At 40.2% G+C, this 67,021-nt stretch overlaps 2 protein-coding genes across 2 annotated transcripts; both read right to left on the bottom strand.

Annotated features, from left to right (window-relative positions):
• Nucleotides 1–7,884: 7,884 nt before the first annotated feature.
• On the bottom strand, nt 7,885–11,046 carry ndufa2 (NADH:ubiquinone oxidoreductase subunit A2). The gene is made up of 3 exons (XM_029448347.1): nt 10,890–11,046; nt 8,735–8,841; nt 7,885–8,080 (listed from the first exon to the last, which is right to left on the bottom strand). The coding sequence occupies exons 1-3, from the start codon at nt 10,991–10,993 to the stop codon at nt 7,989–7,991; spliced, it is 303 nt and encodes a 100-aa protein (XP_029304207.1). The 5' UTR covers nt 10,994–11,046; the 3' UTR covers nt 7,885–7,988.
• A 452-nt stretch (nt 11,047–11,498) lies between these two features.
• On the bottom strand, nt 11,499–41,393 carry LOC115019154 (A disintegrin and metalloproteinase with thrombospondin motifs 2-like). The gene is made up of 25 exons (XM_029448548.1): nt 41,269–41,393; nt 37,768–38,207; nt 36,320–36,515; nt 33,074–33,180; nt 32,871–32,954; nt 31,037–31,120; nt 24,922–25,075; nt 22,998–23,103; nt 22,097–22,240; nt 21,424–21,556; nt 19,606–19,719; nt 19,041–19,186; nt 18,873–18,962; nt 18,503–18,585; nt 18,131–18,264; nt 17,872–17,995; nt 16,424–16,504; nt 16,185–16,348; nt 15,515–15,674; nt 15,300–15,432; nt 14,789–15,002; nt 14,376–14,505; nt 14,191–14,265; nt 13,859–14,042; nt 11,499–12,922 (listed from the first exon to the last, which is right to left on the bottom strand). The coding sequence occupies exons 1-25, from the start codon at nt 41,327–41,329 to the stop codon at nt 12,163–12,165; spliced, it is 4,101 nt and encodes a 1,366-aa protein (XP_029304408.1). The 5' UTR covers nt 41,330–41,393; the 3' UTR covers nt 11,499–12,162.
• Nucleotides 41,394–67,021: the final 25,628 nt, after the last annotated feature.

Below are 67,021 nucleotides of genomic sequence, written 5' to 3'. Positions count from 1 at the left end.
TTCTCTGGTCCTCTGCCAAATCTTTTGAATGATGACATGTTTAGCCGCATGTCATCATTCCGTCGCTGGCTCTCATGGTGGTGTCCAGATAATGATGTGGGCTTCGTAGACAATTGGCGGACTTTCTGGGGAAGACCTGGTCTGATTAGGAGTGACAGCATCCATCCTACTTTGGCTGGAGCAGATCTCATATCCAATAATATTACAAAGTCTATTAGTGGACCTAATCCATGACAACCCAGAGTTGAGACCAGGACAAAGAGTTGCAGTCTTACACACTTCTCTGTGCTTCTTTCCGGGCAGTCACCCACTCAAATCCCCATAGTGACTGTGTCTGCCCCACGACCACTGAAACTAATCAAGTCTATGGTTAACAGAAGAGGAGTTATACATGAAAACATCATTAAAATAAACACCACCGCTGCAAAAGTGCAACTAAATCGAAACATTAAATGTGGGCTCTTAAACATCAGATCTTTATCAACGAAAGCTGGATTGGTAAATGATTTAATATCAGATAATAAGATTGATTTATTTTGTCTCACTGAAACCTGAGACATGAAGAATATGTCTAAATGAATCCGCTCCACCTGGTCATATTAATACTCACATTCCTCGAGGTACTGGCCGAGGAGGTGGAGTTGCGGCCATATTTGACTCAAACCTCTTGATCAATCCTAAGCCTAAACTAAACTATAACTCTTTTGAAAGCCTTGTTCTTACGCTCTCAAACCCAACATGGAAACAATAAAGCCAGTTTTATTTGTTACTGTGTACCGCCCTCCTGGTCCGTATTCTGAAGTTCTATCTGAACTCTCAGAGTTTTTATCAAATTTAGTCCTTAAAACAGATAAAGTAATTATTGTAGGTGACTTTAATATTCATGTGGATGTTGATAGTGATAGCCTTAATAATGCATTTATCTCAATATTAGATTCACTGGGTTCAGTCAGAATGTACATGAACCAACTCACTGTTTAAACCACACTCTGGACCTTGTTCTGGGATATGGTGTTGAAACTGAAAGTTTATCAGTGTGTCCACATAATACTCTTTTATCAGAACATTTTAATAACTTCTGAAGTCCTGTTACTGGACTACAAGCCAGTAGGCAAAATATCCTACGCTCGATATCTGAAAGTGCTGTGACTAAATTTAAGGAAGTGATTCCATCAGAACTTAATTCAATACCAGGACTCAATATCAATATAACGGAGGACTCCAATGCTAACTTTAATCCCTCACAAATTAATCATCTTGTTGATAGCGCTGCAGCCTCACTGCGAATAACACTCGACTCTGTCACTCCTCTAAAGAAGAAGATCATAAAACAGAAAAAGAAAGCTCCGGCTTAATTTACAAATCCGCAAACTAAAACAAAAGTCGAGAAATCTTGAAAGTAAATGGCGTTCCACTAAATTGGAAGAATCTCGTTTAGTCTGGTTAGATCATCTTAAAACGTATAAGAAGGCTCTCCGTAATGCCAGAGCAACTTATTACTCTTCCTTAATAGAAGAACATAAGAACAACCCCAGGTTTCTGTTCAGCACTGAGGCTGACAGAGAGCCACAGCTCTACAGGGCCTTCTATTCCTATATCTCTCAGTAGTGACGACTTCATGAGCTTCTTTAACAATAACATTATAATTATTAGAGACTAAATTAATCTCCTCCTGACCTCAATCAGTAACGACTTAACTTCAACCTCCGGAACCTTAAAAACATCTGTAACTCCTGAAATATATCTAGACTGTTTTACTCCAATCAACCTGAACCAACTAACTTCAACAATCTCATCGTCTAAGCATCAACCTGTCTTTTAGACCCGATTCCAACTAAACTGTTTAAAGAAGTTTTACCCTTAATTAACACCTCGTTATTAAATATGATCAACCTGTCTCTATTATCTGGCTACGTACCAAAATCCTTTAAAGTAGCTGTAATGAAACCACTTCTTAAAAAGCCTGGTCTTGATCCAGAGGTTTTAGCCAACTATAGGCCGATATCTAACCTTCCCTTTCTCGCTAAGATCCTCGAGAAAGCAGTCGCAAAACAGTTGTGTGATTTTTTACATAATAGTTTATTTGAGGTTTTTCAATCTGGATTTAGAGTTCATCATAGCACAGAGACGGCACTGGTGAAAGTTACCAATGACCTTCTATTGGCATCAGACAAAGGACTTGTCTCTGTTCTTGTCTTGTTAGACCTCAGTGCTGCTTTCCACACTGTTGATCAGGACATTCTACTACAGAGACTGGAACATTGTGTTGGCATAAAAGGAACCGCACTAAGCTGGTTCAAGTCCTATTTATCTGAGCGATCTCAATTTGTACTTGTTAACGATAAATCCTCCATGACATCCAAAGTCAGTCTTGGAGTTCCTCAGGGTTCTGTACTTGGACCGATTCTATTCACCTTATATATGCTTCCTTTGGGCAATATTATAAGGAACCGCTCTATAAACTTTCATTGTTATGGGGATGATACCCAATTATATCTATCAATTAAACCAAATGAAACCAATCAATTGGCTAAACTTCAAGCCTTAAGGACATAAAAACTTGGATGTCTAGCAACTTCTTGATGTTAAACACAGACAAAACTGAAGTTATTATACTTGGCCCTAAACGCCTCCGAAACGCATTTTCTAATGACATAGAAGCTCTGGATGGCATTAACTTGGCCTCCAGCACCACTGTAAGGAATCTTGGCGTCATCTTTGATCAGGATCTGTCGTTTAACTCCCACATAAAACAAATCTCAAGGACTGCCTTCTTTCATCTATGTAACATTGCAAAAATAAGACACATCCTCAAAATGATGCAGAAAAACTAGTCCATGCATTTGTTACTTCAAGGCTGGATTACTGCAACTCATTGTTATCAGGTTGTCCCAAAAAGTCGCTTAAGACTCTTCAGTTGATCCAAAATGCAGCGGCACGTGTATTGACTAGAACAAGGAAACAGGATCATATGACTCCTGTATTAGCTGCTCTGCACTGGCTCCCGGTAAAATACAGAATAGAATTCAAAATCCTTCTCCTGACTTACAAAGCAATTAATGGCGTATCTTAAATATCTCATAGTACCTTATAAACCAACTAGAGCATTGCGCTCCCAGACTGCAGGGTTGCTTGTGGTTCCTAGAGTCTCTAAGAGTACAATGGGAGCCAGAGCCTTCAGCTATCAAGCTCCTCTCCAGTGGAACCAGCTTCCAGTTTGTGTTCGGGAGGCAGATACCCTCTCCACATTTAAGAGCAGGCTAAAGACTTTCCTTTTTGATAAAGCTTATAGTTAGGGCTGGCTCAGGTTTGCCCTGCATCAACCCCTAGTTATGCTGCTATAGGCTTAGACTGCCGGGGGACACCTCCCTGCTCTCTTCCTTCTCTTCCTCTCTCCTCCCCTCCCTCTCTTCTTCTCCCTCTCTATCTGTATGCATTTATGTAAATGTATGTTACTAACTCATCATCCGGGGTATCATCCCCAGAGTGTCTGTCTCTCATGTGGCAGGTTGCCACTGATAAAGTTTACGTCAGGATCATGAATCGTGGCTGCGCCTGCTGCCCTGGTCCTGCTGGACACCGGGAAGCCTTTTTGACATTTTCCTGGATTCATCCAAACTTTCTCTCAAATCATTTCTGTCACATGTTGTATTTGTACTATGTTGTTTATCCTGTACACACGACATCTATTGCACATCTGTCCATCCTGGGAGAGGGATCCCTCCTCAGTTGCTCTCTGAGGTTTCTTCCATTTAATTATGGGGTTTCTTTTAGGAAGTTTTTCCTTGTGCGATGCGAGGGTCTAAGGACAGAGGGTCTAAAGACAGAGGGTCTAAGGACAGAGGGTTTAAGGACAGAGGGTCTTAGGACAGAGGGTCTGAGGACAGAGGGTTTAAGGACAGAGGGTCTGAGGACAGAGGGTCTTAGCACAGAGGGTCTAAGGACAGAGGGTCTAAGGACAGAGGGTCTGAGGACAGAGGGTTTAAGGACAGAGGGTCTGAGGACAGAGGGTTTAAGGACAGAGGGTCTTAGCACAGAGGGTTTAAGGACAGAGGGTTTAAGGACAGAGGGTCTTAGGACAGAGGGTCTGAGGACAGAGGGTTTAAGGACAGAGTGTCTGAGGACAGAGGGTCTTAGCACAGAGGGTTTAAGGACAGAGGGTCTTAGGACAGAGGGTCTAAGGACAGAGGGTCTGAGGACAGAGGGTCTGAGGACAGAGGGTTTAAGGACAGAGGGTTTAAGGACAGAGGGTCTTAGGACAGAGGGTCTGAGGACAGAGGGTTTAAGGACAGAGGGTCTGAGGACAGAGGGTCTTAGCACAGAGGGTTTAAGGACAGAGGGTCTTAGGACAGAGGGTCTAAGGACAGAGGGTCTGAGGACAGAGGGTCTGAGGACAGAGGGTTTAAGGACAGAGGGTTTAAGGACAGAGGGTCTTAGGACAGAGGGTCTGAGGACAGAGGGTTTAAGGACAGAGGGTCTGAGGACAGAGGGTCTTAGCACAGAGGGTTAAGGACAGAGGGTCTTAGGATAGAGGGTCTAAGGAAAGAGGGTCTGAGGACAGAGGGTCTGAGGACAGAGGGTCTTAGCACAGAGGGTTTAAGGACAGAGGGTCTTAGGACAGAGGGTCTAAGGACAGAGGGTCTGAGGACAGAGGGTCTGAGGACAGAGGGTTTAAGGACAGAGGGTTTAAGGACAGAGGGTCTTAGGACAGAGGGTCTGAGGACAGAGGGTTTAAGGACAGAGGGTCTGAGGACAGAGGGTCTTAGCACAGAGGGTTAAGGACAGAGGGTCTTAGGATAGAGGGTCTAAGGAAAAAGGGTCTGAGGACAGAGGGTCTGAGGACAGAGGGTCTGAGGACAGAGGGTCTGAGGACAGAGGGTCTGAGTACAGAGGGTTTAAGGACAGAGGGTCTTAGCACAGAGGGTTTAAGGACAGAGGGTCTGAGGACAGAGGGTTTAAGGACAGAGGGTCTTAGGACAGAGGATCTAAGGACAGAGGGTCTGAGGACAGAGCGTCTGAGGACAGAGGGTTTAAGGACAGAGGGTTTAAGGACAGAGGGTCTGAGGACAGAGGGTCTGAGGACAGAGGGTTTAAGGACAGAGGGTCTTAGCACAGAGGGTTTAAGGACAGAGGGTCTTAGCACAGAGGGTTTAAGGACAGAGGGTCTGAGGACAGAGGGTTTAAGGACAGAGGGTTTAAGGACAGAGGGTCTTAGGACAGAGGGTCTGAGGACAGAGGGTTTAAGGACAGAGGGTCTTAGCACAGAGGGTTTAAGGACAGAGGGTCTTAGCACAGAGGGTTTAAGGACAGAGGGTCTGAGGACAGAGGGTTTAAGGACAGAGGGTTTTAGGACAGAGGGTCTGAGGACAGAGGGTTTAAGGACAGAGGGTCTGAGGACAGAGGGTCTTAGCACAGAGGGTTTAAGGACAGAAGGTCTGAGGACAGAGGGTTTAAGGACAGAGGGTCTTAGCACAGAGGGTTTAAGGACAGAGGGTCTGAGGACAGAGGGTTTAAGGACAGAGGGTTTAAGGACAGAGGGTCTGAGGACAGAGGGTTTAAGGACAGAGGGTCTGAGGACAGAGGGTCTTAGCACAGAGAGTATAAGGACAGAGGGTCTTAGGACAGAGGGTCTAAGGACAGAGGGTCTGAGGACAGAGGGTCTGAGGACAGAGGGTTTAAGGACAGAGGGTTTAAGGACAGAGGGTCTTAGGACAGAGGGTCTGAGGACAGAGGGTTTAAGGACAGAGGGTCTGAGGACAGAGGGTCTTAGCACAGAGGGTTTAAGGACAGAGGGTCTTAGGACAGAGGGTCTAAGGACAGAGGGTCTGAGGACAGAGGGTCTGAGGACAGAGGGTTTAAGGACAGAGTGTCTGAGGACAGAGGGTTTAAGGACAGAGGGTCTGAGGACAGAGGGTGTAAGGACAGAGGGTCTGAGGACAGAGGGTCTTAACACAGAGGGTTTAAGGACAGAGGGTCTTAGCACAGAGGGTTTAAGGACAGAGGGTCTGAGGACAGAGGGTTTAAGGACAGAGGGTCTGAGGACAGAGGGTTTAAGGACAGAGGGTCTTAGCACAGAGGGTTTAAGGACAGAGGGTCTGAGGACAGAGGGTTTAAGGACAGAGGGTCTTAGGACAGAGGGTCTGAGGACAGAGGGTTTAAGGACAGAGGGTCTGAGGACAGAGGGTCTTAGCACAGAGCGTTTAAGGACAGAGGGTCTAAGGACAGAGGGTCTGAGGACAGAGGGTGTAAGGACAGAGGGTCTGAGGACAGAGGGTGTCGTAACCTGTACAGTCTGTAAACACTGAGACAAATGTATAATTTGTGATATTGGGCTATACCAGGGGTCGGGAACCTTTTTGGCTGGGAGAGCCATAAAAGCCAAATATTTTTTTTATGTATTTCCTTGAGAGCCATATAAATTTGAATGTAACTTTCTGCGTGCATTTTTTAATATAACACGTCTCCGAGTACTAATAGCGGTATCAGTGTTTCATTGAACAGTACTCTTTTATTAAATAAACTAAACGCTTACGTTATTTATCTCATTTATGTGCACGTGTCAGTGTTTACTGCACGGGTGTCAAACTCAAGGCAATTATATCCAACCAGCGAGAAAATATCATATGTCTGTCATAACTGGCCCGCTGGTTTTGGTAATTAAATCAATGCATGGCACAACCACAGAAAAGACATTTGAGGAAGAATCTAAATGTGTGAATGAAATGAAAGTTTTTGGAAAGCAAAGGGAAACACAGCACAGATCTCTGGGACGATGTGAGCTGGACTGTTTGTGCGACATAACGAAGCATCTCACTGTTAAACCTGCAGCTTCAGGGCCGTGTGATCACGGACATGTATGATGCCAAGCTGCCTGTGGGAGACTCGGATGCAGAAGGAAACTTTGGTCAATACGTGTTTCCAAACACTGACAAACATCTCCCCCCCCGCTGTGTTCCCGACAGCATTCTGCTGATCGACTGAGACCATTTGCCGACTTTGCAGCATATTAAAACTGAACTGCTCAGCAATCCGTCTGCAGTTGACTTAAATATGTTCCATATCTTTTTGCACTTTATGTGTATCCTGTTCAATAAATGTGGACCATGTTTGTCCCTCGACGTAGTCCCAGTTTTTAATGTTGGCCCTCTGTGAATGAGTTTGACCCCCCCGGTCTACTGCTTGCTTTGCGCAGTTTCTCCTCTGCTCGGTTTCGCGACGGCGGGGCTCCGCCCCCTACACCCCTACACACACACACACACACACACACACGTGTGTAAGTGTGTGCGCTGTGCAGTCAGAGACAGAGCGGAGGAAAGGAGAGGGTAGATCTAAAATGACACAGTATAATTGTTTATTACTTGTTAATCATGTTAAAAAATGTCAGCTCAAAATTGTCTGCGAGCCATATCGCGTCATCAAAAGAGCCATATATGGCTCGCGAGCCATAGGTTCCCGACACCTGGGCTATACAAATACATTTGATTTGATTAAACATAAGATCCACCTTTCAGTTTGTTTAGGAGGAAACCCTTCTCAAGCTTAAGGTTTTATTTAAGGTAGATTTATTATAAAGTAATAATTCCCGCTTCACATTCACATGAAGAATAAACTGCCAGTAAACTAAATGTTTGAACAGTTTCATGTAAACGCTGTATAACTCCTTTAAAAAGGAAAGGGCTATATAAAATAATGTAAAAATAAAAGTGAATTCCCCTTAATTAAATAAGCAGTAAATACACTGAAAAATGCAGTCACTCCGTCAAAAACTTCTTATAACCAAGTCAAATCATTCTTAAATTAAACAGCTTAAAACCAGTGAAACCTCATTAACAATCCAGATAAAATAAAGCAAAAATAAATAACAATAATAACAGGAAGCAGAGCGACAGGTATAATATTCAGTTTATTCATATCAACACATTTACATACAAAGTGAATGAAGCCAGTTTGGACTGCACCACTTCCAGCAGAGCGGGGGGCGGGGGATGTCAGGGTTTGGACTGCACCAGGGTCTGCAGAGCACCGGCCACCTGATCAGCTGACATGTTGTCCACGGACACGCTGCTCTCTTTACCGAAGTCTGAACACAAACATCATTATTATTCAGATTATTATTAGTAATCCGGATATTAATGCAGATACTTAATGATCAGAATGTAAATCATCGTGTGGAAATATCTGAACAAACTAATACTTTTGTGCGATGCGAGGGTCTAAGGACAGAGGATGTTGTAACCTGTACAGTCTGTAAAGCACACTGAGACAAATGTATAATTTGTGATATTGGGCTATACAAATAAATTTGATTTGATTTGAATTTGACTTTTATTCTGTTTTTATAAATCAAATGTTCAGAAACTAAAGTGTGTGTGAGCTTTTGAAACTTTTTAAAATACCCAAAGTTTTAAAAAGTTGCTCTGACGTCCTTACAGGACAAAAGTGTTGTAAAAATATTATAAATTAATATTATTTTCCACTTTCACTGAATTCAACTTTTAACCAACTTCAGTCCTGATCAGAACTACAAATATTATTTTAACCCTTTAAATGTTTATTTACATAATTATTTTCTCTAGAGTTAGCACAGTTTCTCTAAACTAAATGTTTGTCTCAACTGAGTGAGACATTTGTATAGTTTGTACAGCAGCTGACTTACTGAATGAATGATGAGACGACCACTAACAGACAACATGAAGCAAAAGGCGTTACCGGCCCTTTAAGAGACGTCACTCACCGTATCGGGCCCAGACTCGGGCCTGGACCCCAGAACACTCTCTGACCCGGATCGGGAAGTCTGGATTGGACCTCTTCAGAGTCACATAGTGCTGCTCCACAAACTCTCTGTAACACACACACACACACACACACACACACACACACACACACACACACACACACACACACACACACACACACACACACACACACACACACACACACACACACACACACACACACACACTGTTTATTTTGTGATTGGCTATAAAATCACAATCTGATCTGATTTAATAAAACTTTTCACTTAATAGGAATTTGGTGCATAACTTAAACATAGTAAGAGAAAATTATATTAAAAATAAAAGGTTCTGAAAAGAAATCATGAAACAAATAGAAAATATAGAAGAAAATCACAATATAATCAGAAGAAAATTAAAGAGATGAGCAAAAGATTGAAAGAGAAATAAAGTCATTATTATTATTATTATTATTATGAGAAGAGCTTTCTGCTCACCAAAAATACTATTCCTGATTTTAATAAATATTAAATGTATTTTTTCCATCACGCAGGTCAAATAACTGGACATGTTTCATATAATTATGCTAGTATATTTATTAATATATTAATTTATCGTATTATTATTATTATAACATGTATTATTATGATTTTACTATTATAATAAGTATTATTATTATTATGTTTTATTATTACATTATGTTTACAAGTTTGTTTGGAATGTCCAGTGTTGCATGATGGGAGATTCTGTTTATTTTGACCCACGATACTTTATGTATTTATTTTAGTTTTTAATGAACTATTACGTGTATTTGTACAGAATCAGAATCCCTTTATTAGCCTTACAATGTTTACCCTGTTACAGCCAAAGAACAAAAGTGTGTACAGTGTAGTATTAGTACTTTTACTCTAATGTTAACAGAGTATTTGTACAGTGTAGTATTAGTACTTTTACTCTAATGTTAACAGAGTATTTGTACAGTGTAGTATTAGTACTTTTACTCTAATGTTAACAGAGTATTTGTACGGTGTAGTATTAGTACTTTTACTCTAATGTTAAGAGTATTTGTACAGTGTAGTATTAGTACTTTTACTCTAATGTTAACAGTATTTGTACAGTGTAGTATTAGTACTTTTACTCTAATGTTAACAGTATTTGTACAGTGTAGTATTAGTACTTTTACTCTAATGTTAACAGTATTTGTACAGTGTAGTATTAGTACTTTTACTCTAATGTTAACAGTATTTGTACAGTGTAGTATTAGTACTTTTACTCTAATGTTAACAGTATTTGTACAGTGTAGTATTAGTACTTTTACTCTAATGTTAACAGTATTTGTACAGTGTAGTATTAGTACTTTTACTCTAATGTTAACAGTATTTGTACAGTGTAGTATTAGTACTTTTACTCTAATGTTAACAGTATTTGTACAGTGTGGTATTAGTACTTTTACTCTAATGTTAACAGAGTATTTGTACAGTGTAGTATTAGTACAGTGTAGTATTAGTACTTTTACTCTAATGTTAACAGTATTTGTACAGTGTAGTATTAGTACTTTTACTCTAATGTTAACAGTATTTGTACAGTGTAGTATTAGTACTTTTACTCTAATGTTAACAGAGTATTTGTACAGTGTAGTATTAGTACAGTGTAGTATTAGTACTTTTACTCTAATGTTAACAGAGTATTTGTACAGTGTAGTATTAGTACAGTGTAGTATTAGTACTTTTACTCTAATGTTAACAGAGTATTTGTACAGTGTAGTATTAGTACAGTGCAGTATTAGTACTTTTACTCTAATGTTAACAGTATTTGTACAGTGTAGTATTAGTACTTTTACTCTAATGTTAACAGTATTTGTACAGTGTAGTATTAGTACTTTTACTCTAATGTTAACAGTATTTGTACAGTGTAGTATTGGTACTTTTACTGCAGTATACTGAATATTTACACAACCTGCTCTGTGTTGACGGTCTCGTGCTAACTGTTAGCCGCTAGCTGCAGGTCACTGATGTTAGCAACTAGCGGCTAGCTGTTAGCACAGGTCATTCTCTATGGGAATGCTAAGCTAACAGGCAGCATAAACTCAGATCTTATATTTCGGTACACGATGAAGCGGCTGTTCCCGCCTCAGCAGGCCGGCTCGGAGCTCACCTGGCCCCCTGACTGGCCGCGGAGTTCTGGCAGAGGTGGACGCGGATCTCCCGGAGGTTTTTACCCAAAGTGGAGCCGATGCTCCTCACTGCTGCGGCCGCCATCTTAGCTGCTTCTTCCTGGCGGTCAAGGACGAGCGGTGGGTTATGTCAGCCCGGAGTTCATAACGCCAGGCAGTTTGAGGGGTTTGAGTCCTGAGTAAATTCTCACAGGCATCACAAAATTATCAAAAGTGCTCATTCTGCAAAATAACATACGTTCTATTGTTGTATTATAGTTATTGATGCATTAACGTGCTCATCACTTCAATGTTGCAGCTCATTTAATTACTTTACATGCTGCTGGGTAACTTCATCTCTAATAATAATAATAATAATAATAATAATAATAATAATAATAATATTTTGTATTAAAAATATGCAGAGTAACTAAAGTATCAGCAAAAAGACAAATATTCGTATTTATTTATATATTTATACAATTCCTGATATTAACACACTTAATCATAGTGCCAATTTTCAACATTATTATTATTTACACTGTTGTTATATGGGTTAACTTTGTTAACCTCAATAAAGTTTGTGCTTGTTTTAAAAATATTACTTATAAAATCATCTCTGGATATAAAATATAAAAACTGAAGCAGATTCTGAAATAAAACCGCAGTGAGAAACTCAAGTTTGACAGAATAATAAAGGATCTTTTTAAAAATGTTTTTATATTGAAGTCACATGAAGTGTCTTCTGACACTTTATTACAGTTTAATGTTTGAAGTCAGACCAATTTCCATCTTACCTTCATAAAAGGATTTTAATCTAAAATACATTTTTAATACTGCATCAAATATCTAGGAAGCATCAGCCCCACTGTTCAAGAAGCTAAGTTTGTTTCCAATGTTAACATGTGTCTGTGTGTTTGAGAGGAGTTCCCTGAATGTTGAACTGTTCCTTTAACACGGGTTGCTGGATGAGACTTTATTTAGAAACAGGATTATTTGGTACAAACATCATGAACGTGAGAACCAACAACTGGACATCAGAGGCAGTTTTACAGTTAAATCTTTTAGACTTCAGGATACTTTATCCCTGACAGCGGACGTTGCTTCACGGCTCCATGAAGGTGATCATCCGGAGAAGCTGGCGGAGAATCCTCGCTTGTTCTGTGGCCTCTGCAGTCTGTTTCTCGTTAAGAGTTCATTAGCGTTAGCAGAAAGTGAGCAAGCTGCACATGCGTCATCACGAGTGAACAATAACACTGAAACATTTGAGTGTTTTTACAATCCGCCGTGTTTCCTGTCCGTCCTGCCCTCTCTGCTCCTGCTGGCTCTCCTCAGAAGATCTTTTTGTCGTTTCTCGTTCAGAAGCTGCTGAATTCGTTTGTTTTGTGTTCGCTCGCGGATCGGCGGCATCCGTGGCATCCGTGGCACAAAGTGGTTCTGCTGTCCCCTCGTGACGTCGCTGTCCAATCCCACGATCCGGTACGGGACCTCGTCCACGGAGTTGTTCTCCTTCTTAGAAGAGAGCGGGAAGAAGGAGGGCGTCAACAATGTTGGCGTTGGTTTAGTTTCTGTCTGAAGGCTCCGTCCCGCTGACGTCCTGTTTGGGGACGATGTGGCGGCGATGACTGCCGATGTTGTTGTGGTGGGGACCTCTGGGACGGCGGACGTCCTGGCCGGCGCCAGGGTTGGACTTTGACCTTCAGCAGTTACAACTGTAGCAGGGGGCATTGTTGGAGTGGTAGTTTTCCTCCTGAATAAATGTGCTGGAGCAGTTTTTCTTGGACGTCTTGTAGTAGCAGTTGTAGCGGTCGTAGTTGGAATAATATCAGGAGCGTCGAAGGGATTCGAAGATTGCCCGTAGGACGAATACTCAACGTAATCGTCGTACTCCACATACACAAAGTCGGTGCTGCTCCTGCTGGACCGGGGCGGAGTTACAGTGATGCTGGGCAATGGCGTGCTGATGATGTGGCTGCTCTCTGTCCAGGAGGAGGTGGACGCTGAAGTCATCGTCTCTGTGGTTAAACTCCACGAACTACAAGACAGAAACAAGGAAGATCCGTGAGATCAGGACAGAATGAAAGTAAGTAAGTTGGAATCTGTAGCCGTGTTTCTAAAAGGTTCCTTGAAAAGTTACCAGGAACTGTTCAGGGACAGGGCCTTCTCCATCGCTGCTCCCACCCTCTGGAACTCTCTACCTCAAACCCTCAGAGACTCCTCCTCACTCACCACATTCAAATCATCACTTAAGACTCACCTTTTCAACACGGCCTTCAATCTCTGACCGTCTCTTCTCCTTCGTTTGTTTGTTTATATATTTATTTTTGTATCACTCACTCTGTCAAGTTTCTAGAAAAGTGCTATACAAGTCTAATGTATTATTATTATTATTATTATTATTATTATTATTAATAAGTTCTTGGTAGAACTTAAAAAGTTCTTTCAGCCAATTGTTTTCTGTGTTTCCACCGTGGTTGAAAGGACCATAAAGATGAGACAAATTACTATACTATAGCACATTATTACAGGTCATTTAGCAGATGCTCTTATCCAGAGCAACTTACAGTGAATTCACTACAGGGACAGTCTCTCTGGAGCAACTCAGGGTTAAGTACCTTGCTCAGGGGCACAATGGTGGCAGCCCTGGTATTGAACTCACAACCATCTGGTGTTCTGTTTGGAAGGTGTACCACTAGACCACTTGACTGACAGCCAGGCACAAGGCTCATGGTTGATGACGCTCTGTGAATCCTGAACACTCAACCTATCAGAAATGTTCAGCGCTGCGAGTCCCACCCCAAAGTTCCTGAACTTTGGAAAGTACTTGAAGTAAAATAATGACCCTAGATCTTATTTTAGACATATTTTGGCCCCGAAGAGCAAATTACATTTTGCAGCTTGATATATGAAAGACCAAAGTGACAAAGATAGACGGCACCCTGAAACATTCCTGGTTGACTCCTGCTCTGACCTGCTGTTGGCGGTCGGTGGGATCGTGCTGCTGAAGTTGGTGGAGTTGTCAGAGTTGGTGGAGTTGCTGAGGTTTCCCTCGCTGCAGGACTTGCAGCACATCTGACGGTATCCAGCGATGGAGCAGTACCGACTCAACACCTCCATCCGACAAAACACGGAGCGGTCACCACGGCAGCGCTGCCCTGGAGACAGAGCAGGAGCAATGGTTCAGATGTTGAAGTTTGACCATCGGAGCAGAATCACCTGGTTATGTTTCCTTTGCAGAAAGAGAGCTGTAGCTTTTATTTTGACAGGCAACTTGAGATAACAGTAACAATATGTGTGTTTTACTGGAGGAGATCTTTGGAACTGGGAAGTCTGGGTTGGACCTGGAGAGCCACTGAATTATGGCGTTCTTTTGGTCACCTGCGGGGGGGGGACAAACAAACAGTAAGCTATACACAGACTACAACTCCCAGCATTCCTCACTCTGTGTCAGTGCAGTAATATTTAGTATGGGATTGGTCGATGCCTACCGCTACACGGTGGGGGCTGGCAGGTGCGAGTTGTGATTGGCCGAGGGTTGCTGCAGTTTTGGCCCGAAGCCTCAGGACGGGAACACGCAACCTGGCGTTCCTGAGTCCCGTTTCCACATGATACTGAACACTACAAACATAAACATGTTGGTCAGATTCAGATGTTCAGGCTCCCAACTGATCCGTTCTTCATCTGGGGTCGTAGTCAACAAACATCCAACGGTTTATAGAAGCTCTTAAGATGCTCAAGGGGAATAAGATGGTAGCCCAGAAAGAAGTTATAGGTAGTCTGAAGGAAATTAAAGATAGTCCAGAAAGAAGGAATCTAGAGGTAGTCCAAAAACAAAGAATTTAGAGGTAATCCAGAAAGAAAGAACTTGGAGGCAGTCTATAAATAATTTCACTCTTCATACCGGGGTCCAGGGCCCAGCTCGCCAGGCGGCGGGGCAGGGTAAGCGGTTGCAGGTTTGTTTCCCTTCTGGTCGGTTCTCCCCGCAGAGTTTGCTGTTCACTGAGCGCTGTTGCTGCTGCCCACTGCTGGACGCCTGCTGGCAGCTCACCCAGCGACGCTGCCAACCCGTCTGACCACAGGAGGCACTGCAGTCCTCCCACTCCCCGGTCACCCAGCTGAGAGGGCATAAACATCAGGTTTTCATACCATTAACCATGCTTTAGAATTGGATGAGAGCATTTTGATTCCCTTTGCCATTATTTTCCTCTCAATCGGGTCATATAATTATTATTATTTCTACTTTTTGAAATAATTTCGGGTGGTACCGTGACGAGCAACAGGTGTCAGTGTTTCAGGTGTTACCGTGACGACCTGCAAGTGTTACCGTGACGAGCTGCAGGTGTTACTGTGACGAGCTGCAGGTGTTACCGTGACGACCTGTAGGTGTTACCGTGACGTGTTGCAGGTGTTACCGTGACGAGCTGCAGGTGTCAGTGTTGCAGGTGCGGCTGATGGCTCTCGGCTTGTTGATGTTGGAGCAGAACATCCTCTGAACCATTTTCCCGTCAGCTTTCCTCCTGCAGCCGAACCTGGTGTACTGTTTCCCTGGAAACCAGACAACACCGTTAACCACCGCGCCGCCCTCACCGTGCTCATGCACATGTTGACCGGCGGCAGAGATGCGTACCACTTCCGCAGGGTTTGGAGCACTGCGACCACTTCTTCAGTGCCCACTCGTAGAAGATGGCGTCCTCCTGCACCAGGTTGGACTCCAGTGAAGAGCGGAGGCGGTCCTGGATGATGTACTTATAGGACACCGTCACCTTGGAGTCGCCATGGGAACGGACCTGATGCACAGAAACACGGCAGGTGCTGTTGTTTTCTGATTGAAACTCTAATCAAACACAATTAACACAGTTTTTGTTTTTTTACAAAGATTCATTCACCAACGTTTTCTTTCTCAGGTAAGAACAGAATCTACACTGGAGGGCAAAATAATTGCATTCATCAATCATTGTATTTATGTATATATATATCTATATAAAGACATATATACTGTATATATGTCTTTATATAGATAGACAGAATAGAAGAAACTAAGAATCGTTGTATTTTCGTGAGCTTAGAACTGGCCCTTCATATCTATATTTACATATTTATAAATATATATTTCTATATATATATACATATAAACAGTATGTATATACTGTATATATATTTATTAATATATATATATATATATATATATATATATAGACATATACATATACATGATAGATAGACATAAGAACACATTTAAGAACAAACAAAGATATTGGAGCCTGTGAGGCTGTTGGATGACGTGTGGACGCACTGACCAGGAGCAGGACTCCGTACTTCAGGGGCCCAGTGGTCTGCAGGGATTCCTGCTCCTGCGTGTTGGTGTACTCCCACAACACGCCCTGCTCGATCACCACCCGGGACTCCGGGAGCTCGGCTTCATCATTGAGGAAGAGGTGACCCGTCTCCTGGTTCGTCACCGCTGCAGCAGGAAACAATCAAAAAACAAGGTTTTCCTACAAAACGAGGAGCGACAGAAGCCCCCCCCCCCTCTTACCCAGGATGTGAGGAGTCCTCCTGAACTCCTGGATCAGCAGGTGATGGGCTCCTTTAGGGATCTCCAGGATCTTCAGGTAACCTGGAGCGTGGGAACAATATCCACTAATCCATCAGATAAACTTTATTACAAAGAACAAGCAGCTCGATCCAGTTAACACATTTCTGTCGCCATGAAGTACTTCCTTAAAATGGATAAAATATTTAAAACAATTTATAGATTAAAGTCTTATTTGTCACATAAACACAGAATAATGGACATTATTTTATTTTACTGACCTTTTTTCATATATATACAGTATATAATTTTATAAAGGTATTGTTATATACAGTATGTTTTATGTGATTATTTACATAAATAAAGTATATAATGTTTTATATAAATATTTATAAATATATACAGAAAGAATTAGGAGGTTGGCTGTATAAACAGTATATTATTTCAGGTGAATGTGTCACTATTATAACATAATATATATATATAATATATACCATATAAATATATTAATATATATATAATTATATATTGTATATATATATATAAAACGGACATGTCAAATCAAGCAATCTGATTGGTTCTTAGCCGTGATATAATGAGCGTATATCACGGGTAGAATTGTCGTCACTTTTCACAACAAGTCAGTATCCCTCCGCGTCTGAGAGAAAGCTACACCGTTACAGCTGTTAAATGACGTCCGTTAAGAAACAAACAAAGCGTTGCTCTGGAGGAGTTGATCCATCAGTGCCTCCAGAGAAGAAACCCTCAAAGACCACGTGCAGAGCTACGTGCAGAGCAGCTGTTAGTGTTGTTGCATAGCAACCACCTCGCACTATGTTCTGTGCAGAAGGCAACGGAGGGACTATTTTATTTTGAACATCATTATTTAATAATAAAAACTATTTAAATTGGAGTGTGTATCACGCCCCTTAACTGTGATGTAATGACCATATACCACGGTCTGAAGTGAGCTATTGCTTAATTATAATTATATATTGTATATATATTAATATATATATATAATATATAAATATATATAATTATGTATTGTATATATATTAATATATATATAATATATAAATATATATAATTATGTATTGTATATATATTAATATATATAATATGATTATACATAATATAATATATGTATATTAATATACATATTAATATACATATATTAATATATTTATTAATATACATATATTAATATATGATTATATATAATATAATATATGTATATTAATATACATATTAATATACATATAGTAATATATATATTAATATACATATATTAATATATATATTAATATACATATATTAATGTACATATATTAATATATTAATATGTATATTAATATGTATATTAATATGTATATTAATATGTATATTAATATGTATATTAATATACATATATTAATATATGATTATACATAATATTAAGTGAGCATCACCTTGTTTCTTGGCGCTGCGGCTGAAGTTTCCTCTGACGATCTGACAGCTGGAGTTGTCTCCTCCACAAACTCCACAACGATCCTCCTGCTGCTCCGACGCGATCTGTCCGTCACAGCCCACATGCTGAGGGGGGGGGGGGGGCAGCGGGGGTGTTATGTCACATGACTTCACGTTAGCAGCAGACATATTATGGGATGGAAACATGAGAGGGAGAAACACAACATGACATGACTGCAGGAACTAGAAGAGAATAAGGACCTCACACTCTCCTCGGACGCACACGCTGTGGGCGTCACCGTACGAGCACGCCGTCCCATCATGCACCATTCTGTCCATAGAAACCACCGCAGACGTCTCCTTGGACTGGCAGTACAGAAGGCAGCGCTCATCAGCTGCACACACAAATACATGTTATATACACACATATATATAATATGTGTGTATACTTATATATACACATATTATGCATATATATGTGTGTATATATGTGTGTATACGTGTATATAAATGTGTGTATAATATGGGTATATATACATATAAACACATAAATATATATACACATATATATGTATTATGGTCCGGGTGTTGGTGTGTGTATAGTGTGTATACTGTGTGTATAGTGTGTATTACGGTCCGGGTGTTGGTGTGGCAGCCAGTGATGTTTGATTCCTTCGTGTTCAAAGAACGGGTTCCAGACTTTACACTGATCCTCTCTGAGAGACAAACACGAGATATTCTGTGACGTACAGTAAATATATATATATATACACACGTATATGTGTATATATATATATATATTATATATACACATATACGTGTGTATATATATACACACACGTATATGTGTATATATATATATATATATTATATATACACATATACGTGTGTATATATATACACACGTATATGTGTATATATACACATATACGTGTGTATATATATACACACGTATATGTGTATATATAATATATATAAAGTATAGAATGTATCAGAGTGCGACCTGAAGTCGGTGAGTGGTGGACATTCTTCGTAGCTGCACAGCTGGAACTCGTAGCTGTTTCCGAAGCAGGTGCGCCCCCCGTTGGCTGGACTGAGAACAACAACAGGTTAGCGTCTCTGATTGGTGCGTTTGACCTATGACATCACAGACAATTGACAGCTCACTCACGCTGGACTGTCGCAGCGCCGGGCACGAAACCTGACCCCCCCCCCGCAGGTCCGGGTGCAGCCGCCGTACGGACTCCAGGATCCCCAGCCGCCATCTTGTCTCAGCAGGTCTGCGGTCAGCTTCATGCAGAAGCCCTTAAAACAGTGCTGCAACCAGGTTACCATGGAGACGATCAGTCATTCAACCTTAATTGATACTCCATCACAGAAACAAAACAACAAAGACACTTAACAAAATAATTAAGGCCATTACAACTTTACGATTACATTCCGATATGAAAGATATAAATAAAACACAGTTTCTAAATTAAAATGCAAAATATAATATATTTATGTACGAGTGTTACAAGCAGTGGTTGGGAGGGAGGTCGCATTTCTACAAGGAGTCAGGAGCACGAACATTCCTGCATTATCTCGTGGAACATGAAAGTTCATCACGGAGCTGGGTTCAGGACAGGGCTAACATAGCTTAGCATAAAGAGAATTAGTCGCTGCTAGCGAGGCTGAGATCATCACACAGCTCCCTGTGCTAAATATCAAAACTGTGCCGAGGAGCGTCTGCTCACCTTCCCCGGGCCACACTTGGTCCCGTCGAGTGGCGGGCCTTTCTTGGTCTTACAGTAGAACGGGTTGTTGTAGTCGCTGCACCACAGCTGTTTGCACGGGTCGAGCGTCGTGTACTGCAGACACACACAGTAACAGCAGGGAAAATAAACTGCAGGAAACCAATTACTGACATTAACACAAGTACTGTTTATATTACAAGTGTTCATGTTTAATATGTACATGAGGCATTATGTAATGTAGCTGTTGAGAGTTTAAATCTACACACACAAAGTTAGAAACATGAACTCTGATGTTCTCATGTTTCCTCTCGTCTCACACGTGTTGAAAGATAAATATTGAGCAGAGCTTGAAGAAACATGTTTTTGTCTCCATAGTCTCGACTTAAATACAAAAACGAGAGAAGACAAAGAAGCTTTTCTGTCTGAGGACTTAAACAATTTACTGAAACATAAAAATCAGCGACCTTCTCCACAACATACAAGCAGGTTTATATGTTTTATTATATAATATCTTAGCTCAGTATGAGAGCTACACCAGCGTTGCCAACACTGTGGCGCCGACAGTTTTTAGTCTGCGCTGTGTCCGCATATTCGTGGTTATGACTTGGGTACGATAATTTTCCTCAAAATACGATCATTTGTGCGTCTGGTACATTATTTAACACGCTGTCATGCCATCTGTTGACGTTGTGTTATAGTCTCTCTCTGTCTGTATCTGCAGATGCTTTTCTTTCTATAAACGAGTTTGTGGGTGACTCTGGTAAAGTTTCTGTTGTAACTGTGTCCCAGTCAAACAAGGTTCTAAACTCTACATGATGATCCTGTGAGAGCTTAATGATTAAAGGAAAGAATAATGTCGTCATGGTGCTGAAATGTTGGTCCCAGAACAAAGACGTCATCAGACCCGAAACGTCTCGGCTAACATCCTGAACAGATGTGCTGCTGGCCTCCGAACCACAAACACATCAGCAATCACGTCTGCACCGAAACATCCCAACTCTGCTTCACTTCACAGTCTGAGGGCGGTTCTTTCTTTTTAGACTTGTCCCATAGTCGGTATGTGTATTATTATTATTATCTCTGAGTTTCATTAAAGGAGCAGTGTGTATGTTGTAATATTTATAACTATGTTTCTCAGAAGATTTATAAACTCTTATCAACATGTAAGAGGACAAATCTTCTCACTTCATGCTCAGTAATTACAATAATAACTATTAATAATAGTTAATAACAACTTAAACCCTCCAGGTTCGGCTTTAAGTCGTGACTCCACAAACGTAGTGTTTGATACCAAACCAGTGAAACTCCACGATTCTCAACACCCACTAAATGTTTGTATTTAAATATCTGCTTTAGCATTAGCAGTTTAAAGATGTTTAATAATCTGCTCAGAGCTTCTGTCAGGAAGTTAAACAGCTCAGAATTCATTTAATATCGCATCATATTGTGACTCAATGGAACCTCCGTTAGCGTTAGCTCCGTTAGCTTTAGCTGTGCTTCATAACACAGCCTTTAATGCATTAGAAAAAATAGTGGCTTCAAACAAACTTGCATTATCACGTTATAATCGTGGTAAATCATTTTTATTTTTGGGTTCTAATGTTTTTATTAGTGTATAATCACCTGAAACTAAGAATCGTTGTATTTTCGTTAGCTTAGAATGGGCTCTTCATATCTACATTTACATATTTATAAATATATATTTATTTATATACATATATACAGTATGTATATATGTATATACTGTATATATATTTATTAATTAATTAATATATATATATATATATATATACACATCCATGGTACAGACGTACGTACCGCAGTACAGAGGCTGTATCCTGGGCCGAAGTCGAAGCGACACTGTTGGTCCATCGAGTACTGAAACCCTGGCAACGGAGGCTGAGCTGGCCAATCGTGGTGGAACGGGTCGTCACGGAGACAGTCATAGGTACTGAAGAGACAGACAGACAGACAGACAGACAGCTCAGGTTCAGGTGATGCCTGGGGCCGGTTGCATGAAGCATCTTCATTTAAGTTCCATATTCATCTTAATGTAGGAACCATAAACAGCTACTAAATACTTTTCTTTTTTATCTGGGAGAACAAAAGAGATTTTCGGGACAGGAACAACCAGACCGACACAGATTATAGATTGAGTCAGTTCATGTCAGTTCATGTGTTGGACATGGAGCAGTTACTAACTGTCTGTTCCTGCTGACGTTTCTGGAGTATTTAAATCGACGGTCTCAAAAACTCTCAACCTTTAGAATTAAATTACATTTTTAGAACATGATTTATTTCCCACCTAAGGAATCGATTGTTGTAACGGTTTTAAACAATTTCCAAAAAATTACACCTAAAGTGAAATCCTTAAGACAAAAGCTTCGGAGGCTTTGTGCAGCCGGACACTGATCTGGAATTAGGACAAAATGTTCTCTTGTGTTTCTGGGTTCGCTGTTAGTCTACTCGTAGTTGTATTGGTAGTACTCACTGGAGATATTTGTGCAGCTCCCTCCAGCTGCACCGGGACCAATGGTATCGATGGAAGGTGGCCTGGACACGCGGGGACATGATGCTGCCCACTGGCACGTCGTCATCACAGTCATTCGCCTCGCCGTCATGCTCCATCCCTAACCTGAGACACACAGACACAGAGTCAGAGACACAGATGAGCAGACTGATACACAACGAACAAGGCGAGTCCTTTTGCATGTCTTCTTGGACACCTGGGAGTCATTATCGTCTCTATGTGGACACCTGGGAGTCATTATCGTCTCTACGTGGACACCTGGGAGTAGCTATCATCTCTATGTGGACACCTGGGAGTAGCTATCATCTCTACGTGGACAACTGGGAGTCATTATCGTCTCTACGTGGACACCTGGGAGTAGCTATCATCTCTACGTGGACAACTGGGAGTCATTATCGTCTCTATGTGGACACCTGGGAGTCATTATCGTCTCTATGTGGAAACCTAGGAGTAGCTATCGTCTCTACGTGGACAACTGGGAGTCATTATCGTCTCTACGTGGACAACTGGGAGTCATTATCGTCTCTACGTGGACACCTGGGAGTCATTATCGTCTCTATGTGGACACCTGGGAGTAGTTATCGTCTCTAAATGAACACCTGGGAGTAGCTATCATCTCTACGTGGACAACTGGGAGTCATTATCGTCTCTATATGGACACCTGGGAGTCATTATCGTCTCTAAATGAACACCTGGGAGTAGCTATCGTCTCTACGTGGACAACTGGGAGTCATTATCGTCTCTATGTGGAAACCTAGGAGTAGCTATCGTCTCTACGTGGACAACTGGGAGTCATTATCGTCTCTACGTGGAAACCTGGGATGATGGGTTGATAGTTAAAGTGTGTGTTTGTGCGTCTCACACGTGTCCTGTTTCATGGGCAGCTACGAAGGCCGAGGAAAACCCGTCTTCAAAGACGAGGACGCAACTCCGATGCAATTGACACATTCCTTTAACTGGAGCATAACCTGCAGAGAGATCAAGAGGTCAGATGTCAGGGGTCAGAGGTCATTTGGATGGTGTTAGTAGTACTACTTGTAGTATTAGCAGTACTTCCCTGCATGCTGAAGGGGCTAAACACCTGCCTGGTGTGTGTGGTAGTATTTCTAGTGTAAAGGCCTTCGCACACCGGGGGACAAATAAACGGCACAACAATCTGTCTATCACATCAAATCTTTTAATACCGACAGGTGTGCCAGTTTGCAACACTTGTTTTAAATAAAAGGTTTGAAAAGATTGGAGCAGGCAGTGGACAGACCGCCGGGACCTGATGCCCCAGAGCGTCCAGCCGTCAGAGGAAAACTGCTGCAGAGCCTGATTTACTGAGTCCCCTGTACAGTAACAGTGTATATGTGCAGGGACTTTATTGTGAAAGGTAAGAAGGAGGGAGAAAATCTTGTTTGTGCTGCTTTGTCGAGGTTAAGAGGAGTGAAGTGGTATTGGTTCGGACAGCAGAGCCCCCGTGTTGTTGTTTTATAATCCTCATCTCATGGATGTTTTGAATACGTCTGTTCTGTATAACGAGATTTTATTATATAACGCTTTTATTTTCTTTGCTAATGTTCACGTTGTGTGAAAGTATTAACACTAAACCCCCGGGACGTAAACACCTTTAGTGGCATCATTAGGAGTAAAGATGGTGTTAGTATTAGTACATGTAGTATTAGTACATGTAGTATTAATACTTGAAGTGTTAGTACATGTAGTATTAGTACATGTAGTGTTAGTACATGTAGTGTTAGTACATGTAGTATTAGTACATGTAGTGTTAGTACATGTAGTGTTAGTACATGTAGTATTAGTACATGTAGTGTTAGTACATGTAGTATTAGTACATGTAGTATTAATACTTGAAGTGTTAGTACATGTAGTATTAGTACATGTAGTATTAGTACATGTAGTGTTAGTACATGTAGTGTTAGTACATGTAGTATTAGTACATGTAGTGTTAGTACATGTAGTATTAGTACATGTAGTATTAGTACTTGTAGTATTAGTACATGTAGTGTTAGTACATGTAGTATTAGTACATGTAGTAATACTACTTTTAGTGTTAGTACTTGTAGTATTAGTACTTGCAGTATCAGTACTTGCAGTATTAATACTTGTAGTGTTAGTACTTGCAGTATCAGTACTTGCAGTGTCAGTACTTGCAGTATTAATACTTGTAGTCTTAGTACTTGCAGTATTAATACTTGTAGTGTTCGTACTTGCAGTATCAGTACTTGCAGTATCAGTACTTGCCGTATCAGCACTTGTAGTGTTAGTACTTGCAGTATCAGTACTTGCAGTATTAATACTTGGAATGCTAGTACTTGCAGTATTAATACTTGTAATGCTAGTACTTGCAGTATCAGTACTTGCAGTACTATTACTTGTAGTGTTAGTACTTGCAGTATTATTACTTGTAGTGTTAGTACTTGCAGTATTAATACTTGTAGTGTTAGTATCAGTACTTATAGTATCAGTACTTGCAGTATCGGCACTTACCGTATCAGTACTTGCAGTATCAGTACATGCAGTATTAATACTTGTGGTGTTAGTATCAGTACTTTTAGTATCAGTACTTGCAGTATCGGCACTTGCCGTATCAGTACTTGCAGTATCAGTACATGCAGTATTAATACTTGTAGTGTTAGTATCAGTACTTGTAGTATCAGTACTTGCAGTATCAGTACTTGCCGTATCAGTACTTGCAGTATCATAACTTGCAGTATTAATATGTGTAGTGTCAGTACTTGTAGTATCAATACTTGCAGTATTAGTGGAGGTATTAGCAGAAGTACCCTGCATGCCGGAGGGGCCGAACTCCTGCCTGGTCAGGTAGATGAGGTGGTCGTGCTGCTCGGCGTGACTGTGCTCCCTCTGCTGGAGATACGACCAGCCGCACACGTTCTCCAAACTCTTCTGTGGGTTCCCCACAGAGATCAGCTCCTGGGACTGATGGAGGGAACACACCTGTCTTCTCACTAACATGTACAGTAACCCTCTACAGGTGAACACAGGGTTCATGTGTCGTGCTGACTCTGTTCCGTTAATACTTAGAACTCCGCTATATATCTGATTACATACAAAGTCAAAGCAAAGACGCAAATAGCCACCGAGCGAATGATGCAACACGAAGACGCGAAATGTGGATAATTCAGGTGAGTAGAAAGATTTCAGGTGAGATTCTCCAGACGTTGAATCAGAACTGTAGTTAAAGTTATCGTAGCGTCTGTGGTCAACAATAACAAACATTACAATCATTAAAGTCACACAGCATGTAGATATCAGTGTGTAGCTATCTCTTTTAGATATGTGTGTGTAGATATCAGTGTGTAGATATGTGTGTGTAGATATGTGTCTGTAGATATGTGTGTGTAGATATGTGTGTAGATATCAGTGTGTAGCTATCTCTTTAGATATGTGTTTGTAGATATGTGTCTGTAGATATGTGTCTGTAGATATGTGTGTGTAGATATCAGTGTGTAGCTATCTCTTTTAGATATGTGTGTGTAGATATGTGTGTAGATATGTGTGTGTAGATATGTGTCTGTAGATATGTGTGTGTAGATATGTGTGTAGATATGTGTCTGTAGATATGTGTGTAGATATGTGTGTGTAGATATGTGTCTGTAGATATGTGTGTAGATATGTGTGTGTAGATATTTGTGTGTAGATATGTGTGTGTAGATATTGTGTAGATATGTGTGTAGATATTTGTGTGTAGATATGTGTGTGTAGATATTTGTGTGTAGATATCAGTGTGTAGATATGTGTGTAGATATCTGTGTGTAGATATGTGTGTGTAGATATGTGTGTAAATATGTGTGTAGATATGTGTGTAGATATCAGTGTGTAGATATGTTTGTAGATATCTGTGTGTAGATATGTGTGTAGATGTGTGTGTAGATATGTGTGTGTAGATATGTGTGTAGATATGTGTGTGTAAATATGTGTGTAGAAATGTGTGTGTATATATGTGTGTGTAGATATATTTGTGTAGATATCAGTGTGTAGATATGTGTGAGTAGATATGTGTGTTTAGATATGTGTGTGTAGATATTTGTGTGTAGATATGTGTGTAAATATGTGTGTAGATATGTGTGTAGATATCAGTGTGTAGATATGTTTGTAGATATCTGTGTGTAGATATGTGTGTAGATGTGTGTGTAGATATGTGTGTGTAGATATGTGTGTAGATATGTGTGTGTAAATATGTGTGTAGATATGTGTGTGTGGATATGTGTGTGTAGATATGTGTCTGTAGATATGTGTGTGTAGATATGTGTGTAGATATCAGTGTGCAGCTATCTCTTTTAGATATGTGTTTGTAGATATGTGTGTAGATATGTGTGTGGAGATATGTGTGTGGAGATATGTGTCTGTAGATATGTGTGTAGATATCAGTGTGTAGCTATCTCTTTAGATATGTGTTTGTAGATATGTGTCTGTAGATATGTGTCTGTAGATATGTGTGTGTAGATATCAGTGTGTAGCTATCTCTTTTAGATATGTGTGTGTAGATATGTGTCTGTAGATATGTGTGTGTAGATATCAGTGTGTAGCTATCTCTTTTAGATATGTGTGTGTAGATATCAGTGTGTAGATATGTGTGTGTAGATATCAGTGTGTAGATATGTGTGTAGATATGTGTCTGTAGATATGTGTGTGTAGATATGTGTCTGTAGATATGTGTAGATTATGTGTCTGTAGATATGTGTGTAGATATGTGTCTGTAGATATGTGTGTAGATATGTGTGTGTGGATATGTGTGTGTAGATATGTGTGTGTAGATATGTTTGTAGATATGTGTGTGTAGATATGTGTCTGTAGATATGTGTGTAGATATGTGTGTGTAGATATTTGTGTGTAGATATGTGTGTGTAGATATTTGTGTAGATATGTGTGTGTAGATATTTGTGTGTAGATATGTGTGTGTAGATATTTGTGTGTAGATATCAGTGTGTAGATATGTGTGTAGATATCTGTGTGTAGATATGTGTGTGTAGATATGTGTGTAAATATGTGTGTAGATATGTGTGTAGATATCAGTGTGTAGATATGTTTGTAGATATCTGTGTGTAGATATGTGTGTAGATGTGTGTGTAGATATGTGTGTGTAGATATGTGTGTAGATATGTGTGTGTAAATATGTGTGTAGAAATGTGTGTGTATATATGTGTGTGTAGATATATTTGTGTAGATATCAGTGTGTAGATATGTGTGAGTAGATATGTGTGTTTAGATATGTGTGTGTAGATATTTGTGTGTAGATATGTGTGTAAATATGTGTGTAGATATGTGTGTAGATATCAGTGTGTAGATATGTTTGTAGATATCTGTGTGTAGATATGTGTGTAGATGTGTGTGTAGATATGTGTGTGTAGATATGTGTGTAGATATGTGTGTGTAAATATGTGTGTAGATATGTGTGTGTGGATATGTGTGTGTAGATATGTGTCTGTAGATATGTGTGTGTAGATATGTGTGTAGATATCAGTGTGCAGCTATCTCTTTTAGATATGTGTTTGTAGATATGTGTGTAGATATGTGTGTGGAGATATGTGTGTGGAGATATGTGTCTGTAGATATGTGTGTAGATATCAGTGTGTAGCTATCTCTTTAGATATGTGTTTGTAGATATGTGTCTGTAGATATGTGTCTGTAGATATGTGTGTGTAGATATCAGTGTGTAGCTATCTCTTTTAGATATGTGTGTGTAGATATGTGTCTGTAGATATGTGTGTGTAGATATCAGTGTGTAGCTATCTCTTTTAGATATGTGTGTGTAGATATCAGTGTGTAGATATGTGTGTGTAGATATCAGTGTGTAGATATGTGTGTAGATATGTGTCTGTAGATATGTGTGTGTAGATATGTGTGTAGATATGTGTCTGTAGATATGTGTCTGTAGATATGTGTGTAGATATGTGTCTGTAGATATGTGTGTAGATATGTGTGTGTGGATATGTGTGTGTAGATATGTGTGTGTAGATATGTTTGTAGATATGTGTGTGTAGATATGTGTCTGTAGATATGTGTGTAGATATGTGTGTGTAGATATTTGTGTGTAGATATGTGTGTGTAGATATTTGTGTGTAGATATCAGTGTGTAGATATGTGTGTAGATATCAGTGTGTAGATATGTGTGTAGATATCTGTGTGTAGATATGTGTGTAGATATGTGTGTGTAGATGTGTGTATATATGTGTGTGTAAATATGTGTGTAGATATGTGTGTAGATATGTGTGTGTAGATATGTGTGTGTAGATATGTGTGTAGATATGTGTGTGTAGATATTTGTGTGTAGATATGTGTGTGTAGATATTTGTGTGTAGATATCAGTGTGTAGATATGTTTGTAGATATCTGTGTGTAGATATGTGTGTAGATATGTGTGTAGATATCAGTGTGTAGATATGTGTGTAGATATTTGTGTGTAGATATCAGTGTGTAGATATGTGTGTAGATATTTGTGTGTAGATATGTGTGTGTAGATGTGTGTGTAGATATGTGTGTGTAGATATGTGTGTGTAGATATATGTGTAGATATGTGTGTGTAGATACTATATATGTGTGTAGATATGTGTGTGTAGATATGTGTGTGTAGATATGTGTCTGTAGATATGTGTGTGTAGATATGTGTCTGTAGATATGAGTGTGTAGGTATGTGTGTGTAGATATGTGTGTAGATATGTGTGTGTAGATATGTGTGTGTAGATATGTGTGTGTAGATATGTGTGTGTAGATATGTGTCTGTAGATATGTGTGTGTAGATATGTGTCTGTAGATATGAGTGTGTAGATATGTGTGTGTAGATATGTGTGTAGATATGTGTGTGTAGATACTGTATGTGTGTGTAGATATGTGTGTGTAGATATCAGTGTGTAGCTATCTCTTTTAGATATGTGTGTGTAGATATGTGTCTGTAGATATGTGTGTGTAGATATGTTTGTAGATATGTGTGTGTAGATATGTGTCTGTAGATATGTGCGTGTAGAAATGTGTCTTTAGATATGTGTGTGTAGATATGTGTGTAGATATGTGTGTGTAGATATGTGTCTGTAGATATGTGTGTGTAGATATGTGTGTAGATATGTGTCTGTAGATATGTGTGTAGATATGTGTGTGTAGATATGTGTCTGTAGATATGTGTGTAGATATGTGTGTGTAGATATTTGTGTGTAGATATGTGTGTGTAGATATTTGTGTGTAGATATCAGTGTGTAGATATGTGTGTAGATATCTGTGTGTAGATATGTGTGTGTAGATATGTGTGTAAATATGTGTGTAGATATGTGTGTAGATATCAGTGTGTAGATATGTTTGTAGATATCTGTGTGTAGATATGTGTGTAGATGTGTGTGTAGATATGTGTGTGTAGATATGTGTGTAGATATGTGTGTGTAAATATGTGTGTAGAAATGTGTGTGTATATATGTGTGTGTAGATATGTTTGTGTAGATATCAGTGTGTAGATATGTGTGAGAAGATATGTGTGTTTAGATATGTGTGTGTAGATATCTGTGTGTAGATATGTGTGTGTAGATATGTGTGTGTAGATATGTTTGTGTAGATATGTGTGTGTTGATATCAGTGTGTAGCTATGTCAGTAGATATGTGTGTAGATACTATATGTGTGTGTAGATATGTGTGTAGATATCAGTGTGTAGATATGTGTGTGTAGATATCAGTGTGTAGATATGTGTCTGTAGATATGTGTTTGTAGATATGTGTGTGTATATCAGTGTGTAGATATGTGTGTGTAGATATCAGTGTGTAGATATGTCAGTAGTGATGTGTGTCTAGATACTGTATGTGTGTGTAGATATCACTGTGTAGATATGTGTGTGTAGATATGTGTGTATATATGTGTGTGTATATATGTGTGTGTAGATATGTGTGTAGCTTTGTCTGTAGATATGTGTTTGTAGATACTGTATGTGTGTGTAGATATGTGTGTGTGGATATGTGTGTGTAGCTACTTCTGTAGATATGTTTGTAGATACTGTATGTGTGTGTAGATATGTGTGTGTAGATATCAGTGTGTAGATATGTGTGTGTAGATATGTGTGTAGATATGTGTGTGTAGCTACTTCTGTAGATATGTTTGTAGATACTGTATGTGTGTGTAGATATGTGTGTGTAGATATCAGTGTGTAGATATCAGTGTGTAGATATGTGTGTGTAGATATCAAATATGTAGATATGTGTGTGTAGATATCAGTGTGTAGATATGTGTGTGTAGATACTGTATGTGTGTGTAGATATATGTGTGTATATATCAGTGTGTAGATATGTGTGCGTAGATACTGTATGTGTGTGTAGATATATGTGTGTATATATCAGTGTGTAGATATGAGTGTGTAGATATGTGTGTGTAGATATCAGTGTGTAGATATGTGTGCGTAGATACTGTATGTGTGTGTAGATATATGTGTGTATATATCAGTGTGTAGATATGTGTGTGTAGATATGTGTGTGTAGATATCAGTGTGTGGATATCAGTGTGTAGATATGTGTGTAGATATGTGTGTGTAGATATCAGTGTGTGGATATCAGTGTGTAGATATGTGTGTAGATATGTGTGTGTAGATATGTGTGTGTCGATATCAGAGTGTGGATATCAGTGTGTAGATATGTGTGTGTTCCTGATGATTCTTTATTGTGATTACATCACAGATAAATATGATTTGTTTTGGGTTGCAATGAGTTGAAGAGTTGTTTGGCGTTTGGTGTGAAGACACAGACTCTCACAGAGCTGCACTAGGAAGTCCCACAATAACAGCAGAATGTACACGACATGTAAAACTGAAGACAGCTTGTCCATCCTGAAACATTTTAATAACTGAACTATTATTTCATTCTCAGAAAAGTGACCAAAATCCTTCAGCAGCTTTGAAACAGAGTTTGGTACCTTTGATGGAGACAACATGACGATCCTGACCAGGACTACGTTGATGTTGGCGCCCAGAGAATGATCCTGATAGATCTCATTTACCTGGAACACAGAGAGAGAATGTAAATGTTCATCCAGCTGTCTGTCTGACTATCTTCTCTAAGTTTGGGGATATGCGAAAATAAAAACTCAGAATTTGACTTTTCTTTATAGATTAACATTCTAGAACTTTCTAGAAGCACCACCTTATTGTGGCGGAGGGGTTCCCTGCTGTGTGCAGCACCAGTTCACATTCAAGTCACTATGATCAAGTGTCTGCAGCTGAGAGACAAACACCACTTCATCGGCCTTGACCAGAGGAAGTCAATTAGGTGTGCGGGCGACCTTTGACCTGTGGGAGCCTGGCTGCCTGCAGGTCCACAGAAGACATCGTCAAAGACAAAGTCGCAGCTCAAGGTGGAAGATCAGCTGGACTGGTTTCAGGGTGCCCTATGTCTCAGTAGTCCTTCGGTACACATGAATGTACAGTTCCATCAGTACATTTTGATTTATACAGATTAACTAGTTATTGTAATGTTTTAATCGCTCTTGGCCGACACAGTTAAACACTTTGTAACAAGTTGTAACGTGTTTAATTCGCCCGTCGCGTGGATTAACAGCATCGTGTTTATTAGAAACTATCGGGAATTGTTACGCGTGAATAAACGTTGACTGCACTTTACTATTATTATTTATTATTATATTATTATTATTTACTATTATTCCCGAACCTAAATATACAGGAAAACATAAAAAAAACAGTGGCACCACAAATTAAGATATTTTAAAGCTCCCGCAAAATTTCTTAAAAGAGATTTTCGTAGCTTCTCTGTATTTAGGACCCAACAGCGTCGGACTCTTAGTGCCTTTGTTACTGGAGCTCAAGGTATCCAGAATCTTTATTTAGATAGATCTTTGTTTTTAATCTGCATTGCTTCAACATCCAGATGTTGACCTTCTCATGTCTTTCTGTGTCCCGCTGTCCTTTCTGCTCTCCACAAACTTAAACCAACATGCAGTGAAGCTGAACGGGAACATCTGGCTTCAGTCTGTGAGTTCTTTAACTCCCACCTCTTGAAGAACTTTTGCATCCCACGGGAGTCACGGCCAGAGGCCCGACACTCTTTGTTGTGGTGCAACTCAAGGACCCACAGGAGGGCGAAAGAAGTCGATGAAGACGGAAGAAAAAATGGAGCAGGAGACACCTACAGAAGGTACGTAGGTCGGAGCTGCATCTTCTGTGGAAACTCAAGAGATGGATGATTATTGCTTCAGAGCTGGAAGACTCTCAGGCAGCCACATGGTGCGTGTCTACGGGGACGTTAGGAGTCGCGTAGCTTCCCAGCATCGGACACTTGATGGGCGTGGCCACTAGGCACCTGATTGGACGAACACTTCCCTGAGTCGTCTGCTACGGCATTTTAAACCAGAACAACATGGCGGCTTGTTTAGAAAGTATTTCATTCACATATCTTAGCCAAGGTAAAGTCTCTTCCACTGCTGTGTTTGGCGCCGCTGTCCGCAGGGCGAGCTCTGGGGCTGAACTGAACCTTTTACATTTGAAGTTTCCATTGAGGTTTTCAAATGAAGCATCGAATGTCCGTCCATTTTGTGTTATTGTGTCTATATAAATGTAATATATGGTGCAGGTAGTTTATACAGGTGTGTGCTTCCCTACCGGCCAGGTACCCGGGTAGGATTCATAAGCAACTTATTATGTCACGCTTCGCCTAGTTTATCTAAAAGGTGACAAAACATCAGACACACAACACTCATCACTGAATCAAACATCTGTGTGCATGTTTTCACCTACTATGTTCATGAGTGTCAGAAGATATTTCTGAATGTGGTCTCGGCCGTGGAAAAGAAGAACAGAATAATCCACTGCTAACAAAACCTGGAGGAGGAAAAGACAACAGGTTAAAGTTCAGTAAAGTCTAAATTCAACAGTTTATTAACCTCAATGTCAAACATTTCATTAACGGTTCATGAACAGTTCATTAACGGTTCATTAACCTCAATGTTAAACAGTTCAGCCTCTTCGATGTAGCGCCGTTGTCGAGCTGTTCTGGACCCGGACTGAAACACATTGTGGTTGAAGTTCAGAGAGCCTAGAAGAGGAGCTGGAGACAAACAAAGAGACCTTAGTGTACATGTACACAAAGGTGTTTATTCTCAACCAAACATGCAACGCAATGTAAACTCATATCTCATATTTACGGACTTACTTTATGGCCTTTATACAATCCTCTAAAGAAAGTATTCAGATATTAGAAACATCAAAAGTATTGTAACAATTTGATTCAGCTGGCAAAATATTGACTCAAAAAAAAATTGGTCGTCTTTTTTAAATCCTGAGCTTCTGGTTCCAAAAAACCAAGATGGTGACGGACAAAATGCCAACCTCAAGGCTTTAAAACCCTACATTACAAACCACTAGGTGACTTCCTGCTGAATACGGACAGCCTTTTGATAAACCAGGCTTAACGACTATCTATTGACCTCAACGACTTCACGTCCCCTTAGTTATCCTCTTAGGACTTTAACCGTCCTCAGTTCTTAACACCTTCCTTGTGTGTCTTCGGGTCATGGTTGATCTGAGGACAGAAACAGATGTTTGCCTCTGCAGGTGTGTTGTTGCTATAAATAAATCAGGGAGCAGGAAGTGAAAATCATTTTATGTTTAAGTGCTAACAGACTGAGCTGAGCTGCTTTGTATCAGTTGGGATATTCGGCTGTGTTTTAAATATTGATCTAAAATACAGATTGTAATACAAACATGAGAAGATATGTTCACTGAGGTTAAAGGGATCATTGGTATGTTGCTGTGGTTATAGTGAGTGTATTTCCTACAGTAGGTTGTAGTTTGGAGGAGCAGCAGGAAGCAAAGCCATGTTCTGTTGTGGACGTGTTTCAGACATCTGAAGAAACAGATGTTGATTGTTTTTACATTACATTACATGTAGAAGTACAGTGTACAGTGAACTACCTACAGGGACAGTCCCCCTGAACTTGGGGTTAAGTACCTTGCTCAGGGGCTCATTTGTGGCAGCCCTGGCATTGAACTCACAACCTTCTGGTGTTCTCTTTGGAAGCCTGACCACCACCACATATTTTGGTGGTCCCTGTGGACAAAACCCGGAGTGTTTCCGAGCACCAGGGTCTCTTAGAAAACCTGCCGGCAGCACACACTGTTGAACAGCTCAAGTCGACGTACAGGTTTTCCAGGACCGCGTGGAAGAACCTCCCGACCACCAACTTGTCTTTGGCCGGTCCCATCTGGATCAGCAGATCCTGGAGCCAAGCCGGATCTGTCTGTCCGAACTGTCCCTTTAAAACCGCTGTGGCCTTGTGCTGGTCACGTGCACGCGGTCCCATTAACACTACAGGGTCTGTTTCGGTCTAGCGTTTAACACATCTCTCGATACACACCCGACCCACACCCGATACACACCCGATACATACTCGATTCACACCCGATGCACACTTCATACACACTCGATACACACCCGATACACACCCGATACACACTTCATACACACTCGATACACACTCGATACACACTTGATACACACCCGATACACACTCGATACACACTCGATCCTCACTCGATACACACCTGATACACACCCGATACACACCCGATACACACTCGATACACACTCGATACACACTCCGGCTGTGTCGTTACGTTGTTTGAGTTCAGACTTTGTTTTGCTTCTAAAGATGAATCCTAAAACGATCATCTGGCTTCATTCAAACTGGCCTTGTGCTGTCTGCTGTTGTTTTCAGTTTTAAGGTTTTTAATAATGTTTGTTCTTGTGAAGCGTTCTGTGAAAGGGTCTGAACTAACTGAACTTTACTTACTGTTTAATTGTTATTATCTTGATATTTCTGTTTTTGAAACATAAGCCCTGCTTATATAAACGCTGTGATCTCTATAAAAACATCTGCTGGTTAGTCTGTAGCGCCCGCGGCTCGGGTCGAGTTGAGCTGAGGTGAAATAAAAGATGAACACATTTCAGTGACGGAGACGAGCTAAACTATCGTCAACTCGAGTCCAAAACCTCTAAACTGCAAAACCACAAAACTCTGAAACTCTGACTGCCACGTTGCAGCCTGAGTGTGTGTGTGTGTGTGTGTGTGTGTGTGTGTGTGTGTGTGTGTGTGTGTGTGTGTGTGTGTTGTAAAGCTCCCGTCCTCCCTGCCAAGTTTCCTGGAACAATTTCTGTGTTTTCAGTTTGATTCTTTCCTTCTGCAGAATCACGTTTTAGCAGCTACACTGTAAAAAACAGGGTTAGTTTATAACGTGAGCTGAACGTTCATGAAACTAAATATACTTCTCATATTTAACCTGTCATAACATCACAACATGTAATTACAGAAGAATTTCCTGAAGAATGTGAATGCTGTAAGTGTTTTATTGTGAAATACATTTCAAATGAAGCTCAAATTATAACTGAATATCCAGAAAACCTTCAAAATAAAACATGAATTACTGCTGGTTTCCATCCACTGCTGCTGTTTGAATCTGAGTTCATTGGTTGAAGATAATAATCCAGTATTAAAGTAATACTACCTAAATGTAGAAATACTCTGTAACATTCAAACACTGACTGAAATCATTTCAGCTTTAGCCCTGAAATGAGCTAAATGACTGAATTTAAGTAAATTCCTTTTTACTGTACATACTTTTATTTTGATGCACCAGGAATAACATGCAGAAAAATCTAAAGCTTTTGTCCTTCAGTCATTTCATTTGATTTTTTTCTCCTCCAGTTTAACTTGTTTTAGTTGATTCATTTGCTTTAAATTTGAACTACTTTGTTATATTTATATTTATATATAGCTATATAATATATACTATACTATATATAGCATAGTATATATGTACTACATAGAGTACTATATGTAGTACATACTATACTATATAATATACTATATACAGTATATATTATAGTATATATATTATATAGTATAGTATGTACTATATAATATATATATATATTATATAGTATAGTACATACTATACTATATAATATATACTATAATATATATACTATAATATATACTGTATGTAGTATATTATGTACTATATAATATACTATATATACTATATTATATACTATATATACAAAAGAATGTACTATAGTATAAATAATAGTCAATAAAGTTTATTTGAGTCAACATGATCACATTTGTTTGGGTTGATAAGTCAATAAAGTTTTCGAAAGAATAAAGATTTCTTTAGTTGTAACTGACCTCGGAGGAAGTCATCAGCTGTTTGATTGACAGCCAGTTGTTTCTTAATGATGTCTGACAAGCGATAAACGATGTGTCGTCTTCCTGCTTCTTCTTCTGCTGCTTCTTCTTCTGCTGCTTCTTCTTCTCTTCCTGTCCTCCAACGATCCAACGGCTCAATAAAAAACTCCTCCTGACCCGTCCGGATCATCCCGGCCTGCACACACACACACATATTTTTATCTGTCACTGTACAGAAAATCTAACTCACAATCTAAGCATCACAGTGTAAGGAAACATTTAGTTTACAGAGAATGGGATGTGTGTTTGTGCTCTGTTCAGGTGTTGCTGTGTTCAGATGTTGCTGTGTTCAGATGTTGCTGTGTTCGGATGTTGCTGTGTTCAGGTGTTGCTGTGTTCAGATGTTGCTGTGTTCAGGTGTTGCTGTCAGTGTGTTCAGGTGTTGCTGTATTCAGGTGTTGCTGTGTTCAGGTGTTGCTGTGTTCAGGTGTTGCTGTGTTCAGGTGTTGTTGTCAGTGTGTTCAGGTGTTGCTGTGTTTAGGTGTTGCTGTGTTCAGATGTTGCTGTGTTCAGGTGTTGCTGTGTTCAGATGTTGCTGTGTTCAGATGTTGCTGTGTTCAGATGTTGCTGTGTTCAGGTGTTGCTGTCAGTGTCCAGTGTCATCTGGATAGTGAACATCTGTACACTGAACATCTGTACAATGAACAGCTGTAGAGTGAACATCTGGACAGTTAACATCTGTACAGTGAAACATCTGGACAGTGAACATCTGGACAATGACAGGGTGAACATCTGGACAGTGACAGGGTGAACATCTGGACAGTGAACATCTGTACACTGAACATCTGTACAGTGAACAGCTGTAGAGTGAACATCTGGACAGTTAACATCTGTACAGTGAAACATCTGGACAGTGAACATCTGGACAATGACAGGGTGAACATCTGGACAGTGACAGGGTGAACATCTGGACAGTGACAGGGTGAACATCTGGACAGTGAACATCTGTACACTGAACATCTGTACAGTGAACAGCTGTAGAGTGAACATCTGGACAGTTAACATCTGTACAGTGAAACATCTGGACAGTGAACATCTGGACAATGACAGGGTGAACATCTGGACAGTGACAGGGTGAACATCTGGACAGTGAACATCTGTACACTGAACATCTGTACAGTGAACAGCTGTAGAGTGAACATCTGGACAGTTAACATCTGTACAGTGAAACATCTGGACAGTGAACATCTGGACAGTGACAGGGTGAACCTCTGGACAGTGACAGGGTGAACATCTGGACAGTGAACACCTGGACAGTGAACATCTGGACAGTGGACATCTGGACAGTGAAACATCTGGACAGTGACAGGGTGAACATCTGGACTGTGGACATCTGAACAGTAAATCATCTGGACAGTGACAGGGGGAATTCATCAGGAGACACCTACCAGCCCGTCACAGTTGCTGATGGCAACGAACGTGTCCTCCATGTTGGACACGTCTCCTGTGTAGAAGCAGCCGGCATCTCCTATTGGCTGAGAGACTTTGCGTCCTGACTCCTCCCACCACTCCATGGTGGCGGCGGGGGCAATGAGGCGAGCATTGGGGCGCAGCCGTAGATGCAGCTCCTTACCGAACACCGTCACGTTGTAGAAAAGTTCTGCCTCCTCTGCTGTGTGGCCCCGCCCCTTCCAGCCGCGCCCTGTCTGATTGGACGGTGGCACCTCATGTCGTATACTGTCTGTGTCACTGGGCGTGTCCTTGGCGGAGTGGACGTGTCTTCTGCTGCGTTGCTGGCGGTGGGACACTGACGCTGACAGGAAGCGGCCTTCTGAGTCGGTCCTGATCGGGCGGACGACAGCGGACTGTAACACCTGACGGAGAGAATCTGAGAGAGAAGAGCGCGTTAACAACGGAGACAAACAGCAGCTGGAGCTTCAGCTTCAATAAGTACGAACATTATCTGAAGAGTCTTTACTGTCCTCACGCTACACGATGTTTACAGCGTTCACTTACAGCGGAACATGTTGTTCATATTGATAGAAAGAAAACAACCAGAATTATCCCCACGTGTTCTGGAAAACATGAATACAACTCAGATATATATATATTATATATATATATTATATTAATAATATAAATAATATAATATAAATAATAATAATAATAATACAAACAATATTATCAATAATATTAATAATATTAAGTATAATGATACTAATAATAATAATAAGTATTCTTATAATAATAATAACAATAATAAGTATAATAATAATATTAATAACACATATAGTAATGCTGACTGATACACGTTCCGCTTAAAACAAACACTTCACATGTTTAAATCTGAAAACATTCAAGACAAACAAAAAGATTTAAACATCTGGAACTGAGAGCCAATCAGAGCAGAGTGACGTGTGTGTGTGTGTGTGTGTGTGTGTGTGTGTGTGTGTGTGTGTGTGTGTGTGTGTGTGCAGTGATTTAACAAGGAAGTAGGCTGCTGTGTTTCTGTCTGAGGTCGTGGCGGTCAAAGGTCACACACACACACACACACACACACACACACACACAGACACACACACACACACACACACACACAGACACACACACACACACATACGCTCCCACACACAGACACACACTCCCACACACACACAGTATATGATGAAATATGATCTGAATCCCTCACATTCCTCAAACGTCAGAGACGCATAAACACAAAGATTTATGGGAAGAACGTGGAGAGGAAAGTTCTCTGAGTCAGAAACAGAAACAGTTTCCATCTGTGGAAGTGTTTCCACGAGGGAGGAGTAGACGGACTGTCTGAGGTTATCAATACCTTTCATCTATGCCGCTTTATAACTCTGGAAACACCAAGAGGGCGTCATGGCGGAGAGGAAGAAACTATCGGAGCGACAGAAAGAGGACAACAGTGCTGCTTCTAAAGTCTGTGAATATTCACAAACTCCAGGGAGGCCTGTGTTTCCTGCCACTCGGTGCATCATGGGAGTTTGGTGTGGTGGTGCAGCAGCAGTGCATCATGGGAGTTTGGTGTGGTGGTGCAGCTGCGGTGCATCATGGGAGTTTGGTGTAGTGGTGCAGCAGCGGTGCATCAAGGGAGTTTGGTGTGGTGGTGCATCATGGGAGTTTGGTGTGGTGGTGCAGCAGAGGTGCATCATGGGAGTTTGAGTCTTTAAACCCTGACAAGAGTCAGCGTTATGAGTCCTAAACCCTGACATGAGTCAGTATTATGAGTTCTAAACACTGACATGAGTCAGCATTATGAGTCTTTAAACCCTGACAAGAGTCAGTATTATGAGTTCTAAACACTGATATGAGTCAGCATTATGAGTCTTTAAACCCTGACATGAGTCAGCGTTATGAGTTCTAAACCCTGACATGAGTCAGCATTATGAGTCCTAAACCCTAACACACACTCATAACTCATGAGTCCTAAACCCTGACATGAGTCAGTATGATGAGTCTTTAAACCCTGACATGAGTCAGCATTATGAGTCTTTAAACCCTGACATGAGTCAGCGTTATGAGTCCTAAACCCTGACAAGAGTCAGTATTATGAGTCTTTAAACCCTGACATGAGTCAGCATTATGAGTCTTTAAACCCTGACATGAGTCAGTACTATGAGTCTTTAAATCCTGACATGAGTCAGCATTATGAGTCCTAAACCCTGACAAGAGTCAGCATTATGAGTCTTTAAACCCTGACATGAGTCAGCATTATGAGTCCTAAACCCTAACACACACTCATAACTCATGAGTCCTAAACCCTGACATGAGTCAGCATTATGAGTCCTAAACCCTAACACACACTCATAACTCATGAGTCCTAAACCCTGACATGAGTCAGCATTATGAGTCTTTAAACCCTGACATGAGTCAGCGTTATGAGTCTTTAAACCCTGACATGAGTCAGCGTTATGAGTCTTTAAACCCTGACATGAGTCAGCATTATGATTCTTTAAACCCTGACATGAGACATGAATTTTGAAGCTTCTAGTCATCTTAAAAACGTTGGTTTCTAACAAGTGACTAAATGAGACTAAACGTCTTCACGCTAACATTAGCCTCCGTTAGTTTAGCGGTGGTGAAGACATGTGACCTGCTGTAGTTCCTTTATAGTCTAACGTTAGCTTTTTATTTCTGAAGATTAAATGTATGCTTCAAAAATCCTAAAAGTGTAAATATGTGGAGATTCTCCTGCTGAACAACATGTGTAAATATCATAAACTTTTCTTTGCCACAGAGATTATTTTTTGCAATAATCCAAAATCTAATGAAACATCCTGTTGGTTGTTTGTGGAACCAGAGATGCTGCCTTCAGGGTCGGACACAGAAATACTTCTTCCCTGCAGTTCTGTGTTGTTACCTTACAACTGAGGAAGTGCAGCGTTCCTCTGGTCGCAGATGAAAGGACTCAGAGTCTCGTTTACACGGCAACTTCAAGCAGCAAACAGCTGATCAACCCGTCTACACGAGGAGGACTCAAAACACAGCACCTGGCGCCAAAGCACCCGGTGCTGTGAGGTGGAGACGCAGCACATGGTTTCAGGTTAAACCCCACATGAACAAGATGACATCACACCTCTTTAGCATTAATCTAGAAACGGTCTCAAGATAAACTGTGTGTTTAGAATGATCAGTATTTACACTCTCATGATACGGCTTAAAGTCATTTTAAATATCTCGCTACAATAAGTAGATGAAGCAGAATATTTTCATCAGTGTAATAAATGATATTATAAAGTCATTAAAACAAGCTCCTCCTTCACCAGCTAAACATTAAAGTGATGAACACATGCATTATAAAACAGTAATATAACATATTATTCTGCACAATGAGTTCTTTACTTCCTGCACTATATACATATCTATATATATATAGATATGTATATATATATTTGTGTGCTGATGTTCATGCAGCAGCTCACCTGAGTGTAAACTGTGGAACTGCAGCAGAATCATCAATAATCCAAAACCCAGCTGGTCCATCCTGAGCGAGAGACAGAGACTCAGTGAGAGCTGCTGCGTGCAGACTGAACTCTGTAACAGACACTCCTCCACACTGTCTCATTATCTCCTCCCTCTGTCTGCCTGCCTGCCTGTCTGTCTGCCTGCCTGTCTGCCTGACACTCCTCCCCCTCACGGCTCTGCAGCAGGACATGTCAGACTTGCAGTAGTTTGTTTTCAGTCCTCCACTCTGCACAACTACAGCCGTATTTTCTCAGTTGTTTCAGGTGGTCATGGTTTCACCCCCCCCTCCCCACACACACATACACACACACACACACACACACACACACACACACACACACACACACACACACACACACACACACACACACACACAGCAGTTGTAGTATCTGTTGTAGTCCACTAGATGGAGGCAGTTATATAAAATGTTGTCAGTAATAATGAAACAGCAGCTCAAGTACTAACCAGGTACAGACGTCAAACATCGGTTTGAAGCCTCCAGTTGTATTCAGTGGTATTTTGCCGGTCGCCATCTTGGTTTTTAGGCGTCGCCATCTTGGTTGCTTCAACAAAACGAGATCAACAGATCCTCGTTGTTTTGTGATGTTTTGCAGATGATGTGTTTTCTTACCCAGTAAACTGTCAGCAGACGTCGACATGTTTTTTAGTGTCCAATTATTCAATGGAATATTGTGTAGAACAGAAAAAGCAGGAAACTGCAGCTGCTGCCTGAAACTGAGTCAGACTTTACTTTAGTTATTTTACTTTACAGTAATAAAAAGTATTTAAATATCACATTTTCATTGATTAAAGTTCTTCTTCATTCACCTGAACGTTTTCCTGCAGACTCTATAAACTGTTTAAACTGTTGGTTTATAGAGATGGAAACACATGAATGTTGTTATAAAGTCTGATGTTTAAGAAGCATTTCTCTGCTTCACATCCTGTTTCATTATATCACAGTTCATTTAACTGACGCTAGGGAGGTGCCCAGGTGGCTCCTTACTAGATGCCCAAACTTTAACTTCAAACAGGTGAAATCCTTTAAGTGCAGAAAAATAACTTCAAATAAGACAAACAAAAGCGCAACATACAGAAACACTAGAATATGAATTCAACTATTAGCTACAAATAAGCCAAACCAGTATAAGTGCAACATACAAAGAACAGAAACTTTTCATTCCTCGAGGTGCAGTGGAAACAGTTGTGAGTGTTCACTCTGCAGAAGGTGTGAAGACCATCTGCTGTCCTCACATCAATGGGGAGGTCCTTCTACCATTTTGGAGCAGGATAGCAAACAGGCGGTTTTGTTTGAGGGTCTCTGGGTCCCACTCGTAGTGAGGGAGTGGCGAGCCGATTGGCCGACGCAGAGCGAAGTGAACGTACTGGGGTGCCTGGTTCGACCGTGTCCTGGATGTCCAGCATGGTGGACCAGCACCAGAGTCTTGAAGCAGATTCCAGAAACCACTGGTAGCCAGTGAAGGGAGAAGCAGTGCATTGTGGGAGAAGTGTTTCCACTGTTACTGCTCACTAACTTAAATGCATCTTGTTTGGCTAAATTGTTTTAAAGAAATAAAGAAGATTCAAAATGTAAATGTCAGAAAGTCAAACTAATCACATTTGTGATTGTGTTAGTTATAAAGTGGCTCTTACATTACAGTGCCCCTTGGTGACTCACCGAGCAAAGTAACAGAAAGGAAGAAGAAATAAATACCAAAAATATATAATATATATCTATATACCAATATGTCACTTCATGCACACCTGTAATGTCGAAGTCTGTTTGTTTTAACTGTTGAACTAAAACTTTACTTTCAGCAAATTATCCAAATCTGTTCATGTTTCCTGAAGTTCTGCTGACAACTTTTAGATTTGTCTTTCAGGAAGATGTAGTCCAACAATCTACAAGAGGTTATAATATCTGAATAATATTGAAAAATCAAGAAAACATTCAACAATTTAATAACAAACTTAGAGAGTAGAGATACATGTTTCTGTTTATTTTGATGAAATCAATTAAATCAAACAGATTATCAATAAATCCTCCAACATGTTCACACTGAATTATTTATCACATTTAATCATCCAGTAATTCACACCTGACACATTAAAACTGACGTCATGATCAAAACAATGAAACATTTATGTTAAACTTTATAAAATGACTCAAAGGGATTTATATATTAAAGACAAATGACAGTGTTTATGAACATTAATATCAACCAGTTCGCAAACTAACTGAGATTAAATCAAGAATCAATAAACTTCAATAACTGGTCAAAGTCATTTGAATATATGGATATTTAGTTATAAATGAAAATCTTTCTCTTCAGACCGAGTCATGAGTTAATGTATGTGTTACAGCGCCTCCATCCAGCCGCTGGTCACCTGCGGTACTGCAACTACAGAAGTCCCATAAATTATTATAAAAAAATGAACTCTGACAGGACGCCTCCAACTGTAACAGCAGTTTCACACTAAGTGCAAATCTTTGGTCCCAAAAATGTGCACGGAAATGTATAAAAACAGATTTTAGAGGTTTTATGAAACGTTGCACACAAGCATATAAAAATATTCAAACGGCCCTCGATTTCACCTGATCTCCTGCAGAAATATATGTTTGAGCAATGAAATCCTATAAGTGGACATGCGCTTCTGCTGACTGTCGGACCAATGGGCTTCTTTCGACCAAAACAACCAAATAAAGGACAGAATCTGTCTTGAGACGGCCAGCAGCCCGGATACGATGATGATGGGAACGTAGCTGATGTGGTTAAAACAAAAGCCTTGACTGGCTGTCACATCAAAATTAAATGTTTTGAACCCCCCACCCCCTCTATCGGGCCTCCATATCAAACTTCATGACGCACTCATCAGCAGCTGTATTAAACCCTTTTTACTATAATCTTGGTTTTTACTTCCCCATTGCTTTAGTATGCTCTTTATTTGTCTGATCAGCTCTTACGTACTGCAAGCCACATTTTCATTAGTTTGCTTGTGTTAATGTCCTTGAACATCTCACTGGTGTAGTACCCTCCATCATTAACTGGGACCATCTCACTGGTGTCGTTCTTTCTATCGTTAGCAGTGACCATCTCATCTATTGCATCCAGAAGGTTTCTAATCTGCTCCCTGTTCCCTCTCTTTGTGTTGTCAAACACACAGTATCTACCTCCACACATGGAGACCAGGTTCTTCACAAGTGTGTTGGACTGGATCAGCTGATCGATGGACTGATCTCCTAACTTGTCTCCATGAGTGAAAAGCACCATTGCATACTTCAGAGCATCTCTGCCAAACAACTTTTTCAGTATCTCAAACATAATTTTTTCTGCTGAGGTGATTCTGCCTAATGTGACCACGACGACGAAGGCGTGCGGTCCTGGACTGGCCACCTCGATCACCTTCATGATCTGCAGGAACAGCTGTTTAGGAGTCAGAACTTGATCAGTGAATCCTGGAGTGTCGACCACCTTGACCCTACGACCCTCCACCTCTTTAGACTCAGAGGTCGTCTCTGTACTGACTGCATTAAATTTACAGCCTGAAGCAAACTGATCCGACCCCACGATGGTGTTTCCTGAAGAACTCTTCCCTCCTCCAGTAAGACCGAGCAGCACGATCCTCCTGCTCACGTTGCCGACCTTCGATGGAGGATCAACTGAAGGAAAAACATCACAGACAAACATAAAAAACAAGATTTTTTAGAACTTCTGACTGACTGTCCTAAAACCTTAAGGTGTCTGTGGTTAGTCTGTAACGCTGCTTTGTTCAGAAGACTGATGACAGAAATCCTGAACGACAGTTTGAGTTGAGTTACAGAAGCTGGTGGAACAGATAACAGACAGGAAGTGAGATCATGACTTTGGCTGTGTATTAACCTTATGCTACCCCCCTCACTTCCGGTTCAGCGCCAGCAGCGTTGTAAACTAATTAATTATATTTGGGAATATTTGATAGTTGTACAGAAGGTCAAGGTTCTATTTTAGGCCCATTTTATTTAGTATATATATTTAAACGATCTTCCTCAAGTATGTCCAGATGTTAGCATCCGAATGTATGCTAATGATACTGGGATTTCTACCCCTGCGAGATCTAAAGAACATGCTGGTGTTGGATTAGCTAGCTAATTCATGTTACACATTTAATGTTAACAAAACAGTTTGCATGTATGTCACAGTGAGGATCAATATTAATTCATTAGTACTATCACAATGTTTACAGTTATTTCCTTGACTAAGATTAATAACATGATTAATAACATAGTATGTACTATATAATATACTATATATACTATAATATATACTATATATACTAAATAATGTACTATAGTATAAATAATAGTCAATAAAGTTTATTTGAGTCAACATGATCACATTTGTTTGGGTTGATAAGTCAATAAAGTTTTCAAAAAAATAAAGATTTCTTTAGTAACTGACCTCGGAGGAAGTCATCAGCTGTTTGATTGACAGCCAGTTGTTTCTTAATGATGTCTGACGAGCTTCTTCCTGCTTCTTCTTCTTCTGCTGCTTGATATAAAACATGATATGACATAGCTTCATATCATCATAATATGAACACGGACAACAGATACAAATTAACGTCCCTGCAAAAATAAACAATAAATAACATGTTCCTGTATGAGATCATGACTCACCTCTGAGGTGACCTGACTTCTCCAGCAGCTCTCTGACTTGATCCTGTGATTTGTCTTTATTGTAGAACACATGATGGCTCCCGTTAAACCTTTCAACGAATGGTTTCAGTCGACCTTCTGGATCTTCGTTGATGAACTCATCCAACACCATGTCATTTAAGACGTCTCCTGATGTGAAGAGCAGGCAACATTTGGTGAAGTTGTCCTCTCCAATGACTCCGAGAGCTGCCTCCACAGCGTTCTTCTGTTCGATGGTGAATCGATCTATTTTAACCACCACCAGGAACAAACGCTCTGGAGGACTGCAGGAGCTCCTGACACACGAGCCTGAATCTCCCCCTCAGATCCAAATATTCCTGGAGTGTCGACCACTGAGATCGGTTTCCCAAACAGTTTAGTTTCAGTTTCTTTGGAGATTTGTTTGGTCACCGATCCAAAGGACATTTTTGACACAAAGTCTGGTTGTCCCAGGATGGTGTTTCCTGAAGCACTTTTACCAATGAATCCCAGAATTTCCCAGAAGGACGATGGTGAGATCTGGACTTGGACCTTGAGCCATGTTCGAACAGAGCGAGGTTAGGAAGTCTGAAGAAAAGTCATAAAGGATTAAATTGGCATAATTTCCTCAGTAATAATAACACCTGAGATAATCTGCACTAACTGGACGCAGCGCAGCTAGCTGTTAGCATGCTAACTTCAGGAGATATCTCAGCAACACACAGACGTGTTTAACATCAACACTGTGATATTATCACAGAGAATGTTGGAAATTCTAGAATACTATTCTCGACTATTAACCAACTACTGAACACTGCCCCCACCCCTCCGCAGTCCTCTGCATCAAAGTGTGAAGAACTCGCATTGTTCCTCAAGAATAAAATAACTTCAATCAGAGCCAGTATCACTTATGATGCAGACACAGAGAACATCTGCAAACATTGTGATGTAACCATGGGAACATTCACCTGCATCACATTAACTGAGCTTCATGAAACTGTGATGGAATGTAACTCCTCCACCTCTTGTGCTGACCCGATACCTACAGCATTCTTTAAGCGGATATTCGACAGCATTTCAAGTTACGTCCTACATATTATAAACACGTCTCTTCTAACGGGCATCTTCCCAGACGTCTTCAAAACAGCCGTTGTAAACCCTTGCTAAAGAAACCTAACCTAGACAGTAATACGCTGACCAACTACAGGCCAATATCTAACCTTCCATTCATCAGCAAAATACTAGAAAAAATAGTCTCAGTCCAAATAAACTCCTTTCTTAAAGAAAACAACATCCTGGAGGAATTTCAATCAGGCTTCAGAGCATGCCACAGCACCGAAACTGCTCTGACTAAAATACTTAGTGACCTCAGACTAAACTCTGATACAAACAAGGTCTCAATTCTTACAGACAGGCCACATACAGAAAAATATGCGAAAGGTTGGGCCACTCACTAAAGTTAAGGTATATCGCCTCATCTTTAGTGTATTAACAGCAATACAAATCAATCAATCAAATGTAGGTAAATTATGCTTGATCATTTAATATACTCAAAGAACAAAAAACAGCAAAAATCACATCTCTCCATTAATGGGTTTTCATTTATCAATTTTAGTTTTTTACAAAAAGGGTAATTCTCAAAACAGCAGCCTCAGAATGCTTCTTCATCAGGATGGGGACCCCCTTCACAGCCCTGTATAAAGAGGGAAAAATAAGAAGGGAAGGGTAACGTTAGGCTATATTTAAGCTAGTTATGCAAATAATCAGCTAACATTTTTTAGAAAATGTTATCAACTTTAATTGACTGAATTTATTATTATTATTTATGATCACTGACACATATTTCCCCTTTTTAGCAGAAAGGTTGGCCTTTGGATGAACACATTTTATTTTGGACAGCGTAGGGAAGTGCGCAAGGTTTAAGTTGCGTAGTTGTGTCTCAAAAAGACGAAGCTTTGCACAGAATGCTTTCATGTGTGCATAAAGTTGTGGTACCAGCTGGTCTTTGCCTTGTAGGCCCTTGTTCAGTGAGTTAAGATGACCAGTGAGATCAACTAGAAAGGCCAGGTCTGCCAACCATAGAGGATCACTCAGTTCATGAAGAGGTCGGTCCTTCTCTTTCAAAAACTGGTCAATGAACTGAATCTGATCGCAGGGAATAAAACCGCTTCAGCACGGAGCCGCGACTCAGTCAGTGCACATCACAATGATAGAGTACGTCCCCATATTCAGCATCGACATCAGACAGGAACGCTTGAAATTCCCTGTGGTAGAGCCATGACATCCTAATTAATCGTCTGGATAAACTGGTTGGTCTTTCTGACTGTGTATTAAACTGGTTCAGAACATTTATCTAAAGGAGACAGTTTTTTGTAAGACTTGGAGATCATGTGTCAGAGAAGCATGATGCCCACTTTGGAGTTCCACAAAAGAGCTGCCTCGGTCCATTACTGTTCTCCCTATACATGCTACCACTGGGGGACATCATTAGAGAACACAATGTGTGCTTCCATAGCTACGCGGATGACACACAACTGTACATCTCTGCTGAACCAAATGATACTACAGCTGTTAACTCCATCACCACCTGTCTGTCAGCAATAAATAAATGGATGAGCAATCATTTCTTAAAATTAAATGAGAACAAAACTGAAATCCTACTAGTAGGTCTTATAACAAAAAGAGAGATGATGCTGAATAACATGGGGAAACTTACTCCTTGGATTAAACCTGAAGTCACAAGTCTTGGTGTTATCATAGACTCAGATCTAAGCTTTAAATCCCACATAAACAAGGTGACAAAAACATCATTCTTCCACCTTAGAAATATAGCTAAAATCAGACAATTTATAAATCAAAAGGATGCTGAAAAACTAATCCATGCTTTTATCTCAAGCCGACTCGATTACTGTAATGCACTCTTTACCGGCCTCCCAAACAAAACAACAGAGAGACTTCAGCTCATCCAAAACGCTGCAGCGAGGCTGCTGACTAGAACCAAGAGGAGAGACCACATCAGTCCAGTGTTAGCCGCTCTACACTGGCTTCCAGTAACTTTTAGACTTTAAGGTCCTCCTTGTATACAAAGCCCTAAACGGAACCGCACCAAGTTACACGGCCAACTCTCTAATAAACTATGTGCCCCCAAGAACATTATGATCATCCACTCCTAGTTTATTAAATGTTCCCAGAAACATCCAAAAGAAAATTGGGGATTCAGCCTTTAGCAATTATGCACCAAAGCTATGGAACACTTTACCTGCAGACATTAGGGAGGCAAGCTCGCTCAATATCTTCAAAAGTAAACTGAAGACATATCTCTTTACTTTAGCCTTTTAATGGTGATATTTTATATCTCTTTACTTTAGCCTTTTAATGGTAATATTTTATATCTCTTTACTTTAGCCTTTTAATGGTGATATTTTATATCTTTTTACTTTAGCCTTTTAATAGTGATATTTTATATCTCTTTACTTTAGCCTTTTAATAGTGATATTTTATATCTCTTTACTTTAGTCTTTTAATGGTGATATTTTATATCTCTTTACTTTAGCCTTTTAATAGTGATATTTTATATCTCTTTACTTTAGTCTTTTAATAGTGATATTTTATATCTTTTTACTTTAGCCTTTTAATAGTGATATTTATATCTCTTTACTTTAGCCTTTTAACCCTTTAACACCGGATGTGTCGTCGACGACACATTTTGCAAGCAAAACCTTGGATTACCGTAACTATGTCAAAGTTTGCGCAATCGAAAATATTTCAATGGTTTCTGAAAGCTGAGACTCTGAGCTTTACGGCATATATCGACTCATTATGGTAACTTCACTTACGGCCCTCCGGAAGCCCGCGAAACAGCGCCTTCGTTGTGAGCGAATACACACAGAGCGCTGGAGAGACACAAACAACACCGCGGAGAAATAGAGCCGGAGAACAGCGGATTAAATTCAAATGGAAGCAAGATGGTATGTAAATCAACACTTGTATAGCGTTGTGCCTTGTTTAGAACAGTGTACCAAGTCTGTAAGATTGTACTAGGTGTGTAATTGTACTTTATATGCGTAAATGTGCGCGTCTTCTTCAAGTAGCCTGCGTGCTAGCCGAGGCTGTGTACAAGCTTGTTAGGTGTTAAAGGGTTAACACCTAAGCCAAAAAAGCCTCAACATTTTCGCCTGGACTTTTTTGCTTATTTTGACTATAAAAAAGGTTAGGAAATGTCCTGTGAGTAAGTGCTTTTGCCCATTTTCCAACAATAACTGGAACTTTCCATATCTGGCAGTCATTTACAATTTATTGCATGTTATGAGAGTGTAATAACAGTTTAAAATGAAGAGAAATACAAAAGCGGAATTTGAGTTTAGTGGTTTAGTGAACAAAAAACACAGCAAATGTACATGAATAAGAGATTTAACATGTTACATATGAAGTTTGAAATGTATACAACTATATCCAGTAAAAGTTTTGAGTCTTTTACTCTTACATCTGCAAAAACAGGCCATAAAATGGAAAATATGTCCAGGCGTTTTTCCCCACACAGGGTAATTCTCTCCTCTCTGAGTGTCCCTTCACATGCAGAGGTCTTGGTGGTACTGCCAGTGACTGTTCCTGTTGCTCCTGTTTTCTCTGGGTCACTCACATGAAGATTAGATCAAATGGCCATGAACTGTCTGGGGACATGACAGTGGCAGGGAATGACACATGGAAATGGTTTGCTTACACCAAAAGTTGCTCATCTTTGTGCAGGTCCAAAAATGACATGTACAGCAACATGCCTGTGGACTTCTTCATTTCTTCTGGAGTTATTTCAGTCCAGATGAACTGTCTCCCTCTCTCCAGGCTTTTGGCTGCATTCTTGTTTGTGTATTCAGAGAGGAGTTTGAAAACTGCAGCATCAAAGTGGGAATAAATGTCACCTGGTGCTGGGTTTCCCATATCGAGAGGGGGTTGGGCGCCTGGGGTGGTTGAGGGACTCAATCATCGGGCTCTGCCTCAGTCTGCCATCTTGTGGTGTGATGTGGTGAGGGGCTTCTGTGTCTGACAGCGTCACCAGATCATCCAGCATCCCCACAGCTCCATCTACAGGCCTGAATGTGATCTCTGGTGACACCTTGTGATCTCTGGTAACACCTCGTGATCTCTGGTAACACCTCCTCCTCTCCAGCTAAAGCTTGTACACAGCCTCGGCTAGGACGCAAGCTACTTGAAGAAGACGCGCACATTTACGCATATAAAGTACAATTACACACCTAGTACAATCTTACAGACTTGGTACACTGTTCTAAACAAGTCACAACGCTATACAAGTGTTGATTTACATACCATCTTGCTTCCATTTGAATTCAATCCGCTGTTTTCCGGCTCTATTTCTCCGCGGTGTTGTTTGTGTCTCTCCAGCGCTCTGTGTGTATTCGCTCACAACGAAGGCGCTGTTTCGCGGGCTTCCGGAGGGCCGTAAGTGAAGTTACCGTAATGAGTCAATATATGCCGTAAAGCGCAGAGTCTCAGCTTTCAGAAACCGTTGAAATTTTTTCGATTGCGCAAACTTTGACATAGTTACGGTAATCCAAAGTTTTGCTTGCAAAATGTGTCGTCGACGACACATTCGGTGTTAAAGGGTTAAAGGGTTAATAGTGATATTTTATATCTCTTTACTTTAGTCTTTTAATGGTGATATTTTATATCTTTTTACTTTAGCCTTTTAATAGTGATATTTTATATCTCTTTACTTTAGTCTTTTAATGGTGATATTTTATATCTCTTTACTTTAGCCTTTTAACAGTGATATTTTATATCTCTTTACTTTAGCCTTTTAATGGTGATATTTTATTTTATTTTTTTTAATTAATGCTGCTAATCTATGCCACTTTAAACTAATTTAAATTATTTCATTCTGTACTGTTAATTTTTGCTATACCTGGTTTAACATGTGTAAAGGTAACTTCGATAAATTTCAGTGTGTATTTTTGAAAAGCCTGAGATCAAATAGACTGTGTTACCACGGGAACGGCTTTAACCGAATGATTTCATAAAACTTAACAAACTGGGGTTTGTTTATGAAACGGGAAGACTACCAAGAATGTAGCAAAGGGAGTAAACCAGCTGAAGGGCCACAGGGGCCCATTGTGGATCTCATGCTTTCAACATATGGCTCTGATAGTTTAAAACATTTACAAGAACGGTGATGAATGTGATTTCCCGGCAGGAGGGTTGTTAAGTACGGCACAGATACGGAAACTAGGCATGATCTCCAATGTTATTTTATACTATTTTAATTCGGCTATTTTTATAATGGTGCTTCAGACTCATTTACATCTACACTGTGATTATTGTACTGTAAATGTTCTTATTCTGTCCTTGTACTAATTGTTATGTTTTTTCTGTGAAGCACTTTGGGCTGCAATTCTTGTATGAAAGGTGCTATACAAATAAAGATTATTATTAATATATTATTAAAAACGATCAATAATTCTCGATATGGACTGAAATGAAACTACATTCTGCACAATGACCCACGTTTGCTGCTGATGATACTTACATACTTTTACATAAGTTAACCTTTCTTACGTGAAATATTATCAGCTAAATGTAGTTCATTCGGTTTGTAAGAGAAAGTGAAACTTCGCTTCCTGCGGTTTTTTAAGAAACAAAGAGTTGATATAGGTAAATAGATTTAATTTGAAGAGATAATCCAGACTGCAGATGTTTGTTCCTCTTCGTCAGACTTCACACCTTCAGTAAAAAGGTTGAAGTTCAGGTTTGTGTCAGATAATGGAAGATATCACATGTCCGTCTGACACTAAAGAAATGTGTCTGCCACACCTTGAACTGAATCTTTGTATCTCCTGCTTCAGCCTCAACAACACGTAATAAACAATCTGTGGTGATGAAAAATGAACCGAAATCAACTTTCAAAAACAAATGAAAGAAACATAAATTAAAAACAAATACAAAAATAAAGATGTGAAACTAAATCTGACAAAAGGTGTAATTAATTTAAAATAAATAATATTATTGTGCGTGTGAAACAGGCAGAATCAATCTTTTATATCAGGAAGGAAGAAAGTTTTCATAAAAGAAAACAAACATAATTCTGAATGAAGACAAAGAACCTGACCTGACGGTGTTGACTGAAAGTAAAACTTCATCAAGTTCCCCACTGACATGGCCTTCAAAATAAAAGCCCTGCTTTGTCTTTTTCTTTCAGACTTGTGAAGTTCCACCACAGAGAACATATAATATAAAATATATAATATTATAATATAAAATATATATTATAATATATAATCTATATTATTATAATATATATATATTAAATATAATATTATAATATATTATATATAAGATTATAACATATAATATATATTATTATAATATATAATATATAATCTATAGTGTATATATATTATAATCTTATATATTATAATATATATTATTATAATATATAATCTATAGTGTATATATATTATAATCTTATATATTATAATATATATAATATATATTATTATAATATATTATAATATTATATATAAGATTATAATATATAATCTATAATCTATAATTACAGGTTCATGAAAAATATATAAATGATAAATAATAAGCAATAAAATAAAAGATAAAGAAAAGAATATTAAAATAATTATTAATTAGATTGTAAATAAAGGAGGGGGATTTGATGCTTTATAAAATTAACTTTATAATGGCGGGTTACGTGAAGATGTCGATTTATTTAATCATTTTGCTCCAATCCAGTGAGTAAGAGTTTTAAATATTAATGTTTCAGTGTGTGAAGCGACTGATCGATGATTTTATTATTCTGAGTTGTGTGTTAGTTAGTAAACTGATGAAGCTCCATTTACTTCATCAAAACTACGTTTCTGATTCTTCGTCTCCGCGGAGGCAGGAGAGGAAATAACGTTTTCTTCAGGAGTTCAAGGAAACACAGAGAGAAACTCATGTAAGAGGGTCATTTAAAGGGGAAGTACACCTTTAATGCAACTAAATTGGTGACTCAAAGAATCTATCTACATTGAAGTGTTGAGGAAATACTTCCTGCATTTTAAGCTTGTTATCCCAACAATAAGGAAACTAAAATGTCTGGTTCACTGTTTTTCCTGCTCGGGACAATAAAACACAAAACTCTGTGAAGATTTGTGTGAAAGTGTCGACTGTCAGAGTAAAACTATTTCTACTTTATTTTCATATGAACAGACTGAAACACAGTGTGGTCAGACGGGGGGGGGGGTTTCTTATCTCGTTTCCTCTGCTATCTGATCGAGTTCGAGAGGCTGACATTTACATTTACTCTCTGTTGTCGTCTTTCAGATTTGATCTATTTGTCTCTTCGGATGAATCAGACTTTTCCCTCCATTGTTTCCCCAGACAGGTAGGACCGGTTACCTCTGTACCTGCACGCATAGACATGATCATTCCTGTAAACAGTTTGTAATCTGCTGCCACAAGACGTCTGAGAGGACGACTCTTTGTGTTTAAATGTGGAGAAGAATAAAGAAACTATTAAACAGAAACTGCTTCCTGTTCCGAGGTCAGCGGCACAATAATGTCTCTAACAAGCTGAACTAACAGGAAACATGTTGCTTTATAAATCTGCTCTTCAGATGTCACAGTAGAGACATTAATAAGAGTAAAATTAAGTGATAAGACTGTTATAAATACATTAAAACGGTTATAAATACAAAGTGAAAGTACAGGCGGTTATGTGTTGAATTGAACTGAATCTAAATCTGAATCCCCCGGCCGTCACCAAGAGGAGTTGTACAGTCTTATGGGGGACAAAAGAGTTGTTGAGCCTGTCTGTGGAGCAGGACAGGGACAACAGTCTGTGGAGCAGGACAGGGACAGCAATCTGTGGAGCAGGACAGGGACAGCTGTCTGTGGAGCAGGACAGAGACAGCAGTCTGTGGAGCAGGACAGGGACATCAGTCTGTGGAGCAGGACAGGGACATCAGTCTGTGGAGCAGAACAGGGACAGCAGTCTGTGGAGCAGGACAGGGACATCAGTCTGTGGAGCAGAACAGGGACAGCAGTCTGTGGAGCAGGACAGAGACAGCAGTCTGTGGAGCAGAACAGGGACAGCAGTCTGTGGAGCAGGACAGAGACAGCTGTCTGTGGAGCAGGACAGAGACAGCTGTCTGTGGAGCAGAACAGGGACAGCAGTCTGTGGAGCAGGAGCAGAGACATCAGTCTGTGGAGCAGGACAGGGACATCAGTCTGTGGAGCAGAACAGAGACAGCAGTCTGTGTAGCAGGACAGGGACAGCTGTCTGTGGAGCAGGAGCAGAGACATCAGTCTGTGGAGCAGGACAGGGACATCAGTCTGTGGAGCAGGACAGAGACAGCAGTCTGTGGAGCAGGACATGGACAGCAGTCTGTGGAGCAGGACAGAGACAGCAGTCTGTGGAGCAGGACAGAGACAGCAGTCTGTGGAGCAGGACATGGACAGCAGTCTGTGGAGCAGGACAGAGACAGCAGTCTGTGGAGCAGGACAGAGACATCAGTCTGTGGAGCAGGACAGGGACATCAGTCTGTGGAGCAGGACAGGGACATCAGTCTGTGGAGCAGGACAGGGACATCAGTCTGTGGAGCAGGACAGGGACATCAGTCTGTGGAGCAGGACAGGGACATCAGTCTGTGGAGCAGAACAGGGACAGCAGTCTGTGGAGCAGGACAGAGACAGCAGTCTGTGGAGCAGAACAGGGACAGCAGTCTGTGGAGCAGGACAGAGACAGCTGTCTGTGGAGCAGGACAGGGACATCAGTCTGTGGAGCAGAACAGAGACAGCAGTCTGTGTAGCAGGACAGGGACAGCTGTCTGTGGAGCAGGAGCAGAGACATCAGTCTGTGGAGCAGGACAGGGACATCAGTCTGTGGAGCAGGACAGAGACAGCAGTCTGTGGAGCAGGACAGGGACAGCAGTCTGCCGCTGAACACGTTCCTCTGCCGGGTGAATGTGCTGTTTAGAGGGTGGTGGGCGTTGTTCAGGATGGATGACAGTTTATCAAGGGTCCTTCTCTCTGCTACTGTCACCAGGGAGTCCAGCTCTGTGCCCACTACAGAGCCAGCCCTCCTCACTGTCCAGCTGCCCAGCGTCCCTCTTCTTGTTGCTTCCTCCCCAACACACCACAGCATAGAAGAGAGCACCAAAAAAGAGAACATCAAAAGTAGTTTTTTGCAGATTTTGAAGGACCCCAGCCATCTCAGGAAGTACAGACGACTCTGCCCTTTCTTATGAAGAGTGTCCATGTTTGCAGTCCAGTCCAGCTTGTCATCAGCTGCAGCCCCAGATATGCCCCTGAACAGACTGCAGAGGACACAGTGTTCTCCCATCATGCAACACTGTGGGGACTCAATGGACGCTTCAGTTTCATTCAAAAGTGCTTGACATGTAAATAATATAACTTCTGTCTGAAAGTAGAAGTCTGTTATTTAATATTATTATTGATGCGTTAACATTTTAATATAGAAGCCGATCGCAGTAGAGCTATTACCCAAGTTAGAAACTTTCAGTTCCTTCATTTAGTGAGAGAAGACAGCACACACACACACACACACACACACACACACAGACACACACACACACACACACACACACACACACACACACACTCACCACTGAAAGTGTGTGTTTCCTACTCACAGTGATTGACAGCTGAGGGGGCGGAGCCAGAAAATTCCTACAACTGCAGAGTCGACTTCAGACGGCGACCATGTTGGTTCTGCTCTGGTTCTGGATCCTGATGATGAAGAGTGACGGTTTGATCCGTTATTTACGTTTATTTAGTGTTTATTATACATTGGGACACCAAGCACTTAAATTTCATGGCGGAAGTACATTTTTAAACTTAAGTAAAAACAATACAGGAAAAGCAACTTAGCGCTACTTAACACAGCCCTAACAGTGACACTTCAATAAATGAAAATATATAAGTATTTATTTATTCTTTGTTCTCTCACACTCTCAGTTCACACACTACAAAGTCAGACTGTTCCTGACTGTTGTCAGGAAGTTAAACAGCTCAGAATTCATCTAATATCTGTTTTATATTGAAAACATCTAGATTTATTCAAGTTTCTCACCAAAAACTAAATTTTACAAGATTACATTGAACACATCTTGATAACGTTAGAATTTACCTTCAACCAATACTAATTTTTACTGAATAGAGCCTGAACACATCATAATGTAAGTCAATGGGACCTCCGTTAGCTGTTAGCTCCGTTCTCCCTCTTTTTCCTACAGTACCGTAGGTGCCGGCGGACTCGACACTAATCCTGATCCCATCGTCCCGTAAAATCAATCGTTAACCATAGATCTTATTAGTTTCAGTGGTCGTGGGGCAGACACAGTCACTATGGGGATTTGAGTGGGTGACTGCCCGGAGAGAAGCACAGAGAAGCATGTAAGACTGCAACTCTGCCTCCTGGTCTCAACTCTGGGTTGTCATGGATTAGGTCCACTAATACACTTTGTAATATTATTGGATATGAGATCCGCTCCATCCAAAGTAGGATGGATGCCGTCACTCCTAATCAGACCAGCTCTTCCCCACGTTAGCAAGTGCGCATCAGCAACGTTACCATCTTCATCGTATCCCGTCTGAGACACATACTGTCCTTTATCTGGTTGTTGAGGAAGTCGTCTCCGTGTTTGTCCGACATTATGGACATTATTCTCAAACACAAACAGGCTGACAAATCTGTGCATTTTGTGAAACGCCTTCGACGTTCATAAGAAAGTCACGTGACTATGTGACACGACTGACAGCCGATATGACCCCGCCAGCGGCTCCGTCACATCTCCGAACAACATTGTAACAAGGTATCATTTAGATAAACATGGAAATCTAAATAGTTATTTTCTCGCCTGAAAACATTAAAACTTAATAAAGCAACATTTGACTTACGGCCGGCCTCAAGGCACCCAGACGCAATGTATTGTGGGGCAGTAGAGTTTACATACTATGCAGTATGAACTACATACTGACCTTGTACTTAGTATAAATAGTAAGTTTGTACAATCATATACTGTTTCATTGTTAAAGATGACGTGTGTGTCTGACCTTTGACCCCAGCAGCAGAGATCATCACAGCCCAAAGCGGGGGGGCTGTCCAGCTGATTACTGGCCACAGCTTGAAGCTTGGAGAGGACGTCAGGTGGACCCATACCGACTTGGTGTTGTCTCTGAAGAACAACAACACGGTGTGTCACCACGGGCGCTGTGCGCTGCTGAACGATGGCTCACTGAGATTCAGCCGAGTTCAGGCTGCAGACTCAGGAAACTACAGCCTGGAGGTGTTTGATAAAGACGGGAAACGAATGATGAAGAAAGACTTCCTGCTCAGAGTGGAGGGTGAGTTTAGGACAGCAGAGAGAGAGACACTATCCCCGAATATTAACGTCCCGAACCCACAATAACGGTGCATTGGACAGGAACTACTGTTCAACATTTGCTGCCATGGTGTTTAGGGTTACAGTTCACAGTCACACAGGTCCTCAGACTAGAGGCTGGTCCTGAGACAAGAGGCCGGTCCTCAGACTAGAGGCTGGTCCTGAGATTAGGGGCCGGTCCTGAGACTAGAGGCCGGTCCTCAGACTAGAGGCTGGTCCTGAGATTAGAGGCCGGTCCTGAGACTAGAGGCCGGTCCTGAGACTAGAGGCCGGTCCTGAGACTAGAGGCCGGTCCTGAGACTAGAGGCCGGTCCTGAGATCAGGGCCGGTCCTGAGACTAGAGGCCGGTCCTGAGACTAGAGGCCGGTCCTGAGATCAGGGCCGGTCCTGAGACTAGAGGCCGGTTCTGATCTAAAATGTACTTAATATTGATTAATATGGCATTAAAATGCTCTTACAAGTACTTGTTAGTGATAATAATATAAAGCTGTGAAAGGAGCCATTCTGCACAATGTGTACTTTTACTTTTGATACTTTAAATACATATTTCTGTACTTTTACTCGTGTAACATCTTTTATTCGTAATGGAGTATTTCTAGACCATAGTACTTTTACTTTGATAAAGATCTGAGTACTTCTTCCTGTCTTCTACACATTTGAAATCTCAACGGTACACAAAAGAAAAATTGCCACCGCTCTGACCTGATACGTTGATTTGTTTGTTCTACTTTGATTCCACTTCTGTAGTTAAAGAGGGAGTTTATATAAATACATAATGATGATGTTTTTTATGATTTTAATAATAGGGTTGATCCTGACAATATGAAATATATATATTTAATGTGTGTCAGCAGATATCAGCAGCAGCAGCAGTGTGTTGCTGTTGATCTGCATCCTCCTCCTCCTCATGCTGCTCTTCATCATGTTCTTCATCCTGAGGAGGAGGAATCAGAGGACGAGGAGCGGAGGTACATCAGCCAATCAGAGACTGAAGGACACCTTACTGTTGCTCAGAATCCCTTAAAAGGTTAAAAGGAAACATTAAGGAGAATTTAAGGTGTTCTGTGCAACCCATTTTATTTTATGGAAAATTGAATGCGGACTTAAAGGAAAATCTTAATTGAAGGGATTTTGTGCAACTGGCTGTATTATTTTATTCTATTGTTAAAATAAAAAATGTTTAGAGGATCCGAAATCCCCTTAATTTAAATGTTTATACCTAAATGACCTGACTTCCTGTGTCCCTCTGACCTCAGATTATGATAAATAATAATCAGTGATCCTTTGTACTTGAAGAGTATTTATAATATAATGATCTGCTCTGCTGCTTCAGGTGCGTTGGAGGAAAATGTTTATGTGGCGATGCACCCTGGCAACAAAAAGGATGAGGAGAAGCTGGAGTCTCATGATGGTAAAGTAATTTAATCTGTAATAAAAACATTTCTTAGTTTATTATATTCTTTATTAATAATCTGAATCTGTAAACTAAAGCTGTCAGATAAACGTTGTGCAGTAAAACGCACAATATTTCCTCTGAGACGTGACCGAAGTGTAAAGAAGCAAAAAATAGAAATACTCAAGTAAAACAAAACATTAAAAAGTATTAAAGTACTTTACTTTAGTACTTTTTAATGTACTTAGTTACTCTCCACCGCTGCACATAGATGCTAACAGATGCTAAACGATTCAAACAGAAGTGAACAGATGCTAACATTTGCTAACAGATGCACATAGATGCTAACATGTTCTCTTCTCTACAGTTCCCTGTAATCCCATTGTTTCCATGGAAACACCAATCACAGAGCAGAGGTCAGTGGATGTAGAAGACTTCTACGTGTGACGACCAATCAGAGCTCACTTTATCTGGACGCTGAAAGACACCTTCACTTTATTCACTTCACCAATTATAATCGTTTATTAAATAAAGTGAACTTGTGTGCAGACCTTTGAGATGATCTAAGATTCTTTTTTTAACAACACAAGACAAACAAAGAGATAAAAAACAATCAGCTGTGATTTAAAACTGATTGTTTAAGTTTTACTTCACTATTTACACTTCCCCCTTTATTTTCAAGCACTTTAGTTCATCCGAAGCCATTACTTACTTACTTACTGTAAATAAACAAAGATGCCACAGTACCTGGTGGATCAGGTTGTTTCTGGGCTCTCAGGTGGCCAGACTTCAACGGCAGCTTTCTGACTTGTTCTTCATCGTCATCCTCGTTGTCGAAGAGGTGATACGCCCCTGCAAACCTTTTAACAACATTGGGAAGCATTGTTTCATTAAACATGAAGTCCTCCAAAGACCCGCCCTTTAAAGCATCACCCCCAGTGAAGAGCAGGTAGCTTTTCTTTAGCCCCCGGGACCTGAGGACTCTCATTGCTGCCCTCACTGCATTCCGTTCTTCCTTTGTGAGCCGTCCAAGTCTGACCGTCACCAGAAACACACAAGCTTTGGAGGAGTTCAGCAGCCGCTCACAGAAGTCTTTAATCTTCTCCTCTGTCTCGTTGCTGTCTAATATCGACCACTGAGATTTGTTTCCCAAACACATTTCCTGTTTGTACGGAGATTTATTTGGTCACTTGTGTCAAAGACATCTGAGACTTAAACGCTGGTCGTCCCAGGATGGTGTTTCCTGAAGCACTTTTACCAGCTCCTGTTTGTCCAACGAGGACGACGATGAGATCTGGATTCATGTCTGAGGATCAGAAAGAAACAGATCCGATTCAGTAAGTTACAAAGGCTTTAATTTCATGTCTGATAGAAACACATAGCAAAGATTAATTATTGGTCCTCTGAATATCAGCAATTTGTACCCAGTCAGATGATTAATACTGTAAACGACAGCGTGTAGGCTAGTAATTATATATTTTTTGTATATTATATATTGTAGTGCTAGAACTGGGCAGCACAGTCCTGCTTGGCTAAATCAAAGAGCTAGCGGCTAACGTTAACATATGTTCCATATTTATGATGCGTTCAAGCTCTATTCAGGGGGGGGGGGGGGGCTGATGTTGCTGACATCATCCAGAGAGTCGACCTGTAATAGTTTTGTGGTTCGTGTATAAAGTACACATTACAGGAAGTGTGGAAGACTTAGCTTCAAAATAAAAGCAATTTCCAATTCATTCAACAAGTCAGTCAGTCTGTCAATAAATAAAAATAAATAAATGTTTTAATAATAATTATGAATAAAACAAAATGAATATATATTCAATACTAAATGGGAATGTAATTAATAATAATAAAGTTTTCTGCCAGCAAACTTTTTTTCAGAGAAGATTTTAATTTGTATTGTGTGAATAATAAATCAAACTTATTAATTAACACATTTCCAAAGAGCAATTTGACTTAAAATGACACTTAAACTAAATTAAAGTAATTTCAAATGTCTTATTAAAAGATAAATGAATTAATGTATTTTATTTATTTATTTATTAAAACTGAAAGAATGTGAAATAAATAACCCATCACATCCACCAGCTTTTATTTTGAAATTCGTTCTTCTACACTCTTACTGCATTTTTTCCTGTTATTATCAAATCAAATCAAATCAAATTTATTTATAAAGCCCAATATCACAAATTATACATTTGTCTCAGTGTTTACAGACTGTACAGGATACGACACCCTCTGTCCTTAGACCCTCTGTCCTTAGACCCTCGCATCGCACAAGGAAAAACTTCCTAAAAGAAACCCCATAATTAAAGGGGGAAAAATGGAAGAAACCTCAGGGAGAGACTGAGGAGGGATCCCTCTCCCAGGACGGACAGACGTGCAGTAGATGTCGTGTGTACAGGATAAACAACATAGTACAAATACAACATTTGACAGAGAATGATGTTGTGTTGAAAAAGAGAAGGTTTGGATGAATCCAGGAAAATGTCAAAAAGGCTTCCCGGTGTCCAGCAGGACCAGGGCAGCAGGCGCAGCCACGATTCATGATCCTGACGTAAACTGTATCAGTGGCAACCTGCCACATGAGACACAGAAACTCTGGGGATGATGCCCCGGATGATGAGTTAGTAACATACATTTACATAAATGCATACAGATAGAGAGGGAGAAGAAGAGAGGGAGGGGAGGAGAGAGGAAGAGAGCAGGGAGGTGTCCCCCGGCAGTCTAAGCCTATAGCAGCATAACTAGGGGCTGATCCAGGGCAAACCTGAGCCAGCCCTAACTATAAGCCAGTCAGCTCCTACGGTCAGCTTCCTGTTGCCAGTGGGCCACAATACATCCACCACTGTTTCACCACCGCTACTGTGAGGTATCCCCTGGACAGCCCTTCAGCTGTCCCGGTGCGATTAGCCCTTGTTGGCTAGGACTGCTGCCTCCACACCTAGCCGTCAACTAGCTTGCCGGCTAAACTGCTGCTTGGAAACGGACTGCTTCTCCCTGCTTCATCTCCTCCTGCCATGCTACGGAGAACCATCTTGCCTTGCCTAACAGTTCTCCATCTCTGTCCATGGCTAACGGCTAGCCCCAGACTAAAACCTGTGGCAACCGGCATGATGTCCATGTATTCCATCCCGCAACTCCTGAGTCTCAACAACTACACAACTCCAACGTGCATCTCAGCCATCAAACAACTTGAACTCCTACGCAGACCTCGTTACACCCACAGAGGCTCCCGTAGAAAGTTTGTTTACCCAGCCTGTGTCATCCATTCCTTCCATCTGGACCACTGTCACACGTCTGCCGCGTCATCAGAGGACTGACGCTCTCGGTGTTAGTAGCCCGGGAAACACCGCAAGATTGCTACACACCAAGTGGGACAGAAAACTTGGAGTGGATTTCAGCCTACTCCTGCCTCTACAGTCAACCCTCCGTCAACTCCGTCAAGCCTCAAAATAGAACTATTTAACGCACAATCTCTCACAAATAAATCCTGTCTCATACATGATCACATCCAAGACAAGGGGATTGACTTCATGTGTCTTACTGAGACCTGGCATCAGCCTGAGGCCTATTTTGCCCTAAATGAAGCCTGCCCTCCTGGCTATAATTACCTGGAGAAAGCCCGCCGTACTGGTCACGGTGGCGGCTTAGCCATAATACACCGCAGTGACCTCAAATTGACCCCCATCTCTCTGCCTGACCTGTCCTCATTTGAATGCCTTATTCCACGTCTGAAAATCTTTTGTAATTTTCTGCAAATAAAAGCTCAAAATGTTGCCTCGAGTTTATAAAATAAAAATAAATGTTAATTTTACTCAAAGACAAACAAGTGAACCAGAGAAACTGAACTTTGTGTAAAAATGTTTTATTGTTTTATTCTCAGTTTCAGACTTTTTTCATGTTCGACACTTAAAATTAAAAATAGTTTCCGTCATCGTTATAATAATAATATAGCCTATAATACTAAATATATAAATGATATATATAATAATAATAATAATAATAATAATAATAATAATATAATCTTCTTATATTAGTCTTCTCTTTGTGTGACCTTTATTTTGACCTCAGACATTTTGTTTGCTTTGACACACAAAGTGTAACATGGCGTCAGCTCTGCTTTCACTTTCACTTTGTATACATTTATACATATAAATACATATAAACTGAGCACAACCGTTAAAGTTCCTGATTATTCTAATTATTATTCTTTAGTTTCCTTGTGTCTCGTTTCGTTGCCTCTGAAACATATTCATCTTTACTTTATAATAAATATTCTTTATTCTGCTCGTTGTTTGATTCCTGTCCTCTCCTCCCTCAGACTAATAATGATCTGAACATTTCTCTGTCCTCACTGATCATTACCACATATTAGTTACTTCTGTCACTAAAGCGTGTCAGTAAAAGTGAAAGAAAAGTTCAATTCACTCCTTTAAACTTTTTATTAAATGTGTCGGTCGACAAATATTAATTCAGATATTTTAATTGATATATATTTTTTATATTTATATTATATATGTATATATATATATATTATATTTATATTTATATTTATATATAATATATATATATTGTATTTCTTCTCTTCGCACTGCATCTTGTGAATCTGGACAGACATTTTCCGATCGAGACCTTCAAAATAAAAGCCATGATTCCACCAGGAAAACCCTCAACCTCAGGCTTTTATTTTGTAGGTTCCAACACTACTTCCGTCGCCCGGGCGGTAAATGTGTGTAGCTTGATGAAGTTTGTGAAACGAGGAAATTGAGAAACAACGTCGACATCGCTCGTGCTATTTTCACGTGATTTGTCTTTATATTTGTGGTGTACAGTGTACAGAATATTTATACACGTTAGTTACACATTCTGTAATAAACTGCTTCATATATTTACTGCAGTAAAAGTATTAATACTGCAGAGTAAACATTCAACATTTCACTGAAGTAAAAGTACAAAATATCCGCATTCTGCAGAATAATATATATTATTAGATTATGATTATTGATTCACTTTTAATTACTTTATAAAGAGCTGGGAGTTTAATCTATAGTGATTGTATTAATAATCTGTAAAGTAAATCATCAATCAACATTGATGTACGCTCGATGTTTATCTGAAAGTGCTGTGACTAAATTTAAGGAAGTGATTCCATCAGCACTTAATTCAATACCAGGACTCAATATCAATATAACAGAGGACTCCAATGCTAACTTTAGTCCCTCACAAATTAATCATCTTGTTGATAGCGCTGCAGCCTCACTGCGAATAACACTCGACTCTGTCGCTCCTCTAAAGAAGATCATAAAACAGAAAAAGAAAGCTCCGTGGCTTAATTTACAAATCCGCAAACTAAAACAAAAGTCGAGAAATCTTGAAAGTAAATGGCGTTCCACTAAATTGGAAGAATCTCGTTTAGTCTGGTTAGATCATCTTAAAACGTATAAGAAGGCTCTCCGTAATGCCAGAGCAACTTATTACTCTTCCTTAATAGAAGAACATAAGAACAACCCCAGGTTTCTGTTCAGCACTGAGGCTGACAGAGAGCCACAGCTCTACAGAGCCTTCTATTCCTATATCTCTCAGTAGTGACGACTTCATGAGCTTCTTTAACCATAAAATTATAATTATTAGAGACAAAATTAATCTCCTCCTGACCTCAATTGGTAATGACTTAACTTCAACTGTTGGAATTTTAAAAACATCTGTAACTCCTGAAATATATCTAGACTGTTTTACTCCAATCAACCTTAACCAACTAACTTCAACAATCTCATCGTCTAAGCATCAACCTGTCTTTTAGACCCGATTCCAACTAAACTGTTTAAAGAAGTTTTACCCTTAATTAACACCTCGTTATTAAATATGATCAACCTGTCTCTATTATCTGGCTACGTACCAAAATCCTTTAAAGTAGCTGTAATAAAACCACTTCTTAAAAAGCCTGGTCTTGATCCAGAGGTTTTAGCCAACTATAGGCCGATATCTAACCTTCCCTTTCTCGCTAAGATCCTTGAGAAAGCAGTCGCAAAACAGTTGTGTGACTTTTTACACAATAATAGTTTATTTGAGGTTTTTCAATCTGGATTTAGAGTTCATCATAGCACAGAGACGGCACTGGTGAAAGTTACCAATGACCTTCTATTGGCATCAGACAAAGGACTTGTCTCTGTTCTTGTCTTGTTAGACCTCAGTGCTGCTTTCCACACTGTTGATCAGGACATTCTACTACAGAGACTGGAACATTGTGTTGGCATAAAAGGAACCGCACTAAGCTGGTTCAAGTCCTATTTATCTGAGCGATCTCAATTTGTACTTGTTAACGATAAATCCTCCACGACAGCCAAAGTCAGTCTTGGAGTTCCGCAGGGTTCTGTACTTGGACCAATTCTATTCACCTTATATATGCTTCCTTTGGGCAATATTATAAGGAACCACTCTATAAACTTTCATTGTTATGCGGATGATACCCAATTATATCTATCAATTAAACCAGATGAAAACAATCAATTGGCTAAACTTCAAGCATGCCTTAAGGACATAAAAACTTGGATGTCTAGCAACTTTTTGATGTTAAACACAGACAAAACTGAAGTTATTATACTTGGCCCTAAACGCCTCCGAAACGCATTTTCTAATGACATAGAAGCTCTGGATGGCATTAACTTGGCCTCCAGCACCACTGTAAGGAATCTTGGCGTCATCTTTGATCAGGATCTGTCGTTTAACTCCCACATAAAACAAATCTCAAGGACTGCCTTCTTTCATCTACGTAACATTACAAAAATAAGACACATCCTGTCTCAAAATTATGCAGAAAAACAAGTCCATGCATTTGTTACTTCAAGGCTGGATTACTGCAACTCATTGTTATCAGGTTGTCCCAAAAAGTCGCTTAAGACTCTTCAGTTGATCCAAAATGCAGCGGCACGTGTATTGACTAGAACAAGGAAACGGGATCATATTACTCCTGTATTAGCTGCTCTGCACTGGCTCCCGGTAAAATACAGAATAGAATTCAAAATCCTTCTCCTGACTTACAAATCAATTAAAGGTCAGGCTCCAGCATATCTTAAAGATCTCATAGTACCTTATAAACCAACTAGAGCATTACGCTCCCAGACTGCAGGGTTACTTGTGGTTCCTAGAGTCTCTAAGAGTACAATGGGAGCCAGAGCCTTCAGCTATCAAGCTCCTCTCCAGTGGAACCAGCTTCCAGTTTGTGTTCGGGAGGCAGACACACTCTCCACATT

The sequence above is a fragment of the Cottoperca gobio genome, chromosome 14 (assembly GCF_900634415.1).
Source record: "Cottoperca gobio chromosome 14, fCotGob3.1, whole genome shotgun sequence".
Classification (NCBI taxonomy): Eukaryota; Metazoa; Chordata; class Actinopteri; order Perciformes; family Bovichtidae; genus Cottoperca; species Cottoperca gobio.
Note: the sequence above shows the minus strand (reverse complement) of the source record. Positions and strands in the feature narration are given on the sequence as shown.

Coding starts and splice junctions, on each gene's coding strand:
- ndufa2 (XM_029448347.1), bottom strand. CDS start 10,993: ATGGCGGCCGCAGCAGTGAGGAGCATCGGCTCCACTTTGGGTAAAAAC. Junction 8,842..10,889: donor GCGGCCAGTCAGGGGGCCAG/GTGAGCTCCGAG, acceptor TGTGTGTTACAG/AGAGTTTGTGGAGCAGCACT. Junction 8,081..8,734: donor CCGAGTCTGGGCCCGATACG/GTGAGTGACGTC, acceptor GTTTGTGTTCAG/ACTTCGGTAAAGAGAGCAGC.
- LOC115019154 (XM_029448548.1), bottom strand. CDS start 41,329: ATGGACCAGCTGGGTTTTGGATTATTGATGATTCTGCTGCAGTTCCAC. Junction 36,516..37,767: donor TCAGCAACTGTGACGGGCTG/GTAGGTGTCTCC, acceptor GTGTGTGTGCAG/GCCGGGATGATCCGGACGGG. Junction 18,265..18,502: donor GCCACACCAACACCCGGACC/GTAATACACACT, acceptor TTGTGTGTGCAG/CTGATGAGCGCTGCCTTCTG.